The sequence below is a fragment of the Primulina eburnea genome, chromosome 10, assembly GCF_022965805.1.
Source record: "Primulina eburnea isolate SZY01 chromosome 10, ASM2296580v1, whole genome shotgun sequence".
Taxonomy (NCBI): Eukaryota; Viridiplantae; Streptophyta; class Magnoliopsida; order Lamiales; family Gesneriaceae; genus Primulina; species Primulina eburnea.
Genome location: NC_133110.1, coordinates 29,596,180 through 29,668,268, shown reverse-complemented (window position 1 = coordinate 29,668,268; position 72,089 = coordinate 29,596,180). Strand labels below are relative to the sequence as shown.

Genomic DNA, 72,089 nt, shown 5'->3' with positions numbered 1-72,089 from the left:
ATAAAAAATAACTAGTATGTGATTTTGGGAAACTCGAATCAATTCTAATTCGAGTTGTATCTCCCCGAATTCACATGAATTATACCTTCTTGTCGCACAATCTTTGTCAATGTCGAAGTCTCGATGTCAAAGTTACCAATATAAATCTGAAATGACATAGTCAACGTGCATTCAATCAATCTCTAACTCCATTCAACATATACAATCAATAATCAATCTCGGTATAAATTTTGACGGCATAACGGCGTGATTTCTCAATACCAATCAACTCAAACAATGATACTCTATAATAATCAACTCATAACCATCACCATATATGCACCATCATCTCAAAATCGGTATATCCTCATATACATATAAGCTGGAATTTCATACGAATCGCTTACGACATCCGAGAATCAATCCGTTTACGATTCTACGACATCTATGATCTCAAGAACATATAATCACAAACATATCCGAATTTCCTCAACGTGTCAACTTCAAAACATGTTGAAAAGATATAGAAAGTATACCCTTTTGAAGCCTTTGTCAAGAGGAACACAAATCTCGTCTCGGGTTTAAGTTTGGATGGCTAGATGTTGCACAAACTCAATTATAGAATGGGAGAAACTTTGAAGCTTTCATGCTGGTTGTCTCGGTTCTCTGGTTGCTGAAATGGGAAGGAATGACTCATGCTTGAAGTATATATATACCTTGCCATGTGTCATCTTAAAATTCAAAGGTGGATTTCTCGCACAGAGCAACGCGGGTGAGCTTCTTCATGACCGCGGGTGCACTAAACTCACGGCACCTGTAATGCCCGGAAATTTAATCCTAGTAATCCGTAATTATTGACCTATAATTGATGCGATTATGAAAGGATTAATCGGGACACGGTTTGAGATAACGGGTGAAAATTAAATGTGCGAGAACAGTAGCCTCGGCGCATATGCGCGATGAGGATGCGCGCACATGCGCGGAAACTCCAGAAGGCTTCGCGCATATGCGCGGAAACGAGTCGCGCATATGCGCGAGCTGCCGAGAATTTCACCGCGAAGACCAGTAGGTCTCGCGCATATGCGCCGGTAGTGTCGCGCATATGCGCGAGACATGCAGCGTGAAAGATCACCACTTGGCGGGTTGCAGGTCGTGTGTATATATATATATATACAGTAACGTAAATGAAGAGATAAAAATCGAAAATTCAGAGGAAATATTGCTTCTTGATTTTAGAATTGGATTTGCGATCGATCTGTCCGTCTGATTTGGAATCCGACTTCGGTACCGAGTTCCTAGCGACGTAGGCTACAACTGGACGTAAGTTTTGCTACGTTTTGATATGATTTGAAATTATGGTATTGTCAGAATCTGATATGATTCATATATGATGTTCTTGGCATGTTAGACATCGTATAATTGAAACCGGACTGAGGAACAGATACCATATGAAATTATTATGAATTTCGGAGTTGAATCGATATCAGAATTGAGTTGTTATTGATTAAGAGATATTAGAATTGATATCTGACTGATATGATATGACTGGATATATTGAGATTATGCCGTTATGTTGTTGAAACAGAATTTGATTGAATTCTGTTTATATCCAGTATTGATTGGGTAATGTATTGATACCGTACCCTCGATATTGTTATTGTCAGACTGAGTATTAACAGGCTTGGGGTTCGAGACGTCGACAGAGTCATAATATCAGAAAGAAAGGTATAAATTAATGTTGAGTTGGGATTGCACAACTCGAGGAAGGTTTGACTCGAGTTTCCCTAAATCACATACTTAGTTTATTACATTGATTCTTGTAATTGATAAGATTGATGTTTGTTGTCTATTGATTATAGCCACTGCATGTAAGGACTGCTGATTCGCTAGTCATTGATTGATTTGCTTAGATACTGACTGTATGTATTGATTTCTGAGTCGTTGAGTCATAGGCTGATTCGCCTAGTCACCGGCTGATTCGTCGGGTTATTGACTGATTCGTCTAAACTTAAGCTGATTCGCTTAATTACAGGCTGAGTTGTCTGATTATTGGCTGATTCGCCTAATTACTGGCTGATTCGTCAGGTTATTGACTGAGTCGTCAATTCTGCAGCTGATTCGCCCAGACACTGGAGATATTAATTATATCGATGCCGTTTAGGGATTGATTCATTCCTATCGACTGAGATTCGATATAATTACCTATATCCAGACATCGGGATCCCTAGGTTAGAGTTGAGTCGAGTCTGAGACGACGCGTTGTTTGAGTTGAGTTTGAGTCTGAGTGTGAGTCCTGGCTTGATATTGATTTATATTATTTGATGTTGATTATGTTCCTGATGATGGTACATGTTTAGAATCAGAGTTATTCTTGATATTGCTTCATGTTCTGATTTGATACATGTTATGATTATTGCTTATATGCTTTTATATATGTTTTTATATGATTGCACGTTTACATTGTTTATACTGGGATATTTATATCTCACCGGAGTTATCCGGCTGTTGTCTTGTTTGTATGTGTGCTTGACAACAGGTGGGGCTGGATCAGGGTCAAGAAGAGGATGAGAGAAGATTAGATAGCGTGGAGATCCGGGCTTCGAAGCAACATAGGATTCAGCACTGATAGGTAGTTGAACCTAGTTGAATTCTTGTAGATAATGCAAGAGTTGTATGTTCATGTTTAATATGTAATTTGAGTAAATTACATTACGTTTCCGCTTTGTATTTGAAAAAAAAAATTTTTAGACCCTGTTTTATAATTGATTAATTAGTCCCAAACATGATTAAGAACTTGATTAGCGTCCGGGTCCCCACAGCACCACTTTCATTCTCCAAAATTTGATGACCGCGGGTGCGGTCCTGTTTTTACCGCGGGTGCGGTGTCACTACTGTAAAAATGTCATACCCTACTGGCCATCTACCGCGGGTGCGGTGCATTTCTAGGCGCGGGTGCGCTCATGCTACTGTAACTCTTCCACATTTCATGAGCCACAACCGCGGGTGTGGTCCTTCTCAAAGCGCAGGTGCGGTCTTCCTTACATTCAAAACTCTTATTTTTCATCCTTTTCCATGTCTTTCCTACTCCCATCTCACTTAGTGCTTCTCATTACATGTCATGCATACTCATATCTTCGAATATCACATCAACGAAGACTAATAAATCTAGTGCCTCTCATTACATGTCTTGCATTCTCATATCTTCGAGTATCACATCAATGAAGACTAATAAATCTCAAGCTTTACACTCTACTACAGATCTTCAGCTCTACACTGATTCTGAGTTATCATTGGCGAACATTGACGAAGTCATACAATCAGTCGCCACTGATATTCAACTGAATATTTTATCTACAGAAGCTGCTAAAGAACCGAGCTTAAATGAAAACCAGCCGCAGAGGTTGTTTTCCAACAAACTGAAGAACAAGTTCACTCGGCTGCCACGACTGAACAAGCAGTTCTAGCTTACACTGAAGTGGCTCATTTGCACACCAAACCAACTAAAAAAATTCAAACTGAAGAGCTAACTATAGTATCAGTTGATCAGCCGACTAAAGAACCATTTATAGTCTCAGCTGATAAGAAAACTGGCGACCTTTCTAACTCAACTGATCTTCCGATTCTCACCCTTCCTCCAGAACTACAACAGGAAGCAATACCAGAAAAAGTATCTGAAATGGTTACTATTGCGACTGAACCAAATGATAGAGCCTTGGTAATCTTTCATCCAGAATACAAAGAGCAGGAACATGAGTCTTCTGAAGCTTTTTCTCCTGAGATACCAACGAGGACAAAATCTTTGATTGAAGATATTCAGTCCTACCTTCAGCATTTAATCTCTTCTATTTCTGACATCAAGTCAACTCAACTGCTGCACACCTTGAAAATTGATTCTATTAAGGAGAATAATTTTAAGAGTTTACAACAGGTCACGAAGGATATTGCTTCGCTATTTCTCCAAATAGATCAGTTAAAGAAGGACCGAGTGACGATTCAAGCTCATTTCCAAGCTCAAAAGGTATTCACAACTCGTATGTATTTCCTCCAGAATGTAGTTACAAAGAGAATGGATTTGCCACCAGAACATATAGTGCATGCCTTATCTAATGTCACTTCGGAAGTTCGCGCTTTGCCTAGCAGAGTTGACAAGTTTGACAAAAAGGGGAAAGAAGAAGATCAGCAGAAGCAATCAAAGAAGAGACCTAGTCAACTGACTGATCAAGGACCATCTGATAAAAGAGCGAAGAAATAAAGAGATCAAGATCAGTTAGTAGACATTCTTTATATTTCTTATTCAATTGAAGAGTTTGGCAGATTTTGTAGAATTTTTCAGTCAGCAGATGATTTTATTCTTTCATTCCTTTTACGAATCTGTACGTTGAAAAAATTGTTAATAAAAGATCATTTTATCTATAAGATATTCAGCTTGATCAGTTCTCATTTTCTATGTTTTGTCAAACACCAAAAATGGGGAAATGGTTGGAAACTTAAGTTCGGAAGTTTGACAAACAGAGCGAATAAAGATTGAACTAACTGATCCAGAAGACTGAATAGAACTGATCCAAAATATACAAACACTATTGGTTGCCTAACTGAAGATTAGTATGTAGACAAGGCAACGGAACCAAGGCAATTGAACTAAGCTAACTGAACTGTGTAGTCGTCTGGATGACCAGTTGGAACTGATCAGTCTTACTGTAATAAGTTGTGAGCTATCTGCTACTTTCATCGGTTGTGTCAAACTGATAGAATAGTTTGACACGTCATCAGTTAAGGAATGTAACTATCAACCAAAAACTGTACAAAAGCAGACTGTAACATGTTTTAATGCCCAAGATTTATATCTTGTTAATCTGAGATTATGGATTATGATTTGTTGTGATTGGAGGAAGGATCATTTTGAGGCACGATTTCAATAACATGTGATATTATGCGTGCGAGGACCGAATGTCTCGCGCATATGCGCGAAACCGATGCGCGCATATGCGCGAAGACAGGATGCGCATATGCGCAGGCATGGCAGAGAACCTCGCGCATATGCGCGAAGAGAGTGCGCACATATGCGCGATCATGTGCAAGTGACAATGCCGAGACCTCCCTCGGCGCATATGCGCGAGAAGTTCGGCAAGAACATGAAGCCACTTGTGCTTTCCCATGCATGATATATATAATAAGCAACGTTATTCCTTCAGCATTCAGAAAGGAAAAGAAGAAAACGAAGGAAGCTCGGGAGAATTCTCAAGTACTAGTAATTAGCTTGTGCAAGATCCGCCCGTCCGATTTTCGATCTGAACATATTCTATGATCCTCTCGTCAAAAGATACACAAGGACGTAAGTTTTATTATGTTTCAGCATGGATTGAAATTTATGTATGGGAGAAATTATGATTGATTCATATTATGTGTTCTTGCTATATTAGACATCGTATAATAAAAACCGGATTGAAGAATGGATACCGTATGAAATTGTTATGATTTTTCAGATTTGATTTGATTGAGATTATACATATTTGGTATCAGATTGTGTTTGTTGATTGATTATGAGTTATTGGGATTGGTATATACTGATTTTGTATAATCGGTATTTCAAGATTGCGATGTTATGCCGTCGAAACAGAATTAGATTGAGTTCTGATTATATCTGGTATTGATTTGGGTATATGTTGATATTGTATTCCTCGAATATGTTATAACAGATTGATATTGAAGATTCACCGATAGAACAGAGCCGAAACCTCGACGAAAGAAAGGTATAAATCAATGTTAACCGGGAAATACGACTCGGGTTAGATTTGACTTGAGTTTTCCTAAACCACATATTTGTTTGTTATTGTTCAATACCTTTGTATTACTTGAATGTAAATGCTTATTCTAATGACTTATAGAATATCAGAGAAAAGAAGATAGATATTGAGAGCGAGTCATTGGCAGAGGTGCCTAGACATTGGATGTTTGGTTATATCGATGTTGCTTAGGAGTAGATCGACTTCTATTGCTGAGATTCGATATAATGTGCCAATTTCCGGGAACCGGGATCCCTAGACTAGACTAGATCAAAGTCGAGTCAGAGATATGAGTTTGATTTACAGTTTTATATCATTTCATGTTTCAGATTGATACATGTGATTGATACTGTTATATGCTTTCTTATATGCTTTTATATGATTGCATGTATACATTGTTTATATTGGGAATGTTATTCTCACCGGAGTTATCCGGCTGTTTTTGTGTTTGTATGTGTGCATGACAACAGGTGGGACAAGAATAGGGTCAAGAAGAGGATGAGAGCTCAATATTAGCGTGGAGATCCGGACCTAGAAGTAGAATAGATTTCAGCAATTGATGTATAGTGATTGAACCCTAGTTTGACATTAATGTATTTTGTACGAGACTTGTACTTTTACTTTGATGTTTATAGCCGATTGATTATAATATATTCCGCACTTGTATTTTAAAAAAATAAGAAATTAGACCCTGTTTATTTAATTGATCCAATTATTCCCAAAAGATAATTAAGAAATGAATTAGCGTCCGGGTCTCCACACATGTAGTGGGAACGCCGCATGTCAGCAATGCTATAGTGTACGACCGTCAGAAGGATATTGACGTGGAAAACAACGGATAGAAAGATTCAAACGCACTAATTGTTACCGTTGGAAGCAAAGACTATAAATAGGCCAGAAGAGCAGCTGAGAGAACAAGTGATACATAAAAACGACCAAGTTGTTATTCTGCTGAAATCTTCGCTAAGCTTTCTGTTCATATTCAAATACTTCAAAAGCTCACACTTAGCGTATATATTCATAGCATTCAAGGGCTCTACATTGGGCTTACAAGCACAAATATATATCGTTGTATTATTCGATCTTCATGAGATCAGTTCTGCTAAGTAGTTTCAGATCAGTTGAGAACTGATAAACTGTATTGAAACTAAGTTTCAATTTGGGTGAATTATTAAGTCCAAAACTGAAGGGGGTCTATAAAAAATCTTGTATTGATCAAAGTATTTTAGAGAATATCCTATCTTATAGATAGAAGGGATGACATATGAGTGATTGAAATCTCCGAACATTCATAAATCTTGATTTTCTTAATTTCAGTTATATTCTATCTTTCAGACAGTTTATTTCCACACTTTCGTTAGTTAACTGATTGATATTGACATAATAAGATTCTCGAGTTCAGTTTATCACTAAACTTCAGTTTATCACTAAACTGACTCATTATTCGAAAAGGTGATATAATTGTCTAGTTTTTATTCAACCCCCCTTCTAAACGCACTTTCACGTACCGACTGATCCTATCACCTTATGATCATTTTCGTTTTTATGCCTTTGAATGTTAAGAATTCATTATTTCATGACTCAAAACCTATAATATCATCACATGAAGGGGCTGCCATGTTAGAGTATCATGGAGGGGCGTTTTTCCACGAGTTTTAAATGCCTTTGATTCAAATCAGATGCTGGAGTATTTTTAGGATACTCATCTATTAGCAAATAATATCAGTTTTTTAATAGTAGAATTCTATCTATTGAAGAATCAATTCGTACAGTTTTTGATGAATCTTCAATTACCCCAAATTTTCCCAACACACACTTAAATGGTCTTTCCCATAGAATGGAAAATACAAATTTTCAATCTGACATTGATGATGAGATTCAGATTAAATGAACATATGAATTTTACCATGAGCCTGATATTCCTACAAATCAAACTCATGGAAACACAAATAAAAAATTGGGAGATCAAGCTGATGAGCAAAGAAATGACAATACAACATATCGATCTGATCCAGATCAAAGTGAACCAATAGCAGATCAAGTTCTAAATCAAAACTAATCTGTTGGGGACAAACTGATCAAATTCAAGAATTAAATTCTATTATGATAAATTCTAATCCTCTTGGACCAAGCTACAGGTGGAATAAAAATCATCCACCTGAGTTGGTCATAGGTAATGCTTCTGCTCCATTAAAAACTATCAAAAAGATGATTGATGACATTTTATAAATAAACTAACAAAATTGATAAGGCTCTAGCCTACTCAAATTGGAAAAATGCCATGTAAGAAGAATTAGGACAATTTGATAAAAATAAAGTTTGGCATCTAGATCACAGAGCATAAGATCAATCTGCTATAGGAACAACATGGGTTTTTATAAATAAACTTGATGAAAATGGCAATGTGATCAGAAATAAAGCAAGACTAGTAGCATAAGGATATAAGCAAGAAAAAAGAATATATTTCGATGAATCATTTGCACAGTAACTAGATTAGAAATAAAGATGAGATTAGACCATCTGTTGATGTGTCACTATCCAGATGATTGATTGGTTCCTAACTGTACTTACCTGCTAGGAGGCCAAAAATTATGTTTGTTGTCTGCATAAGTGTTAAGTTCAAGGAAAATACTAAATAATCAAATTATATTGTTGCTATACGTATATTAAAATATCTTAAGGGTACTAAACGTTAAGACTCTGGTATCTAAAAGATTACAGTTTCAATTTAAATGGTTACTATGATTTAGGTTATGCAATTTGTAAAATAGACAGGAAAAAGATATATGAAATTTGTCAATTCTTAGGTGACAGACTAATATCTTGGTTTAATAAAAAGAAAACCTCAATTGCTACTGCAAAAAACACAAGCGAAAATTTTCAATTCTTATGTGACAGACTAATCTTTTGGTTCAGCAAAAAGTAAACCTGTGGGGACCCGGACGCTAACTCATTTCTTAATCATCTTTGGGATTAAATAGATCAATTAAATAAACTGGGTTAATTTTTTTTAAAAATATATAAATGTACAGATTGTGATCATATGTGATAATCGATCTTATTTCATTTACATGATCACATTTAAATCTACAACATGATTCACAATATAACTTATCCAAAACAAAGTTATACAAACTAAGATTCAATAACTACATATCAAGTGTCGAAACCACTCTACTTCTAGGCCCGGATCTCCACTCTAATCTCGATATCTCATCCTCTTCTCGACCCTGATCATGTCCCACCTGCTGTCATGCACACATACATACACAACAACAGCCGGATAACTCTAGTAAGAATATAATTCACAGTATAAATAATGTATACATGAATTTCATATAAACATATACAAAAACATACAACAGTTATCACTAACAGGTATCATAATCTGAAAACATGAAACGGTATAAAACTGTAAATCAAACTCTTTGATTCTCAAATCTCTGACTCGACTCCTCTCTAGTCTAGGGATCCCGGTTCCCGGACTTTGGTATATAATATCGAATCTCTGCAATAAGATTCGATCTACTCCTAAGTACATCGATAAAAACCAAATGTCATGTGCTTTGGCACCTCTGCCATAGACTCTTTCTCGATATCTATCTTCGGTTCTCTGCTTTTCTATAAATTAATAGAATAAGCATATGCATTCAAGTTATACAAAGGTATTAAAACAATAACAAGCAAGTATGTGGTTTTGGGAAACTCAAGTTGTATCTAACTCGAGTCGTATCTCCCGGTTCAACATTGATTTATACATTTCTTTTCTCAGTGTTTGTCTTTGTTCTGTTGTTGAAGTCTTCAATACCAATGTGGAATGACATTCGAGGAGTACAACATCAATATAAAACTCAATACCAGAAATCTCCATCAAAGTGCGTTTCGACGACATAACAGCGCAATCTCGAAATACCGACGATACAGATAATAGACGGCCAATATCAACAACTCATGATCAATTGATAAACACAATTCCAATACCCAATCTGTATATTCTCAATCAAACATATTTGGAAAATCATAACAATTTCATACGGTGTCCGTTTTTCGATCCGGGTTCAATTATACGATTATCACTGTAACAACCCATTACACGCCCAATGGACCGCCCATACGGCCCACTGCCCCGATCGACCCAAGGCTATCCCGATCTTGGGGCCCACGTGGTGGGACCTTGTGCTCACGGGCTTTCCATATGCGTCGTACGGGTTACTCATAGGATCTCCCCCTCCCTACCAAGGGGTTTCTTTCGCCTCCCCAGGACTCGATCCCATGACCTATAGGATAAGTACATTGATATCAAGAGTCCTGGTACCAATTGAGCTAGCTGTAACACCTCTGACCAGTTTTAATAAAATAGCAGCGGAATTTAAAATTTTACTTTAAGGGAAGAAGGATTTAAAATTGAAACGACCTCGATTTTTTTTTTTTATATAATCTTAAATCATAAATTCTAAATTACTGAATAAAATAATTTAACATAATCATGAATCATAATAATTTATCAATTTAAATCTCAAGAGCATGAATTAAAATCCTAACTCATCGGCTAACCAAAATTCCTAAATCGACCTTCGAAAAGATCGACTAATAATAAAAAATAAAGCATAAAAATATCTCTAATAAAAATCATTATCAAAATCTTTATATAATAAATCTATCTAGCTAGTGCGGAAACATAAAGGCCCTCGGGTGTGTACTGCTGCACTCGATCGACTCAATCATCACCGCCTCCAAAATCATCAAATCCTGCATCATACAAACCTAGTGAGTCTAAAGACTCAACACGTTCTAAACATAGATAACAAATAATACATATACATACACATACCTTTAAAAATCATATTTTTATTTAAAATAATATTTTGAACATAAATAAACTATTAAAATTCATTTGAGCATAAATAAATCATAAATAGTGAAATCATTTTAAAATAACTTTAAGCATAAATAAATCCTTTTTAAAAATAGCTTTAATCATCATCATAAATCATATATCATAAAAATCATTTTTATCATAAGCTTTCAATCATATATCATTTTGGGTGAAGTCCGATCCTTGAAAGTGACTATCTTTTATCCTTTGGTCGACTGCAGTCTTAGCTCCACATGGCCCATGGGGGTGTGCACTAGGCTCCACCGTGGAAATACGATCGTTGGGGTTCCCTCGGGGGCCTTTTCCCATTGACGGGTTCCCTCGGGGGCCTTCTCCCAAACATGGGTTCCCTCTGGGCCTTTTCCCGTAAATGAGTTCCCTCTGGGGCCTTTTCCCCTCACGTTATCCCCACAAAATCATATATCATAAATCATATCTTTTGTCACAGTCAATTCACATCCCTCAAAATATTTTTCCTTTTCTTTAAAAATCATAAAATACGACAGCTTTCAGAAACTAACATTTAGACAGTATAAATTGCACAGCTTTACCATAAATCGTAAAAATACATATTATCATCGAAATCATCATAATAAATCATAAAATATCATTTTACATGCATTATTATCCTTCGGGACGCTGCCAAGCGTTTTCGTATTTTCCTAAGTATAAAATTACCGTTTTGCCCCTGGACGTAAAAATTCTCGAATTTATCTTTTTCTAACTTTTAATGACATGGGATTATTCTAAATAATTATTTAAGCTTACTTAAATTTTCTCATATTTTTATTTGGCATAAATCGATGACTTTTAAATTAATATTTAAATAAGACATATTAACGCGTTTTAATCCCGAATTAAACCAAATCTTAATATAAAATTCCCAAATTAAAAACTTAAACTTTAAATAATTATTTAAGCTTAAAAATAATTTTTCATAATTTTATAAATCTTAAAACTAGGCGTTTCAATTAATGCGTTAATTAACGTTTCGTGCGGCGATTAAATCTTGGAAAATACCAAAACTCGTTATTTTGATCCCAAATTTTAAACATATCATTTTTTTGTATTATTCTACCCTTTCAAGTCATGAGCCACACCCGTGGACTCATGGATTCAATATTAGTTCTTTAATTTTCGAAATTGGCACCTTAGTGAACACACCGAGCCAACTCCCAAAATACCCGAGCCACGTCCGAGCCACCTTGAGCCAAAACCTAGCCAACCCACCTAGGGATCCTACTGTGCAAGCCCAGCCGAAAAACCCGGCCCTGGCCCGCACAAAAGCCCTCTGGAAATTCACCTAAAATCTGCTTGTGTTGGGCGTGAGTCTCCTAGCACTCATAGTACTCCTAACCCAACTAGGACACCTCCAGCCGAGCCCACACGACCCTCACCATCCCTGGAACACGCCCATAGCATACCCATACCATCCCAATGCCTAGAACCGGCGCACGAAGCTTCTGAACCAAACCCACTCTTGCGCGCGTTCCACCAGCTTGCTGCCATCAACTTTCAGTCGAGGCAGCGGCTAAGCACTCCACTCCAGCCCCTAGACCAGACCTTACCCATCTCCCTAAAACCCTGATGGACAACCTAGCCAGCCCCTAACCGAGCCGCGAGCCCCTCTTCTTCCCTGAACTTTCTGCGCGTTAATGCTTGGGAAGAGTCCTAGCTTTCGTGGACTCTTCCCCAGCCTGAACCACGATTCCTAGCCATGCTAGGACTCTTCCTAGGACCTAGCCACGTCCCCACCGAACCATCCTCAAGGCCTGGTCTAGCCCCTAACCCCCATGCGTAGGAAACGAAACACTTGAACCCCAACAAGCCTACCCCCTTTTACAAACTCACGGTTTCCTTTGTAAAATTTTTCCTACGGTTCCAGCCTTGTTTTCTAATTTATTTATTATGTTTTGATCATATTCTATTCATATATCAACCTACCTTGGCAGCGTATCTTTGGGAAATCGTTTTTTCAAATTAAGGGCGAAATCGTTAAAACTTTGCAAATACGCAACGTACCGTAAAAATTATCAAATTCCTTTTTTTTCATACATAAACAATTAAATCATGCATAATATGATTTGTATGATGTAGAAAAAAGTTTAAGAAACGTGCCTTTGCGTTTATAACGCTCGATTATTCGATCTTCGGCGAGGGTGCGACGTTGGACGACCGAACGACGAAGAACACAAGCCCTTTTCTTTTCTCCCAAGTTTTCAAAATTGTGGTGTGTGCTTTTTGATGTACACGGCTGATGGAGGCTGAATTTATGAGGTTTGGAAGACCTAAATTATTTATTTATAATTAATTAACAAGTTAAATGGGCTTTGGTTTTGGGCTTGCATACTGAAGGGTAATTGGGCCTACTTAATTTAATTAAATTGGGTCCAATAACACTTAATTAATTAAAAATAAAAATTTATAAAATAAGTTTCCATAAAATAGTATTGTTGATCTTTTAAAACTCCTTGTTTGCCCAAAACCGGCTTCCCGGGAAAAATCGAGCTCGACTCGTAAAATAATTCGAACTCCAACATTTTTAGAAAAATTAAATCATTTTTAATCATATTAGAAAGTCTTGCCATTAATTAATTAAAAATACATATCCTTGTCTTGGTTGTCCCCGGTCTCCTTCCCCCTGCCTATTATCGAATATTCGTGCAAAATCTTTAATTTCATGTAAACATGTCATATAATCATTTAATCATATAATTATACCTTTAATCATATAGTAAACATCATGCTAGAATTTAAAAGCAATTAAATAAAACAATTAAGCAATTAAAATATTTTTGCATGCATGTGGTTTACGTGGACTGATTTTTCGGACGTTACAAAAATACATTTCAATATATAATCAATAGTATATACATGATCAATAAAATGATGCAACAAAATACAAAATATCATTTTTGTGATCCTGTCCAAAATGCTAGCAAAATAGCCTTCTTCCTTCCTTCTCTTATGCATATGACCTCGGCTACAATCAACGTCCAGAATCGTTGCTCTTATTTGCATCACATTAAATAACTGAAATGAGTATAAAACTCAGCAAGTGGAACTCTTACGTAGCAATGGATACATATCATACTCTGAAAAACATAACTTTGAAAACATTGAATACCATCAACTCTGAAACATAAATATCATAGAATGAATAGCAATAACGATGGTATTTCTCTTTTCTCTGATGGATTGATATCTAAATAGTATCTCTGTCTCTGTACCTATATCCCATCGATATGAATCGATACTCTGTTGGGATATAAGCCTATGGTCGTTGATCAAATAATTGCATGCAATCTCTGACTATGTATCTATCAATTTAATAAATCATTTGAACTCTGTTTTAGGCATTAAACCAAACAATTTGCATACTCTTTTCTTTTGTATTTCTTTTGACATAATTGAGACATAAAATGCCTCTAATATACAACAAAGTGTTTTAATACATAACATGAATGAAATGGAAGGTAATAACATGTTAAAACCATTGAAACACATTAAATATTTTATCATATGAGCACAAGGAAATGAATTCCACTTACAACCAATAAGAAGGTTGATTCTAATCTCTTGGTACACTTCCTACAACAATAAACCATGTATTGCACCATCAACAACTCAATAATCACAAACCCGTAACTTTAAATCCATAAAACCAACACCATCAACAAACCCATGATTTCCCAACATCATAATCCAGGAATAAACAAAGCCACAAGCTTACCTTAGCTTCTTGAACCCAAAATAACCATCTAACTTCAATAATCCAACAATAGGCTAGAATCAAAGAAAGAAATGTAGAAACCCTAGTCTCCCAAGAGCTGCAAACCGAGAAGAATGGAAAGAAATTGGGAAAAGTGAACCAACTCATGTATTATATCACTTAAAACAAAAAACACGCTTATACTGTTCACACACCGCGGGTGCGCTAACCCTTGCACCGCGGGTGCGCTAGGCAATGTGTACCACTTCCAAAAATCCGAATGCGACGACCACGGGTGCGCTGCGTTCTTACCACGGGTGCGCTGAGCTTACTGGAAAACATCCACAAATCTGAAACAAGCGACCGCGGGTGCGGTACCTTTCTGACCGCGGGTGCGGTGCCGCCTCTGCCCAATCACCGCGGGTGCGTTGGATATCTGACCGCGGGTGCGGTCACCTTTGTAGCCAACAACCAACTTTATTAACTAAAATCGCAACGGCACTTCTCTTCACAATCTAACAACACTCCCAACAAGAAAGTTACAACTCTATAACTTATCTAACCACTACAATTGGCCTCATACCAATTGGCTCAACATGCAAATTATCATGAATTAAATCGTAACAACGCTACAATAAAACCACATAGCAAGTATAACAAACAATACTATAAATCATAAATCACAACTCTTAACATCAAACTATACTTAATCTTAACCAAGGAGTCAATAATTATACGAAATCTTAAACTGTACCATTCACCAGGCTTGGCTATTACAATCTCCCCTCTTTAGAGGAATTTCGTCCTCGAAATTGACGTCACTACGCAAACAACTCAGGATAATTCTCTTTCATCTCATCCTCTGGTTCCCACGTGGCTTCTTCAATCAAATGATTCCTCCGAAGGACTTTAGCAATGCCGATCTCTTTGTTTCTCAACACTTTAACTTTACGATCCATAATCTGAACTGGAATCTCTTTGTACGTCAAATTCGACGTCAAATCCAATGGCTCGTGACGAGAACATGGGAAGGATTCGCAATATACTTCCTGAGCATGGAGACATGAAAAACATTATGAACTTTGTCAAGATCTGGCGGTAGGGCTAACCTGTAAGCTCGATCACCAACTCTATCCAAGATCTCAAATGGGCCAATAAATCTCGGACTCAACTTCCCCTTCTTGCCAAACCGCATCACACCCTTAAGAGGTGCTATCTTCAAGAACACATGATCACCAACCTCAAACTGCAACGGCCTACGACGCACATCAGCATAACTCTTCTGTCTCGACTGTGTTGTCTTCATTCTCTCTCGAATGAAAGCAACAACATCAGCTATCTGTTGGACCAACTCTGGACCCAACATCTTCCTCTCTCCAATATCGTCCCAATACAAGGGAGATCTACACTTCCTGCCATAAAGTGCTTCATACGGTGCCATGCCAATCGTCGCTTGGTAGCTATAGTTGTACGTGAACTCAACAAGAGGCAATTTGGAATCCCAGCTACCAGGATAATCAATAGTACAAGCTCTGAGCATATCATCTAAAATCTGAATAACTCTCTCTGATTGACCGTCGCTCTGGGGTGATATGCTGTACTGAATGCTAATCGTGTACCCATAGCTCTGTGCAAACTCTTCCAAAACTCTGAAGTAAATATAGGGTCACGATCAGACACGATCGACACAGGAACATGATGAAGTCTAACAATCTCTGCTATGTACTCTTCGGCATACTAGTTCATGGAATATGTCTTCTTGACTGAAAGAAAATGCGTTGACTTGTTCAACCGATCAACAATAACTAGGGGTGGGCATAAAACCAGAAAAACCGAAAAAACCGACCGAACCGAATAATTCGGTTTAAATGGTTCGGTTTTATCGGTTTTTCGGTCGGTTATGATTTTAAAATATATAAAGTTCGGTTTTTCGGTTCGGTTTTCGGTTTTAAGCCCCAAAAAAACCGAAAAACCGAACCGGCCATATTTTTGTTAAATATAAGGTTTTTATATATAATGGGTCATATTATTGTTAAATATAAGTCTTTTTATATATAATGGGCATATTAAGATTTAGAAACTTAGTATCATTAACCCTCAATTTTTCAATCCGATCGTTTTATCTTATTTCTCACCACTCATCAGTCGACGTTCTCTTTTTTTCTGTATATATTTCTTTAATATTTCGTAAGATTATTTGTGTTCCATTCGAGCTGGTTGACACCTTGTTATCATTCTTATTACTGAATATTCCGTTGGATTCATGCATTTTCCGTGTTTACATGGTTAATTAGTTATATATAGTTATTATATTCGTATGACATATTTATACACAAGACATAAAGTGACATATAATTTTATCTCTCAACAAATTTTAGCCAACCGTATATAACCGGCCATAAAAACCGAACCGTATTACAGAAAAACCGAACCGAACCGTAATAAAATGGTTTGGTTTTGGACTAGAGATATTCAAAACCGAAAACCGAAAAACCGAACCGTTGTAGACTAAAACCGAACCAAACCGACCGTTGCCCACCCCTAACAATAACCCAAATAAAGTTAAACCTTTCTGCGTTCTGGGAATACTAGTCACGAAGTCCATCGTAATATGCTCCCATTTCCATTGAGGAATCGGCAATGACAACAATGTCCCAGCAGGTCTCTGGTGCTCGATCTTCACCTGCTGACAAGTTAGGCACTGAGAAATAAACATGGCAATATCTTTCTTCATACCTGGCCACCAATAGAGTCTACGAAGATCCTGATACATCTTGGTGCCACCTGGATGTATCGAATATGGCGTGTCATGTGCCTCTGTCAAGACGTCTCGCCGAATATCATCACCTATAGGAACGCAAATACGGCCTCTGAATGTCATCAAACCATCTATATTCGTCTCAAACTCTGAATTACCTCTCTCCTCTGCTTTGGCTCTCATCTCTTTCAATTGTAAATCATTGGCCTGCTCTCTACGGATCCTGTCTGTCAAAGTAGCCTGAATGATCAACGCTGAAAAGCGAGCAATAGTTCCAGGAACCACCAAAGCTATCTCTGCTCGTTGCAAGTCTAACAACAACAGCTTCTGAATCATAGCACTCAAAGAAGAACTTGACTTACGGCTCAATGCATCTGCTACAACATTCACTTTCCCTGAGTGATAACTAATCGTCACTTCATAGTCTTTGACAAGCTCTAACCACCTTCTCTGACGCATATTGAGTTCTTTCTGAGAAAACAAGTACTTTAAAATTGTAACGTCCGAAAAATCAGTCCACGTAAACCACATGCAAGCAAAAATATTTTAATTGCTTAATTGTTTTATTTAATTGCTTTTAAATGCTAGCATGATGTTTATTATATGATTATAGGTATAATTACATGATTAAATGATTATATGACATGTTTACATGAAATTAAAGATTTTGCACGAATATTCGATAATAGGCAGGGGAAAGGAGACCGGGGACGACCAAGACAAGGATATGTATTTTTAATTAATTAATGGCAAGACTTCCTAATATGATTAAAAATGATTTAATTTTTCTAAAAATGTTGGAGTTCAAATTATTTTACGAGTCGAGCTCGATTTTTCCTCGGAAGCCGGTTTTGGGCAAACAAGGAGTTTTAAAAGATCAACAATATTATTTTATGGAAACTTATTTTATAAATTTTTTTTTTTAATTAATTAAGTGTTTTTGGGCCCAATTTAATTAAATTAAGTAGGCCCAATTACCCTTAAGCATGCAAGCCCTAAACCAAAGCCCATTAGTATGTTAATTAATTATAAATAAATAATTTAGGTCTTCCAAACCTCATAAATTCAGCCTCCATGAGCCGTGTACATCTAAAAGCACACACCACAATTTTGAAAACTTGGGAGAAAAGAAAAGGGCTTGTGTTCTTCGTCGTCCGGTCGTCCAACGTCGCACCCTCGCCGAAGATCGAATAATCGAGCGTTATAAACGCAAAGGCACGTTTCCTAAACTCTTTTAACATCATACAAATCATAATATGCTTGATTTAATTGTTTATGCATGAAAAATATGTGAGTTCGATTATTTTACGGTACGTTACGTATTTTCGAAGTTTTAACGTTTCTACGCTTGTTTTGAAATCGTTTTTGAATCCGACGGACACGCTGCCAAAACATAATAAAATATGAATGATTTAAAGCCAAAACATGATAATTAATTGAGAAATTATAGGCTGGAAATCGTGGGCTAAAAATCAGAAAGTAAGAACCGTAAGTTTTCTTTGAGGCTTGTATGCTTGTTGTGGCTCATAGGGTTCGATCACTATGCATGGGCTCAAGGGGCTCGATCAGGGCCGGGCCAGGGACAGGGGTGGTTTCGGTCAAGGACTGGCTTTGGTCCTAGGGGGCTAGCGCCTGCGCATGAGGGCTGGGGAAGAGTCCTTGCTGCATTGGACTCTTCCCAAGCGTGCAAGAAGAAGGGCTGAGAAGAGTGGATACGGCTGGCCTGGGCACGAGCCAGGCTGGTCCAGAAAGGTCCTAGGATGATGGGTAGGGGTCGGGCTAGAGGCTGGTGCGGCTGGGTCGCATCTGGCTCGAGGGAAAAGGTGGAAGCGTGAGGATGACAACCAGAATTATCGCGAGGCTGCTGTCTTGGTTCAGAGAATTCGTGCGGGCGGGTCAGGGCTTGGGCTAGTCTGGGTAGGGGCTGGCCATGGTCCAAGGATGGTTAGGTACAGGTGGGTTCGGTGGTGGCTGGTTTGGAAGAGTCCTAGACTAGTTAGGAGACCTACACATACTAGGAGACTCACGCACAAGTACACAGATTTTGTGTTCACTTTCCGGGGAGTTTTGAGCGGGCCAGGGCAGGGTTTTTTGGGCTGGGCTTGCACAGTAGGGTCCCTAGATGGGTTGGCTAGGTTTTGGCTCGAGACGGCTCGGGCGTGGCTCGAGTAAATCGGGAGATGGCTCGGGTTGATCGGTTAAGGGTCAATTTCGAAAATTAAACAACTAAAATTGAATCCATGGGTCCACGGGTGTGGCTCACGACTTGTAAGGGTAGAATAAATACTAAAAATGCTACGTTAAAAATTTAGAAGAAGACATACCCGGACTGTTGAAAGTAGACGAAGTCATATGCATTGGTCCGAAGAACGGTGCTCTGATACCACTAAATGTAACACCTCTGACCAGTTTTAATAAAATAGCAGCAGAATTTAAAATTTTACTTGAAGGGAAGAAAGATTTAAAATACATTTCAATATGTAATCAATAGTATATACATGATCAATAAAATGATGCAACAAAATACAAAATATCTTTTTTGTGATCATGTCCAAAATGCTAGCAAAATAGCCTTCTTCCTTCCTTCTCTTTTGCATATGACCTCGGCTCCAATCAACGCCCAGACTCGTCGCTCTTATCTGCATCACATAAATAACTGAAATGAGTATAAAACTCAGCAAGTGGAAGTCTTACGTAGCAATGGATACATATCATACTCTGAAAAACATAACTTTGAAAACATTGAATACCATCAACACTGAAACATAAATATCATAGCATGAAAAGCAATAACGATGGTATTTCTCTTTTCTCTGATGGATTGATATCTAAATAGTATCTCTGTCTCTGTACCTATATACCATCGATATGAATCGATACTCTATTGGGATATAAGCCTATGGTCGTTGATCAACTAATTGCATGCAATCTCTCACTATGTATCTATCAATCCAATAAATCATTTGAACTCTCTTTTAGGCATTAAACCAAACACTTTGCATACTTTTTTCTTTTGTATTCCCTTTGACATAATTGATACATAAAATGCCTCTAATATACAACAAAGTGTATTAATACATAACATGAATGAAATGGAAGGGAATAACATGTTAAAACCATTGAAACACAATACATATATTATCATATGAGCACAAGGAAATGAATTCCACTTACAACCAATAAGAAGCTTGATTCTAATCTCTTGGAACACTTCCTACAACAATAAACCATGTATTGCACCATCAACAACTCAATAATCACAAACCCATAACATTAAATCCATAAAACCAACGCCATCAACAAACCCATGATTTCCCAACATCATAATCCAAGAATAAATAAAGCCACAAGCTTATCTTAGCTTCTTGAACCCAAAATAACCTTGTTCTAACTTCAATAATCCAACAATAGGCTAGAATCAAAGTCAACAGAAAACTGAAGAGTAACGGCAAGGAAAGAAAGAAATGTAGAAACCCTAGTCTCCCAAGAGCTGCAAACCGAGAAGAATGGAAAGAAATGGTGAAAAGGTGAACCAACTCATGTATTATATCACTTAAAACATAAAACACGCTTATACTATTCACGAACCACGGGTGCGCTAACCCTTGCACCCCGGGTGCGCTAGGCAATATGTACCACTTCCAAAAATCCGAAGGCGACGACCGCAGGTGCGCTGCATTCTTATTGCGGGTGCGCTGAGCTTACTGGAAAACATCCACAAATCTGAAACAAGCAACCACGGGTGCGGTACCTTTCTGACCGCGGGTGCGGTGCCGCCTCTGCCCAATCAACGCGGGTGCGGTCACCTCTGTAGCCAACAACCAACTTTATCAACTAAAATTGAATCGCAACGTCACTTCTCTTCACAATATAACAACACTCCCAACAAGAAAGTTGCAACTCTATAACTTATCTAACCACTACAATTGGCCTCATACCAATTGGCTCAACATACAAATTACCATGAACTAAATCGTAACAACGCTACAATAAAACCACATAGCAAGTATAACCAACAATACTATAAACCATAAATCACAACTCTTAATATCAAACTATACTTAATCTTAACCAAGGAGTCAATAATCATTTGAAATCTTAAACCGTACCGTTCACCAGGCTTGGTTATTACAATCACAATCTCAGGAACACATAATCTAAATCATATCATGATTTCTTCCAACAACAAATTTCAATCCAAATCAGAACATAAGAAAACTTACATCCTTTTGAAGTTCTTGTCGAGGGGAACACAGTACTGAACTCGGATCGAAAATCAAACGGACGGATCTTGTACAAAGTTCAAATTCCTAAAATGATAAGCTTAAAATTCTCCCTTGGAAATTCTCGTTCTTTCAGAAGATTATAAGGAAACAATTAGGATTTGATATATATATCATGCATGGCAAGACCAAGTGGCGCATTCTTTGTTCTGCAAGTCTCGGGCATATGTGCAACCTTGCCCGGCGCATATGCGCGAGACCTACTGTCTCGACGTAAAACAATTCCTCTGCTCGTGCATATGCGTGCCTTGTCCCCGCGCATATGCGTGAGAGCTACTGTCTCAGAACTTGGAAGTTTCACATGCTCGCGCATATGCGCGTCCTCTCTTCGCGCATATGCGCGAGGTCTTCTGCCTCGGCATTTGCTTCTCGCGCATATGGGCGCCTCGTCTCCGCGCTTATGCGCGAGACCTACTGGACCTCACACATACGAATCATGCTTCATTCTTTTCCCACGTCTTATCTCGGTCTATGCCTTTCATAATTACGTCAATTCATCAATTAAATAATTTCGGATTAACAGAACAAAATCTCGGGCATTACAATTCTCCCCCTCTAAAATCTGATTTCGTCTCCAAAATCACATGCAATTAAATCAGATAACGCATGTAATATATAACAGAAACGAATAAGAAACTCACATCAATGAAACAACTCTGGAAATTTCTCTCTCATGTCTGATTCAGTCTCCCAAGTAGCTTTTTCAATGCCATGACGACTCCACTGAACTTTCACAAGTGGAATAGTCTTCGTTCTGAGCTGCTTTTCCTTACGATCGAGAATCTGGATCGGCTTTTCAAAATAACTTAGTGTTTCATCAAGTTCGGCCTCGTCTGGAAGAAGAATATGAGAAGCATCAAGAAGATATTTCCGCAATAAAGATACATGAAAGACATCATGTATTTCAGATAAAGATGGAGGTAGAGCGATTCGATAGGCACGATCACATATCTTCTCGAGAATCTCGTACGACCCAATATAGCGTGGAGACAACTTTCCTTTCTTGCAAAATCTGACAACGCCTCTGAAAGGAGAAATCTTCAGAAATACTCTGTCTCTTGCCCCAAATACCAATGGTATTCGTCGAATATTGGCATATTGGCATACTCTATCTTCATTCTCTGCTGAATCAGCTTCATTTTCTCAGTCATATCTCGAATCATATCAGGCCCAAGTTCTGGTACCTCAGAAATATCATCCCAATAAAGAGAGGATCTGCACTTCTTGCCGTAAAATGCTTCAAACGGAGCCATCTCTATACTTTTCTGATAGCTGTTGTTATATGAAAATTCACAAAGCGGCAAAGAATCTTGCTAACTAGTGCCAAAATTTAGCACTACAGCTCTAGGCATATCTTCCAAGGTCTGGATAGTCCGCTCTGACTGCCCATCGGTTTGAGGATGATATGCGGTACTCAAGTGCAATTTCGTACCTAGAGCTTGCTGCAAACTGTGTCAAAAGTGCGAAGTAAATCGAGGATCACGGTCTGATACAATCGACTTCGGCACTCCATGCAATCTGACCACTTCTCTGAAATAAATCTCTGCCATCTGGTCATGTCTGTAATGCCCCAGAATTGTCGTAGAATTGATCAGACAAGATTAATGAAATATCCCCAGACTTGTAGAATTGATCAGATAAGATTATGGGATGTTGTTCGGATCAAAACTATAAATTTTAGAATGTGCAAGACCACACCCGCGCCCTTGTTTGCACCGCACCCGCGGTGTAAGTTCAGTAGGGTAAGAATTTTGGGCGAAGCAAGACCGCACCCGCGGTCTTGCATACATCGCACCCGCGGTGCCAGACCGAACCTGCGGTATTGGAAGAGCCGCACCCGCGGTCATGACTTGTGCATTTTGGATAGTGCTGTCGAGAGCATGGCGCACCCGCGCTCATTGAGTTACCGCACCCGCGGTCTTACGTGCAACAAGAAAAGCTATGCCACGTTTTATATGGTTGCATGCAGTATATATATGAGAGTTACACGTGTTTTCTCTCAGAATTCATCAAAGGGGTCGAAGCTTTTGGAGAGAAAATCCTTACGCCTTTTAGATTCGAGATGTCGAAAAAACCGCGCATCAGAATTCGAATCCGAACGCAGTATCGTGTTCCTCTCGACTAGAGCTACACAAGGACGTAAGTTTTATTACGTTTTGTAGTGTTTTGACAATATGGTGTTGCTAGAATTGCATGGGATTCAGATATGGTGTTTTTACTACCGTAGACATTGTAGAATTGAAGTCCGATTAAAGAACAGACTGTTTCTGTAATTGTGATGATTTTCAGAAGATATTGATTGAGATTAAACACTAGATTTGTATTGTTCTTGATTGAAGAATAGAGAGATGATTATTCTTGTATGTCTGGATAGATTATTCAGTAGATATGTGAAGTCAGATCGAAGAAAGAATACCGTATGTCTGTGTTTTGTATGTCAGCATCTCTGAAGATGTATTTGTTAGATATTCATACGCTGGAACAGATTGATCAGATTCAGATATGATTTAGATTATATCGGGATATTATTGATATGACTCAGATTGCATCCTGTTCAGACATTGATCAGATTGTATACTGAATTGAGTATTGATCAGAACAGATTGTGAATTGAGTTAAACATTGATACAGTGTATTTATATTGTCATTTCAGATCGGATATGGACAGACTGGACTTCAAGACTTCGTCTTCCTCAGAGGGGGACGACAAAGGTATAATTCATGTGATATTCGGGAAGAAACAACTCAAGTGAGATCATTACTTGAGTTGCCCCAATAAATCACATACTATATTCTTGTTTATGTTTTATATGATTATGCTTTGTTTACAGATCAGGTTGCATTGCATTAAGATGATTATGCTTGTTTACAGATTTTGTATTCATGCATTAATATAGGACAGTCTGGAGATCAGGCAGACTTCTAGACGTTCGGCGATATCACAGCTTAGGGGAAGATCACCTCCCCTATTGTAGATGCGGATACAGATAATGGCCGAAGTCTAGGAATAAGACGTACCGTCACCCCGATTGGAGAGTAGGTGATAGATCGTCTTATTCACCCCGAGATCCCTAGAGTTATAGATTGAGTCAAGTCTAGACATGATTTGATTAGGACTTCATGCTTATATGGATGTGGCTCCTAGATCATGGGACCCATCGTTATTGCTTTCAGTTGTGCTAGCATGTTGTATGATTTAGATTGTTTATATGCATGTTTATCGGATGTGAGCTGCATGCTTAATTTCATAGATTATGAAATATATTGTGTTTATACATGATCGCATGTTTTATGAATTAGTTTGTTTATATACATGCTTACCATGTTTTATACTGGGATTTATTCTCACCGGAGTTATCCGGCTGTTGTCTTGTTTTGTATGTGTGCATGACAACAGGTGGGGCTGGATCAGGGTCGAGATGACGATGAGAGAAGACGAGTTAGCGTGGTGGTTCCGGACTTGTAGCAGACTTGGTTTATTACTTGAATGTAGTAGTTGAACCTTAGACTTAGGTTGTACAGTATTGTACTTTTCTACTGAACTTTAGTTTTTATACAGATATGTATATTATGTAGATGCCATTACCTTCCGCACTTTATTTTAAAAAGAAATTTTTTTAGACCCTATTTATCTGAATAGATAATTAAATCCCAAAGACGATTAAGAAGATAATTAGCGTCCGGGTCCCCACAATGTCTGTACGTCATCTTGTACGGAATAAAACATGTTGATTTGGTCAACCTATCAATAACGACCCAAATCGCATCACAACCTCGGGAGGATCGTGGTAGCTTCGTCACAAAATTCAGGGATATATGATCCCATTTCCATTCTGGAATGGATAAGCTCTGTAACAAACCTCCTAGTTTCTATCTTTCCGCTTTCACCTGTTGGAAATTCAAACATTTGGAAACATATTCTGCAATATCTGCTTTCATCTGTTTCCACCAAAAGTGTTTCTTCATATCATTATACATCTTTCTGCCACCAGGATGAATATTGAATCGACTACTGTGTGCTTCTGACAATATTTGTTGTTTCAAATCTGAAACATCTGGCACAACAATACGATTATTCACATACAATACATCATTACGAACCTGATACTCCGATCGATGCCCTGATCTGACCATTGCAATCAAATTCTGAATATTTTGATCAAATTTTTCTGCTTCTTTAATTCTCAGAATCAGCTCTGGTTCAACTTGAATAGCATAAAATCTCAGAGGCTTACAATCTATTTCAAATACTAATCCAGACAAACAGAAATCTTCTATAAAATTTGAAACACCAATCGTCGATAAGGATAAAGAACATATCTTTTGACTCAGTGCATCAGCTGCTGCATTTGACTTTCCCGGATAATATTTGATTTCACAATCAAAATCTTTCAGCAAATCAAGCCATCTTCGTTGTCTCATATTCAGTTCTGACTGTGAAAATAGATACTTCAGGCTCTTGTGATCAGAATAGATTTCAAATTTTTCACCATAAAGATAGTTTCGCCAAATCTTCAATGCGAATACAATGGCCGCCAATTCAAGATCAAGAATTGGGTAGCGAGACTCATGTGGCTTCAATTGTCTTGAGGCATAAGCAATAATGTAACGCCCTAGATTCGACGACTGTCTTCACTGTACCAAGACGAGTCTTTCCAACTTGCTTATAGCCTCACTAACACGCACCCTAGAAAACTTTCCAGGGGGTCACCCATCCAAAAATTGCCCCAAGTCAAGCAAGCTTAACTTTCGAGTTCTTATGGGATGATCTACCGAAAAGAAGATGCACCTTCTTGATATGAGTAGTATATATCAAATCTTTTAAGCCTTCTTCAACTGTACGGTCCATTACATTGAACAGTCTCGGAATCCCTCTCATTCCAGTGTGGGATCGGTTCATTCATGTTCCCTCCACCTAGAAGCCTGCCAGGAGCCGCTCATTGTCCATGCAACCTCATGGCACCGGCGATCACCCCACGCCCTCTTCGGCCCCGGGTTTCACATGCCCACCAACTTCCGCTTGGTTCATCCCCGAACCACACCGTACTAAGAGAGGTCGGCTCTGATACCAACTGTAACGCCTAGATTCGACGACTGTCTTCACTGTACCAAGACGAGTCTTTCCAGCGTGCTTATGTTCTCACTCACACGCACCCTAGGAAACTTCCCAGGAGGTCACTCATCCCAAATTTCCCCAAGTCAAGCACGCTTAACTTTGGAGTTATTATGTGATGAGCTACCGAAAAGATGATGCGCCTTCTTGATATGAGTAGTACATATCAAATCTTTTAAGCCCTCTTCAACTGTACAGTCCATTACATTGAACAGTCTCGGAATCCCTCTCATTCCGGTGTGGGATCGGTTCATTCATGCTCCCTCCACCTAGAAGCCTGCTAGGAGCCGCTCATTGTCTGTGCAACCTCATGGCACCGGCGATCACCCCCCGCCTTCTTCGGCCCTAGGTTTCACAAATAACATGTCCTAGCTGCATCAGAAAATTACCCAATCCTCTATGAGAAGCATCACAATAAACAACTAAATCACCAGTACCTGAGGGAATGGTCAACACCGGAGCACTGGTTAATTTTTTCTTCAACTCTAAAAAACTGGATTCTCATGCCTCTGACCAAACAAATGATGCATTCTTCTGAGTCAGCTTAGTAATCGGCTTAGAAATACTCGAGAAATATTTAATGAATCGACGGTAATAGCCTGCTAAACCCATAAAATCTTCTAACTGATCTGCTAAACGGTAATATTTAATGAATCGACGGTAATACTAGGCCAGTTGATCACAGTCTCAACTTTGCTAGGATCGACATAAATACCATCCATCTCCAGATATAATGTGTCCAAAAAATACAACCCGTCTCAGCAAAACACACATTTCGATAATTTGGCATACAGTTTCTCATCCCTCAGAATATTCAACACGATTCTCAAATGTTCAGCATGATCATTCATATTCTTCGAATATATCATAATATCATCAATAAATATAATCACAAAATCATCGAGATACTTCTGAAATATGCGGTTCATCAAACCCATAAATACAGCCGGAGCATTCGTTAAACCAAACGGCTTGACTATAAGCTCATAATGGCCTACATGGTTCTGAAAGTTGTCTTCGATATATATGAATCTCTGACTCTCAGCTGATGATATCCAGATCTCAGATCGATCTTGGAATAAAAAGAAAAACCCTGCAACTAATCAAATAAATCATCGATACGAGGCAAAGGGTATTTATTCTTTACCGTAGCCTTGTTCAATTGCCGGTAGTCAATGCAGAGTCCCATTGAACCGTCTTTCTTTCTAACAAACAATACTGGAGCACCCCAAGGACAAACACTTGGTCTGATGTAACCCTTGGCCATTAAATCTTCTAACTGATCTTTCAATTCACTCGGTACCATTCTGTATGGAGTTTTGGAAATAGGAACAGTACCTGGTAACAATTCAATGCTGAAATCTATCTCTCGGATGGGAGGCAAACCCGGAATCTCATCTGCGAAGACATCAGCAAACACCACTAGCAAATCTGCCAATGAAGGGCTTGACTTCAGTACATCTATTGAATACACAAGGAATCTCTTTGCTCCTTTCGGTAATAATCGAGTCATAGATAACGTAAATATCAAAGGAATTCGTGATCTGGAACCCTTACCATAAAATTTCCATTCATCAGCTATTTCAGGTCTGAATCTTACAATTTTCTGGAAACAATCTACGGTAGCTCTGTACTTGGTCAGCATATCGATACCAATAATGCAGTCAAAATCATACAACCCAAGTACAATACAATCTAACTCTATCTCATTGTCATCATACTGCAGCATACAATGTTTAACAGAATTCACTGATATCAGACCTCTCCCCAAAGGTGAAGAGACAGATACTACATCAAATAAAGACTCAACAGGCAATGCATGTACCAATGCAAATCTCTCAGAGATAAAAGTATGAGATGCTGTAACAATCAATACATAAGCAGGGTAACCACAAAAAGAACAGTTACCTGCAACAACATCATCATATGCTTCTCTGTTCCTCAGTCAATGCAAACAGTCTGGCTTCTTCCTGGCCTTGGCTGTGACTGAGTAGGTGCTGGCTGGAACGATTGAACAGCAGATGATCGTCTATCAAGCTAGGCCACTGGTCCAGATGATTATGCTCCCTAGGATCTTGGAGGACCTTGCTGTGGACAAACTCTGGCAAAGTGTCCCTGCTGTCTGCAGATGTTGCAACTACCAAACACTCCTTGGAATTGCTCTGTGGGATGTCTTCCGCGACAAGTTCTGCAATAGACCCCGGTATAACTCTGGCTCTGTCGTGAACCACTGGAGCTAGATGAACTACTACCAGACTTCTTAAATTGTTTCCATCGGGCTTTCAAATAATCCTTCTTCCCACTGCTGCTACTGCCACTCTCCAATCTGGGAGGGGCTTGGTGGAACTGAGTTGGATGTTGTTGCTGTTTCGGTTCTGGTGCAACATACGAAGATCCTTTCTGCCTGATCAGGCCCGCTTCCGCTCCTTTTGCTCTGTTCAAAGCATCAGCAAAATTATTCGGTCTTCCGGTATTTACCAGGGTAAAATTCTCAGGATTCAGCCCATTGATGAACTGATCGGCCACTGCTTCGTCATTCTCAGCAACGTGTGGAGAAAAACGTAACAAAGTAGAGAATTTGGCCACATATTCTTCAATATTCAATTGACCCTGTTTCAGGTTGGCAAACTCTGCACCCTTGTCTTTTCTGTACGATACTGGGAAGAATTGTTCATAGAATCGAGTCTTAAAGATTTTCCAAGTAATAATTGTACCTCGATGCTCCAAAGCCCTCTTCGTCGTAAGCCACCAATTCTTTGCAACATCATGCAACTGGTGCCCAATCAATCTGACTCTACGCTCATCTGTATAGTAAAGTGAATCAAATAGCATCTCAATGTCATCAATCCAACTCTCGCAATCAACAGATGTCTCAATTCCCTTCAAAGTCGGCGGTTTGAATGACTAAAATCTTTTCAACAGTGTTTCCATAGTTGTTGATGTGACATCCATCGGATTATTGGAGGTACTACCCTGTTCTGGGATTCTTTGAGGAGGCATATCTGATTATCAAAAGGGTTAGTAATAAAATCTGACAAATCTGTCTCAATCCTCCTCTGATCAAGAACCGGTTCTAATTCAATCTCAATAATACATGTTTCCAATCAAATCAGATAATTCAGGTAAACATGTATCAAAAGCAATATAACATGCTAGCATCGCAAAAGCAGGAAAGAAAACTCAATCTACCCCGCTCATCCTTTTCTATCTCAGTCTAAGGAACCTACTGCTCTGATACCACCTGGTGTGGGGACCGGACCCGGACGCTAACTCATTTCTTAATCATCTTTGGGATTAAATGGATCAATTAAATAAATTTGGTCAATTTCTTTTAAAATATATAAATGTACAGATTGTGAGCATATGTGATAATCGATCTTATTTCATTTACATGATCACGTTTAAAATCTAAAACATGATTCACAATATAACTTGTCAAAACAAAGTTATACAAACTAAGGTTCAACAACTACATATCAAATGTCAAAACCACTCTACTTATGGGCCCGGAACTCCACTCTAATCTCGATATCTCATCTTCTTCTCGACCCTGATCCTGTCCCACCTGTTGTCATGCACACATATAAACACAACAACAACCGAATAACTCCGGTGAGAATATAATTCCCAGTATAAATAATGTATACATGCATTTCATATAAACATATAAAAAAGCATATAACAATTATCAATAACATGTATCATAATCTGAAAACATGAAAAAATATAAAATTGTAAATCAAACTCTTTGATTCTTAAATCTCTGACTCGAGACTTCTAGTCTAGGGATCCCGGTTCCAGACTTTGGTATATAATATCGAATTTCTGCAATAGGAGTCGATCTACTCCTAAGCACATCGATAAAAACCAAATGTCATGTGCTTTGACACCTCTGCCAAAGACTTGGCACCTCTACCACAGACTCTTTCTCGATATCAATCTTCGATTCTTTGTTTTTCTATAAATCAATAGAATAAGCATATACATTCAAGTAATACAAACGTATTTAAACAATAACAAGCAAGTATGTGGTTTTTGCAAACTGAAGTCGTATCTAACTCGAGTCGTATCTCCCGGTTCAACATTGATTTATACCTTTCTTTTCTCAAGGTTTGTCTTTGTTCTGTTGTTGAAGTCTTCAATACCAATCTGGAATGACATTCGAGAAGTACAACATCATTATACAACTCAATACAAGAATTCTCAATCAAAGTGCGTTTCGACGGCATAATAGCGCAATCTCGAAATACCGACGATACAAATAACAGGCGGCCAATATCAACAACTCATGATCAATTGATAAACACAATTCCAATACTCAATCTGTATATTCTCAATCAAACATATCTGGAAAATCATAACAATTTCATACGGTGTCCGTTCTTCGATCCGGTTTCAATTATACGATTATCACAATCTCAAGAACACATAATCTAAATCATATCATGATTTCTTCCAACAACAAATTTCAAGCCAAATCAGAACATAAGAAAACTTACATCTTTTTGAAGTTCTTGTTGAGGGGAACATAGTACTGAACTCGGATAGAAAATCTTGTACAAAGTTCAAATTCCTAAAATGAAAAGCTTAAAATTCTCCCTTGGAATTCTCGTTCTTTCTGAAGATTCTGAAGAAACAATGAGGATTTGATATATATATATATATATATATATATGGTAATTGATACCCTGGGCGCCCTTTGGTGAGCGCCCAGTGGGCGACAGCTGAGCTGTCGCCCACATGTGCAGTTTATTTTTTTTTAAAGATTTGACGTTTCGCGACGGTTTTACAAATACGTCGCAAATGGCGACGGATTTTAACAAACCGTCGCGAAGCCCACATGTGCAGTTTATTTTTTTTTAAAAATTTGACGTTTTGCGACGGTTTTAAAAATCCGTCGCAAATGGCGACGGATTTTAACAAACCGTCGCAAAACGTCAAATTTTTTTTATAAAAAGAAAAGAGGGGACAGAGGGGCGTTCCCAAATTTCGTGTCCCACCTTCGCCCAACAGCCCTTCTCCCACCTACGCTCAAATCTTTACGTTAAGAAGATTGAGCGAACTTCTGGAGCTCTCGTGCGGGGAAATATTCCGACGACATCAGAAGGTAAATCGATGTAGTTCTAAATTTCATATTCCGAAGAAATTTCCAATTTATGATTTTGAAGGTTTCCGGTGTATTGGCATACATGTTCTTTAATGTTTGTGAAGTGTAAGTCTGCATATTTAATTAATTGCACTAGGAAATGGTGTTGATGATCTAGCTATTTATGTATCTGGAGTATTTATAAATTTATTCATTTCTAGTATGTTTTGTTAAAATATATTTTATAATTGATGTTGTTTCTCATATGATTATATTGTTACCGTCGCTAATCGTGCTCGGTTAATCCCCAGACAATCCTCGCCAGCACCTTACCGCCCGCAAAGATTTTCGAGCACCACCCCACGTCTGCCTAGCGCCACTGTAGATGAAATGGATCAATATAGTGGAGATGAACAATCGTACATCCCCCAAGTCGGTGATGATCAGAAACCCCAGATTGGTATGAGATTTGATTCGTTAGAGGATGCATTCTCATTCTACAACCAATATGCCCGAGAATCCGGTTTTAGCGCGAGAATGAGTAATAGCAAGAAAAGTAAGAAAACAAACGAAATTGTATGGAAGAAATTTGTATGCTTTAAAGAAGGGCATACAGATGATATTCGATGGAGCAAACAGACAAAAAAAGATCAACCAAGAAAAGAAAGAGCCCGTGGTGAGACTAGAACCGGATGTTTGTCCAAGATTTCAGTTGTCAAGGAACAAACAGGTCCGGGTTGGGTTGTCAGTACTTTCGTTGAAAGTCATAATCATTCATTATCGACTCCGTCGAAGGTGCATTTGTTACGCTCGCATCGCGGTATTTCTGCATCAAAAAAAATGTTGAGTCAACAATTTGCAGAAGCCAATGTGCCAACTTGTCAACAAATGAGATTATTTGAGATAGAGTCTGGTGGGCCTGAACATGTAGGTTTCATAGAAAGAGATATCAGAAACTACGAGCAAAGTGTTATGGATGAGCATAAGGGTATTGATGCAGAAACATTGGTCGATTTCTTCGAATCTGAGAAAGAGAAGAATTCATTGTTCTTTTTTGATTATGAGACTGACTCGGACAACAGATTTACCAGGTGTTTTTGGACTGATCATGTGTCAAGAAGGGCATACACTGCTTTTGGTGACGTGGTTGTGTTTGATACTACATACAACACCAACAAATATGGGATGATTTTCGCACCATTTGTAGGAGTTAATCATCATCATCAGACCATTCTTTTTGGTTGTGGATTGTTGAGTGACGAAAAAACAGATTCTTTTGTTTGGTTGCTTAATAAATTCCTAGAAGCCATGTGTCAAGGTGCCCCAAACTTGATTATCACTGACCAAGATCCGGCTCTGACGAAAGCCATATCACAAGTTTTTCCTCGAACAACACATCGATATTGTTTGTGGCATATACTGAACAAATTCTCTGAGAAATTAAACCCAATGACTTTCCGTGATCACTACGAAAGCATAAGGAATGCCATTCTACATTCCTCCACAGATGAGGAATTTGAGAGTTCCTGGGAAGCTGCTATGTCTAATGCAAACTTGGAACAACATGATTGGCTGTCGTTGATGTTTGATTTGCGACATAAATGGGTGCCAGCATATTTTAATCATGTATTTTCTGCGGGTATGTCAAGTAGTCAGCGGTCCGAAAGTTCACATGCTTTTTTCAAGAGATATATATCTAGCAAGAACTCATTGATGGATTTTATCATTCGTTTCAATAAGGCACTCCGGCACCAAAGACACAATGAGTTAGTTGCAGATCATGTCGATATGAATGAGCGTCCCAAGCTACAGTCCAAATGGCCAATGGAATCTCAGATGGTGACGGTTTACACGAAAAAGAAATGGTTGGAGTTTCTAGAAGAAATGAGTCAGAGTCATGGTTATTACGTGCAAACAGAATCTGTGGGAAATGAGTTTGGGATTTACAAGGTAATGAATTTTCAAGCTTCTTCTTCTTCGAAACCAAGAGTGCTTACACATGTCATACAAGGGGATGATATATTGTGCAGTTGTATGAAATTTCAGTTTGAGGGCATTCCATGCAGGCATATGTTAGCATTTTTTCGTATAAACCAAGTCTTTCATTTGCCTGATAAATATATACTGAAACGTTGGACGCAAGCAGCAAAGAATGTAGAATTTTTTCCTACAGATGAGCCAAATGTGGTTGAAGCTCCAGAAAGATGTTTGATGTCAAGACATTTGAGGTTATCCTATAAAGCTTCTGCATTAGTTGATATTGCATCATTGACTGTTGAGGGAACAAATTTCTTGAATGCACAGTTTGATTATATTGGCAACAAAATGAAAGATTTGAATATGACTACAACAGTAAGCGGTGGAAGTCAATGTAGAAGAGCCACAGATAGGGCTGTTGATATCGTTGATCCTCAAAAAATTAGAACAAAGGGATGTGGGAAGAGATTAAAGTCATCAAAGGAGAAGGCAACCACACAGGGAAGAAAATGTCGTGGGTGTGGACGCCGAGGTGTGCAGCATGACAAGCGTAACTGTCCAAATTTGCAAGACGGGTATGTGTTTATCAACAATGTAAATTTTTAGTATTTTTGTATATATTTGGTTAATCATCAAAATTAATATATGGTGGCATACTCAACGTTCTTCAGGTCAACTATTAATAATAAAAACGAAGAAGAAAGCTCAGATGACGAAGATTTTGGATCGATAGATGGTAATTTAAATCTCTAAATATATGTTGTTAATCATCAATATTTTTTTTATTCATAACTGTTTTGAATTTTACAGGTTCTAACAACTGGATTTGATAAAGGTTATTATTTTATCAAGTTGAATATGTGCGATGGGGTAACCATTTTATAGTGCTTTATCAAACCTCTGTCGTGGATGAAACATCGAGCTTTGAGGTTTCTGTCACCATGAGAAGGATCCTCTGCTTAATTCAAGAATTAGCATTGTAGAATTTTCAAATTCAATATGATAACCATTCTCTGTCAAGAAATCTTGGTGTTTTAATTTTCCTGCTGCCATATTGTTGTATCGTTCTCTTTCATATGACTTATGGAACATGTATAAAAACCCGCTGTGGTCGACGTAAAACATCATGTTTGTGTCGCGTAGTAAATTATTTCTAATTTCCACCTGTCTAATGCATTTGTGGGCTGTTGGGCGAAGGTGGGACACGAAATTTGGGAACGCCCCTTTGTCCCCTCTTTTCTTTTTATAAAAAAAATTTGACGTTTTGCGACGGTTTGTTAAACTCCGTCGCCATTTGCGACGGATTTTTAAACCGTCGCAAAACGTCAAATTTTTAAAAAAAATAAACTGCACATGTGGACTTCGCGACGGTTTGTTAAAATCCGTCGCCATTTGCGACGGATTTTTAAAACCGTCGCGAAACGTCAAATTTTTTAAAAAAAATAAACTGCACATGTGAGCTGTCGCCCACTGGGCGCTCACCAAAGGGCGCCCAGGGTATCAATTCCCATATATATATATATATATATATATATGTATATCATGCATGGCAAGACCAATTGGCTCATTCTTTATGCTGCACGTCTCTCGCATATGTGCGACCTTCCCCGGTGCATATGCACGAGACCTACTGTCTCGACGCAAAACAATTACTCTGCTCGCGCATATGCGCCCCCTGTCCCCGCGCATATGCGCATATGCGCGAGACCTACTGTCTCGTCCCAGCTATTTCGATCAGCAAGGTTTAATTTTTTGAAACAAACATTGTTTCTCATAAATCAGGCTTACCTCATATTGACCCCAAATTTAAAGGAAAGGGCACTCTTATTGAACCACCCAAGCCATTGTTAGCTATACATCATGTATTAATCAAGCCATGCAAGAAGTGCAAAATAGAGTTTAGATCCAGTTGAAGAAGTTTGATAAATGGGCAAACAACATAAATTATTCAGATATCAAGACTCTGAAAAAACTCAAACATATGACTGCTCAAGAAAAATAAATTCTGGAATGGATTGAGACTCGGATCATTCCTGAAACTTTGAAGAGAAGAGATTTTCGGCCATGATGATAATGGTCTAAGGATCCTGATAAGCAAGAAAAGACATTTTAAATTCTCAAGACCCAGCAACACATGATGACACTACAACATCAGTAAATTGGAGATGGACACACATGGGCTATCCATGAGAGTTAATCTGATGAAAACATAGCTCTAACTGCCTCAACCTGTTGAAGCACTTCATGAAAAATTTCCTTCAGATAACATGGATCTAGAGGAACAATTCAAATAGTTCGATAAGGAAGAAGAAACAATGACTCAAGCTGACCAATGACCAACATTTTATCCCTCCATCGATAAGATTCTCAAATAAGTTTTGCACCAGTAACAAGGTGAACAACTTAAGAAAGACTTAGTGACCTCGCATTGTTCAGATGCTCTTCCTAAAATTTTGATGCTTACAAGAGAAGAGATGCTGCAGACCCTGGAGATAACAATTATTCATGAAATAAGTCCATCATCTGCTTCGGAGACTGATAAAATATTATCAACTTAAATACCACGATCATAAATTCCAAGTTCAAAAATCCACCATAATTTGAAAAATCCACCATAATTTGAAAATTTCAGCATACTAGTCACCAAAATCAGTTTAATAAAAGCAGAGTAAATAGTTTTAAACATGCATAATTAAAATGTTCGTGAACTACAAGGTCATCGGGTTTGCACTTCTGCTAGTATGAGCCTGCTCACTGGTCACCGCCTCCCATCTCTTCTACTAAAACATTTGCATCGATCAAGTATAGAGAGCCTAATGACTCAGGATGCATAAACTGTGAATAACAAATAATACGTAATAAAATTCATGCAATTTTAACATAGCTCGAACATATCATAATATAAGCATAAATATGTATAACGCGACTTTCTTGCATAAACATTTTCAGAAAATTATATTTTAATGCTCGTCATAAAAATCGTAATCGTAAATCATTTCGCGTAGAGTTCTGTTTAATGCAAGTGGCCCATAACATAAATTGTTTATCAAACTAAACTATAGTACTAGGCAGGCAGGGAGCACCATAGCCCTTAGACTGGACGTCCGCTCCCTAACATAAAATAATTCCTCCGAAGAGGTTGGAAAGGTCTCAGGACAAGTTCTCCGGCTTCTAAACCCTAACATAATTTGGCCACAAGACAAATCACATACCTAAAAAATAATTAATTTGCACGTCATACATACTTACGAACATCTTTAACCTCACAGGATCGTCATCGGACATGCTGCCAACATACTAAAATTTATACACAAAACAGCTCCTAAGATGCATTCAGAGACATACGACTCCCGAATTAAATAGAACCACTTTGGACGTACCAATTGACTCGGGACTCGACCCCTACGTAAAACACAACCTAAACTACTACCCAAGGCCCTAGACCAGCCCGAACCATGCCTGAACCCCATACCATTCTTAACAAGCAATATAGTCACAAGCTACCCAAAGAGCGACACTATGGCAATTATGCGTTCCGTTATACTTCCTATCGATTCCAACCCGAACCAAGCCAGAAACAAGCCCTAGACTCGACCTTTATGCTCGTTCCAGTCCATAATGCACCACAGCTCCTTCAACAACCCAAAATCATTACCCTAAATCGCGAAAAACCCCCCATGCGTGCAAGCTTGTAATTTACGGCTTCAGCAACTATTTACACCCAACCAGACCCTAACCAACCCATACCAGGCCTACCTCGGGACCCTAAGACACTTCCTAGACCTTAGCCATGAGCCCTGGTCCAGCCTACAACCAAAACCGACGCCCAAGCCACAATCATCCTTACGCACGCGGCCATGTACTTGTTTTAAATTCCATTGCACCAGTGGTCTATCGGCCCTTCCCGAACCACCTAACGACATCTAAAAACTTCCTAAAACCTAACCATAGATAGCTGCAAGCCATAAGTGATGCCCAACAAAGGATATGATTAGAACTCGAAGAAATTTTTTTAATATATATCGAAATGAGTTTTAATCAAGTTCTTGTATACATATATACCTACCAACAAGTTTTCATGCATATTTTATATCAAATACAATATATAACATTATTGATGCATAAAGGAAAGGTTTAAACATGCATATGTGTTAAAACGCACGATAACAAAAAATGAACGCGATGTAGAACAGATGCCAATGGAGATGGGTTGCTGCGTTTAATGGCTTGAAAAGTGGCTAAATTTATCAAGGAATGTCATGTGATGATCGGCTAATCTTGCTGATTGAATAAAATTGAAAAATTCCCAAGACCTAAGCTTGAAACTTTCGGCCTATGAGTGTGAAAACAGTGTGTATGTGTGTGTGTGTGAGTTATGTAGATTTAGGACTAAGACTCTTGTATATAATACTTAGAAATATATATGAGGTGTTTATGTTAATTAATCAAGATTTTAAATTATTAATTAAGCCCTCCAATTAATTCTTACAATTTATAAATTATACCCATCACTAAATACAACCTAATTTAATTAAAGAAGTCATAAAAATAGTTATCAAATATTTTATTTCAAGTGTAAGTATTTAAATCCCTTATTTTTCGAATTTGAAAATTAAAATACTTAACGTCTTTATTTTACTTGATAATTAAATTTAGCCCTTAAATGCTAAAATTTAAAAATCTTTTAAAGTACTTAATTTCTTGACTTAAAATAAAATTTAACATTAAATTTTAACTCCTTAATAATCTCCGGTCTTCTTTTCCAGTTCGGCATCGAATATTCGTCTGGAAAAAAATACTTGAGAACATTTTAAATTTTATAAATTAATAAATATACATATTAAATTAATTTATCATATATCATGCACCACCTAAATATTAATTAAATACATAAATTATTTGAATCATGCATGGGGTTTACGTGTACTAGTTTTTGGGCACTACAGTTCCTCCCTCCTTAAATAAATTTTTTACTCGAAATTAAGGCTTACCCAGCTCTGGGTAGTGATTCCTCATGTCGACTTCAGTCTCTGTTGGAATATTATAAGTTTTAGAGTTTGATAAATTAATCAAGACGAGAACTGAAGAATCTAACTGATCGAATATTCGTGTATTCATAACTGAAGACCTGGTTCTAGCTGAATTGGAAAAATTTTATAAACTGAAGTATTCATAACTGATATGAAATCAGCTACAATAGAAAATGTCCAGAATATAACAGTTGACTTCTAATCAGATTGGCCACGTCATCAGTTGAAGTTTCAGCAAACTGACTGACATGTCGTACTGAAGCAGAACAGTTGAATTTGAATATAACAGTCTGAATACCTTGTAATACTATCAGATAAAGTAATTACAAGACAATTCAACACATATTTGTCATTGAATATTCATTAAATGAATTCAATAGGACTGTTGGAATCAAAGACTATATATAGCTCATGGAATCTGTTGAAGAAAGTGATTATTTAGAGCTTTTTCAGTTAATAACTATATAAGAGTTGTTAGACTAAGAGTTTCAGTTTGACATTGTGTAAGACCAACTGAAGTGGATTACTACAATCTGTTGTAATATATAAAAGTCTTTTAGTGAAATCATATCTTTATGATAGAAAGTGTGAAAAAATGAGAATTTTAAATCTCCGAACAACCATAAAAACTCCCATGTTTATTTCAGTTACCATTTCAGTTTCTACTAAGTATTCAATCTATATTTCAGTCTTATCCCGTACTACTATCAGTTGACCGATCTATATTGACAAACAAGATTCTAGGATCAGTTTCTCCGAGAACAGAACTGATTTACATATTTGAAAAAGAGTACAAAAATATTTGAATTGTTTATTCAAACCCCCATTCTAAACACTTCAACTACCTTAACTGATCCTATCAAGTGGTATCGGAGAGGTTAATCTTCTCTTGATTATTTTCAAACGCTCAAACTGATATAGATCATCATGTCTTATTTTAGCAAGATTCCTATGTTCTCCAAGGAAGATTTTGATGATTGGAAGATATAATGCAGGCTCATCTAGCTACTCAAGATTATGACATGTGGTATGTCATCATAGATGGACCGATGAAAATAATGAAAGCCAATACAGTTGTTGCTCTGACTTATGGAGCACCACATCGAATAGGGAAACCACGAGATGAGTGGACCTCAGAAGACAGAAGAAAATCTAACTTGAACAATGTGGCCAAGGACATCTTGTATAAAAATCTGGACAAGAAGACATTTAGCAAAATCAGAATGTGTAAATCAGCTAAAGAAATCTAGAAGAAGCTGATTCAGTTATGCGAAGGAAATGAGCAGAGAAAGGGAAACAAGCTGTCAGTTGTTGTTCAGAAAATTGACAATAAACAAAATGAAAGCCATAGAATCAATAAATGACTTTGATTAAAGAGTCAGCAACATAGTGAATGAATTGAATGCACTTGGAGAGTGCACTCAAATAAAGAGATTGCCCTGAAAGTTATGCGTGGCCTTTACAAGGAGTGGGAAGTTAAAACCATGGCAATGAGGGAATCTAATGATTTGAACAAGGTGGAATTACATTATAACGCCCCAGATTCGACGACTGTCCTCACTGTATCAAGACGGGTCTTTCCAGCGTGCTTATATCCTCACTTACACGCACCCTATGACACTTCCCAGGGGGTCACCCATCCCAAAATTACCCCAAGTCAAGCATGCTTAACTTATGTGATGAGCTACCGAAAAGAAGATGCACCTTCTTGATATGAGTAGTACATATCAAATCTTTTAAGCCCTCTTCAACTGTACAGTCCATTACATTGAACAGTCTCGGAATCCCTCTCATTCCGGTGTGGGATCGGTTCATTCATGTTCCCTCTACCTAGAAGCTTGCCAGAAGCCGCTCATTGTTCGTGCAACCTCATGGCACCGGCGATCACCCCCCGCCCTCTTCGGCCCCAGGCCTCACATGCCCACCAGCTTCCGCTTGGTTCGCCCCGAACCACACCATACTAAGAGAGGTTGGCTCTGATACCAACTATAACGCCCAGATTCGATAACTGTCCTCACTGTATCAAGACGGGTCTTTCCAGCGTGCTTATGTCCTCACTTACACGCACCCTAGTGAACTTCCCAAAGGGTCACCCATCCCAAAATTATCCCAAGTTAAGCATGTTTAACTTTTGAGTTCTTATGTGATGAGCTACCGAAAAAAACATGCACCTTCTTGATATGAGTAGTACATATCAAATGGGTGATCGCCGATGCCATGAGGTTGCACGGACAATGAGCGGCTCCTGGCAGGCTTCTAGGTGGAGGGAACATGAATGAACCGATCTTACACCGGAAGGAGAGGGATTTCGAAACTGTTCAGGTATGGGACTGTGCAGTTGAAGAGGGCTTAAAAGATTTGATATGTACTACTCATATCAAGAAGGTGCATCTTCTTTTCGGTAGCTCATCACATAAGTTAAGCATGCTTGACTTGGGGTAATTTTGGGATGGGTGACCCCCTAGGAAGTATCATAGGGTGCGTGTGAGTGAGGATATAAGCACGCTGGAAAGACCCGTCTTGATACAGTGAGGACAGTTGTCGAATCTGGGCGTTATATACATGATCTATTTGCAGATCTTAAAGCCTACAAATTTGAGATGCAAACCAGAAAAGGAGAGCCAACTATTCCACCAGTTACAACTTCTGTAAGCGCAATGAAACTGGAACCATCAGTTTCAACTAAAAAGTCAGCAGAACAGTTAAGCAATGATGCAATCATTGTTTGTGAGAAAGTTTGGAAATTTCATAAGAAAGTATCAAGGCTCTTTTTAGAGAAATTATCATAGGAATGAACCGAATGAGGAACCTAATGCGTGCTTCAAATTTGGAAAGACTGGCCATTTTATTGCTGACTGTCCAAAGCCCAAAAAAGATAGTAAGAGATCAGTTGAGAAGAGTAAAATTCTCTTCGTACACAGAAGAAAGTTTGGGGATGAGAAGAATTCATACAAAAAAAAGCATGAAGCTCTAGTAGCAGTAGGCAAAAAGTCAAAATGGGCTGACTCTGATGCTGAAGCATCCGAAACTGAGAGCTCAAGCAGCTCAAGTGATGAAGAGGAGGTGAAATGCCTCATGGTTAATGATGCTGAACTTGATTCTAGCAGTGATCAGGTATTTGACTTTAGATCAACTGATTTTACACGAGAAGAGCTTATTTCACCACTGCACGACATGGCAAATGAGTACCGTAAACTAGCTATCTCCTTTGAGGAAGTCAAAGCAAACCAAAATGATCCTTCAACTGACACAGCTGATAGCATTAAATTAGTTGAGAGCTTAAATGTCAAATAGGAGATTTCTAAGCTGAAAGCAAAAAAAGATGAAAGTGATTTATTGATTCAGGAGCTAAGAGTCTAAACTAACTGAAGTAATTTAGGCTTGGAACAAGTCGTCAGTTATACTGACTGAAATGCAAGGGTTGCAAAAACCAGTTGGAGATTAGACTGGTCTGGGCTTTGATAGCAAAGATGAACCCCAACCAATGGTACAATGCCAAAACTGAACACAAGCAAAAGGAAATACATTCACTTTGTTAAATCAGTCATGGTACATGAGAATCAGGAATTTCAAGAATTCGTCAGAAAAACCAATTGAAAAATCATTCAAAAATATGAACAAGGCAAAGAGACATGGAATTGGGTACAGTCCCTGTGACACCCTGCCCCTTACAATTAAAAATACAGCGGAATTTAAAATTTTCTTGCAAATGGAAGGAGTTTCAAAATATATTTCCAAATATCATCAAAAGTATTAACATGATCAACTAAATGATACATCAAAATACAAAACATCATTTTCATGATCATGTACAAAACATTTCTTGCAAAACAAACTACTTCCTTCCAATCTTCGTATGCATATGACTCCCATCTACAGTCAACGTCCTGGTCCATCACTCTTATCTGCATCACATGAAAATAACTGAAATGAGTATAAAACTTAGCAAGTGGAACTCTTACATAGCAATGAACATATCATACTCTGTAAAACATGGCTTTAAAACATAAATACCATCCACTCTGAAATAAATATCATAGCAATAGCATAGCAATAAGATGGTATTTCTCTTTACTCTGGTTGGATTGATATCAATAGTAACTCTGTCTTTGGTGCTCGTATCCCAATCGATATAAACCGATAACTCTGAGGGATATAAGCCTATGGTCGTTGATCAACTAATTGCATGCAATCTCTGACTATGTTTCTGTCAATCCAATAAAACATTTAAACTCTTTCTCTTTGGCATTTAAACAACACTTTAGAAACTATACTCTTTGTATTCCCTTTGAACAATTGAGACATCAAATGCCTCCCATATATATAACAATTGAATCAATACATACTATGGATCAAATGGAAGGGAATATCACAATAAAACCTTTGAAACACAATACATATATATACATGTGAGCACAAGGGATGAAATTCCACTTACAAACCACAAAACACCTCAATCTATGCTCTTGATACACCACCTACAACAATAATCCATAAATAATACCAACATCAACTCCATATCCAAGAACTCAAGCCAATAAATCCATAAATCCATAAACACAACCAACCTACAATATCTCTTTTCCAAAATCATGAAATAACACAACCAAAAACTTACCTTAGCTTCCTAGAGCAACCAAGAACCTCGATCTCAACTCGAAAATCGAACTAGATCCAAGAATCAAAGATGGGAAGTGAAAGAAATGGAGGAAAACCCTTGCTTGAAGAGAGAAAAATCGAGTTTGAAGGGGAAAGAAGAAGGGAAATGAAGTCAACTCATCCAAAAAGGTACTTAAAATCTCGCCCATACCTCAATAATGCATGACCGCGGGTGCGCTCCAACAAGCACCGCGGGTGCGCTAAGCTCTCGACAATCCACCAAAAATCCAAACTCGATGACCGCGGGTGCGGTCCTGCAATTACCGCGGGTGCGGTCTACACCGCGGGTGCGGTACTAACATCACCGCGGGTGCGGTGAATCCACGGTAAAACCCACAAATTCCAACAATTACGACCGCGGGTGCGGTCCTTACACTGAGTGCGGGTGCGGTATGGCTTCGGCCAAGAAACACACCAAAGCAACTACAATCGATCCAAAACGCTGAAACAAACAACCAACAACAACTACACCTCAAGACAATAATAACCAACAATACTATGGCCCATAATCACATAACTAAACTTAGACTAAATCAATAAATCTATAACATACGAAAACTTAAACCGTACCGTACAGCGGGCTCGGCTATTACAATCTCCCCTCCTTAAGAGAATTTCGTCCTCGAAATTGACGTCACTGCACGAACAACTCAGGATACTTCTCTCTCATCTCATCCTCTGGTTCCCACGTAGCCTCTTCGATCAAATGGTTCCTCCAAAGGACTTTAACGATGCCGATCTCTTTGTTTCTCAATACTCTGACTCTGCGATCCAAAATCTGGACCGAAATCTCTTGGTAGGTCAAATTCGGCGTCAAGTCCAATGGCTCTTGGTGAAGAACATGGGAAGGATTCGCAATATACTTCCTGAGCATCGATACGTGAAAAATATTATGAACTCTATCAAGATCTGGCGGTAGGGCTAACCTGTAGGCTCGATCACCAACTCTGTCCAATATCTCGAATGGACTAATAAACCTCGGACTCAACTTACCCTTCTTGCCAAATCGCATCACACCCTTGAGAGGTACTATCTTCAGAAACACGTGATCGCCAACCTCAAACTGCAAAGGTCTACGAAGAACATCGGATAACAGCAACAATATCGGCCGTCTGTTGGACCAACTCTGGTCCCAACATCTTCCTCTCACCAACATCATCCCAATACAAGGGAGATCTGCACTTCCTGCCATAAAGTGCCTCATACGGTGCCATCCCAATCGTCGCTTGGTAGCTATTGTTGTACGTGAATTCAACAAGAGGCAACTTGGAATCCCAGCTACCAGAATAATCGATAGTACAAGCTCTGAGCATATCCTCAAGAATCTGAATGACTATCTCTGATTGACCGTCGCTCTGAGGGTGATAAGCTGTACTGAACGCTAACCGTGAACCCAAAGCTCTGTGCAAACTCTTCCAAAACTCTGAGGTAAATCTAGGGTCACGATCAGACACAATCGACACAGGGACACCGTGAAGTCTAACAATCTCTGCTATGTAATCCTCGGCATACTGATTCATGGAGTACGTCGTCCTGACTGGAAGAAAGTGCGCTGACTTGGTCAATCGATCAACGATAGCCCAAATGGAATTAAAACCCTTCTGCGTCCTGGGAAGACCAGTCACGAAATCCATCGTAATATGCTCCCACTTCCATTGAGGAATCGGCAATGACAACAATGTCCCAGCAGGTCTCTGGTGCTCAATCTTCACCTGCTGACAAGTTAGGCACTGAGAAATGAACATAGCAATATCTTTCTTCATACCTGGCCACCAGTAAAGTCGACGAAGATCCTGATACATCTTGGTGCTGCCTGGATGTATCGAATATGGCGCGGTATGAGCCTCTGTCAAGACGTCTCGCCGAATATCATCACCAACGGGAACACAAATACGGCCTCTGAAAGTCACCAAACCATCACCATTCATCGCAAACTCTGAGTTACCTCTTTCCTCTGCTCTAGCTCTCAACTATAACAACTGCAAATCAGTAGACTGCTCTCTACGGATCCTGTCTGTCAATGTAGCCTGAATGACCAACGCTGAAAAACGAGCAATGGTCCCCGGAACTACCAAAGAAATCTCCTCTCTCTGCAAATCCATCAACAATGGTCTCTGAATCAAAGAACTCAAGGAAGAACTCGACTTACGGCTCAAAGCATCAGCCACAACGTTCGCCTTCCCCGGGTGGTAACTAATAGTCACATCATAATCTTTGACAAGTTCTAACCACCTCCTCTGCCGCATGTTGAGTTCTTTCTGGGAAAACAGATACTTCAAACTCTTGTGGTCTGTGAAGATCTCACACTTTTCGCCATACAAATAATGTCTCCAAATCTTCAAGGCGAAAACCACAGCTGCTAGCCCCAAATCATGCGTCGGATAATTCTTCTCATAGTCTTTCAACTGGCGAGAAGCATAGGCTATAACCTTACCTCGCTGCATTAGCACTGCACCAAGGCCTTTTTTCGACGCATCGGTATAGACAACAAAATCCTCTGAACCACTGGGCAAAGAAAGAACAGGAGCTGTCGTCAATCTATCCTTCAACTATTGAAATGCACTCTGGCAATCAATGGACCACTCGAACTTCACAGTCTTCCTCGTCAAATTGGTCAATGGCAAGGAAATCTTGGAGAAATCTGAAATAAAGCGACGATAATAACCCGCCAAACGAAGGAAACTGCGTACCTCATAAACAGTAGTAGGAATAGGCCACTTCTGAACTGCCTCTATCTTCGACGGATCAACAGCAATGCCATCTTTCGAAACAACATGGCCTAAGAAAGAAATCTGATCCAGCCAAAACTCACATTTCTTCTACTTGGCAAACAACCTCTTCTCCCTCAACAATCGGAGAACAACTCTGAGATGCTCTGCATGAAGCTCTCTGGTCTTGGAATAGATCAAGATGTCGTCGATGAAGACAATGACAAAGCTATCCAAATACGGCTTGAACACACAGTTCATCAGGTCCATGAAAACTGAAGGAGCATTGGTCAGACCAAAAGACATCACAAGAAACTCATAATGACCGTACTGAAAGGGATCAAATAAGGTGACCGAAAAACACAACGGAATCTACAAAATTTTCGAAAATCACATTTTCTTGCAAGGAAATTTTCGGCCACCATGTGTACTAGTGTAGCATATACAAAAATCTCAACTTTCAAGCATAGGGTGTTGAGAAAATTACCTATCAATCTCAAAGATTGATTGTGGCTCCAACTAAGGTGTAAACACCTTAGCTCTTGAAGGTAGACAATCTACAAGCTTCACCTTTCTTTTGGACTCCTTTCTTCCAATCAAGCCCACCACTAACTAGCTAGAACCCTTCTTATTTTGCACTATAAAAATAAGAAGATTATTCAAAGAGAAGTGATTTCTTTCCTCAACAATTGAAGAAGAAAATTGAGAGAAAAACTTGGAGAAAAATGTGAATAGTAACTCGGCCACTATTCATGCTAGGAGAGAAGGAGAGACATTTTTTTGGTTGTGGGAAAAGTTGTTCCAAAAAGTTGCATGCCATGCCTTGAAAACACAAAAAGTAGTCTCCCTACCTTTCACCTCCCATGCATGCATATTATATGGTTTTTAATCAAATTAAAACCTTGGACTAAATTTTAATTATCTCAAACATATTTGAGACTAATTAAACATTACTTGAATTTACCCAAGTCCCACTAGTTAAATAATTATTTTAATTGAGCTCTTCAAGACTCAATATAATTTAATTAATTCAACACTTGAATTAATTTAATTATTTGGACTCTACTAGGCCCACTAGTGTTTAATTAATTCAACACTTGAATTAATTTAATTTAGTCCATAATAATGTTTATGAAAATCACAATTTTCAATTACATTATTCACTTGGCCAATTTTAATTTAGGAACACTTCCTTAAATTAAAATTTACATTTCTCTCATAGAATTCATACTTCTATTTTTCTTTACACTTATAAACTCATTTATAAGTCGTTCAACACATTGAACTAATTTCTCCTTTATAGAAGTCATACTTCTAATTTTCCTCACGCTTATAAACTCCTTTATAAGCCGTTCAACACATTGAACTATTTTTACTTCTCAACGGGATCTAGAAAGCTAGTACTTGTGTGGCCCTCAATGGTTCATTGATACAACTAGCCGTGGGTTCACATCTCTATGTGATTCGGACTAAACATGTCCTTATATGAGCATACCCCAATTGCTCCATTATTATTTATCAACACCTTGATAATAAGAACGTCAGAACTCAAGTCTGATATTACCCAACCAATCACGTTAAACGCCTAGCAGCATCGCTTACGTGATTCCCTAGGTATCACATGATAGTGCCTGCAAGAACCATTCAATTATGGTTAGCGTACAATACGGTCCCTTCAACTCATATATCCCGATCGATTCGACAACCATTGGTTTATCGAGAGTTGTCAATGAATCGATACTATGTGTCATGTCGTAGTTGCATCGATGGTGTAATCTATGAAACCCTTTCATAATTACCACCATACTCTGGCCAGAGATTTCGATCTACATACACATGATAACACATAGGATATCCATACCCGAAGGTAAGCGGTGAATCCCCGACTACAAGGCATCGACTCCTATGTGTTTCGACAGAACACCCAACCTTGCCACCTGATGACCCCATAAGAGTCGGTAAACAAGTCAAAGTGTAATTCTAGCACATAGAGTCTCAATGTTGTCCCGGGTCATAAGGACTAATTCTGTACAACCATAAACTAGGACATTTCCACTCGATAAGTGTGAACCACTTGGAAAGTCCTTTTATGGAGGGTTGTTCAGTGCACTCTACAAGGAGCACCTATCTGCATGTTCGGACATCACAATGTCCCCTACCAATGAAACATGGTACTCACATCGCAGATACTAGTCTCGAACTCTAGCGGCCTATATCCTTCTTAGTGGCGGCTGAATCGACTAGGAACCGTTTAGAATATACAGTATTACAAATATGAGTTTCATGATACTCATCATATGAGCATCTCATATTCTTTCTACTATTTGTATATTCAAGGGCTTTATCTATGCAACTAGCATGGGTATACAGATAAAGATGTGCCATAATAATAATCTCAAACATTATTAAAATAAAGATTGCTTATACATAGAGTTTCATTGTGAACACTCGGCCAACACTTGGCTCGACGGGCCCCTACTCTAACAATCTCCCACTTGCACTAGAGCCAACTACCCATATGCTTTAAACCCATTGATTCGCGATGCTTGTCGAATAATGGTCCAGGTAAAGGCGTAGCTAGTGGATCAACAACATTATCGGCGGAGCCGACTTTGTCAAAAGACACTTCTCCTCTTTCCACAATCTCTCCGAGGATGTGGTACTTTCTCAATACTAGTTTGGATTTCTGATGAGACCTAGGCTCCTTTGCTTGAGCTATAGCTCCTGTGTTGTCACACAACACCGTGACAGGAGCAACTCCATTAGGAATGACGCCCAACTCTTGGACGAAATTCCTTATCCAAACAGCCTCCCTTGCTGCATCTGATGCAGCAATGTATTCGGCCTCTGTGCTGGAATCCGTAGTATTGTCTCGCTTGGAACTCTTCCAAGAGACAGCAGCACCATAGAGCATGAATACAAAACCAGAGGTTGACTTCGAGTCATCGATATCGCTTTGGAAGCTAGAGTCGGTATAGCCTTCCAATTTTAGTTCTCTGTTGCGACTTTGATTGTTGCACTCCCAAGAGCAGGTTGTCCACAAGTAGTATAATTCGGTGAGTCCGAATATCGTATCCACAGGGAAGCTAAGGTAATTACAAGTCCACTACAATGTCTTTTTGTTTTTGTTTTTGTTTTTGTTTTTGTTTCTTTTTAACTTTAATTGTTGGAATATTTAATGGGTAAATTTTAATTGTTCAAATTTTAATTTAAGTAGTTGAGATTAAAGGATCCACTCTTGGTATTTTAATAAAGTTAACATTAACGAACAATATTGAAATCCACTTAATAAAATGGTTCCAATATATTAAATAATCATATTTATATTATGTTATAAATTATAATCTTATAAGTACATAATATATACCAAAACTTATAAATGTGGTCAAGTATTTATTGTGCTATATATATTTGTAAACACTAAATCAAGGTTCCCACTTTAAATGGTTGGTAAAACCAAACAAACATTTAAATGGTACCAATAAATTAATACTATGATATATTCATATATAATAAATCAAGGAATCCAAGTTAAATAGTTGGTAAAACCAAACTAACATTTAAATGGTTCCAAGAATTTAATATTATAATATATTTATATGTAATAAATCAAGGCATCCACTTTAAATGGTTGGTAATACCAAACTAACATTTAAATGGTTCCAAGAATTTAGTGTAACATATAGCAACAATAAATCAAAACTCCCACTTATAAGTAGGATATAAAAATGCTTAAAGAAATAAATATAACATAAACAATAAATAATGATTAAATAATATAAAACATAGATTCTTACCTTTTAATAACCTTATTATCATGCCAAGAGCTTCACCTTATCATCTCAACTTTAGGAAGTTAGCTATTCATTATTCAAAGTGTAAAACTTTGAATATGAAATTAATATGCTAATTATATTTAAATGAATAAATAAAAGAAAAATATAGAGAGAAATATTATGAACTCAAAGATTTGTTCATAGAATGAGGGATATCTCAATACATTACAATGCACCCCTATTTATAGCCAAATTTGGGGAGACAACCACAAATAAAATATAATTTTTTTCACATAAGTCTTCATTGGTGTTCCAAGAAATTAATATTATATTGCACATCACTTTTGACAAGCATCTTCTCCGAATTTTCTTCTTCACATAAAATGAAACATGTGGATAATTGAGTTGTCTAGTTGTGGTATTTTTTTCAGAATATTTGACCAAGTATTTTGAGAGATATGGTCAAAATACTAGAGCATGGTAAAACTGCCACTCCTTTGGTAACTTTAATTGTTGCTTAATTTGATCCCACTTGTGAGAGGATTTTTATCTCATGCTTGGCAACAATATTGTAGATCTTATAATCAACTTTCTACAGGTCCAAGAATCATCTTAATCTCATTTGCAACGCCAAGGTTATTCTTGTTTTATCGAACCTGTAAAAAATAGTAAAAACTTATAATTACACAACAACTTATATTTTATACAATTTATTATAAAACATATAATATTTAAACATTTAATAAAACAAAAACTATATATTTATATTATAAAACATTTAATTAATGTACAATTTTTATGTTTATCATTCTCCACCCCATAGACCAAGAACAATTTATTGGTCCTTCTCAACTACTTGAGGATCTCTTTCACAGCTTTCCAGTGTGGAAGACCAGGGTTCGATTGATATCTACTCACTACACTTAGTGCGAAAGCCACGTCAAGACGTGTAGATATCATCCCATACATGATGCTACCAATTGCCGAAGCATACGGAATGCGTGTCATCGCCACTATCTCTGCATCAGTCTTGGGAGACAGACTTGGATAGGGACACGCCATGACACATTGGTAGATGTCCTCCCTTGGACTCATCCATCGAGAACGGCTTCACGATAGTATCAATGTATGTGGACTGGGTGAGACCAAGCAATCTTCTCGATCTATCTCTATAGATCTGTATTCCCAATACAAAAGATGCTTCACCCAAGTCCTGCATCGAGAACTTACTCGCTAACCATATCTTAGTTGATTGCAACATTCCTACATCATTCCCAATGAGTTGAATGTCATCAACATATAACACCAGGAATGTCACAACACTCCCACTGACCTTCTTATACACATAGGGTTCCTCAGGACTCTTAGTAAATCAAACTATTTGATTGTACTGTCGAATCTGAGGTTCCAACTCCTAGATGCCTGCTTTAGATCATAAATAGATCTCTGAAGTTTGCATACCATATGCTCACTTCCGATAGATGTTAACCCTTCAGGTTAAGACATGTAAATAACTTTCTTAAAATCCCCATTAAGAAAGTCTGTCTTGACATCCATCTGACATATCTCATAGTCATACCATGCAGCTATGGCTAGCAAAATCCTTATGGACTTGAACATTGCGACTGGGGAAAAAGGTTTCCTCAAAGTCAACTCCTTGTCTTTGAGTATATCCTTTTTCCACCAATCGCACCTTGAAGGTCAATACCTTCCCATCCGTCCCAAGTCCCTATGGGAACCTTTCCCTCAGGTGGATCTATAAGATCCCCCACTTGGTTCGGATGCATGGAATTCATCTCAGATTCCATCGCTTCAAGCCATTTGGATGAATCGACATCAGATAACGCTTCCTTGAAGGTCCTTGGATCACATCCATGGTTAGGCTCATCATGGCCCTCTTCAAGAAGCTGACCAAACCTCATAGGTGGTCTCGAGACTTTCTCGTATCTTCTAGGAGCTTGTATCTCCTCTCTTGGCTCTTCGGGTGTGGGTTCTTCAATTGTGGGTGTCTCTCGAACCTCTTCGAGTTCTATCATCTCCCTATTTCTATCCAATAGAAATTCCCTTTCAAAAGGGTCGCATTCCTAGAAACAAACACTTTTGTTTCTTGGGGATGATAGAAGTAGTATCCAATCGAATTCATTGGATATCCCACAAATTAGCATAAAATGGATCGACTATCCAATTTATCTCCCACTACCTGCTTCATAAGCAGGGCACCCCATATTCTAAGATAAGAATACTTAGGAGGCTTACCCATCCATATCTCATATGGTGTATGCCTTTGAATAGACATTTAGTGGAATATCTTTTAATTTTAAGTTATAGAGATCGTTTTCAAGTTTACCAGTACCAATCAAACATTCATTCATGTAAATGTTGCAAACACCTTTGCAAAATAAACAAGAATATCCATTTTTATCACCATAGAAATGGAAACAATGTTTTTACAAAATTAGGTACAAACAAAACATCTCATAAAATTAACTTAAACTATTGTTCAATAATAAGTAAACATCTTCAATAGCCTTGGCAGCAACTCTTGCTTCATTGCCCATCCTCTAGAAGGTCACACCTTCCTTAAGCATTCTAATTCTTCCCATCACCTATAACTCATTATAGAGATGTGAGTCACATCCGGTATCTAATACCCAAGAAGTAGAGTTAATTGAAACGTTTACTTAAATTTAGAACATACCGTTTCCAGAACACTTCTGGGCCAGATATTCCTTGCAATTTCGCCTCCAATGTCCAGGCTTCTTGCAGTGATGACATTCAACAGCAGTCTTGTCAGCCTTAACTGGTGTGGCTGCCACAACGGGATTCGGAGATTGCCTCAACAAGGGCACGTTCTTCTTGGGACGTTGGAAAGAACGCTTCTTTCCATTCCCATGTGGATCAATCTTCGTACCAGATGAAGAACCCACATAAAGAACCAACTTCTCTTTCTTGATGGTGGATTCAAACGTAACAAGCATATTCACCAACTCCTCAAGGGTCGGTTCAATCTTGTTCATGTTGAAGTTCACCACAAAAGGATCAAATGAGCTAGGCAGCGATAAGAGCAACACGTCGGTGGTCAACTCCGAAGGCAAGATCAGATCCATGCCAACGAGCTTGTCCACGAGCCCGATCACCTTTAGGCCATGCTCATGGACCGAGGCCCCATCTTGCATGCGTAAAGTGATCAGCTCCTTGACGGTAGCATGCCTAAGAGGACGTGTTTGCTCTCCAAAGAGCTCCTTGAGGTGCAAATGAATGTCAGCAGCACTCTTTGCACCCTCAAAACGCCTCTGCAGCTCATCATTCATAGAAGTCAGCATATAACACCTGGCTATCAAGTCATGGTCACACCATTCCTTGTAAGCCTGCAATTCCTCAGGATTGCAGTGAGTCGGAGCCTCAACAGGGGGCGACTCAGTCAGTGTATATGCTACCCTTTCCGAATTCAAGACGATTTTTAGGTTTCTTAGCCAAGTGAGGTAATTAGGTCCAGTTAATATGTTTTTGTCGAGTATTACGGATATTGGATTGCGAAGCGATGACATTGTCAATTTGTACTGAAAAGTAAAAAACAGATAAATGTTGATGACTATTTTAAAATATTTAGTAAGATATGAAGTTTGGACTTTTACTTCATAAATTTTGGCTCCCACTGTTTTGACATCTTTCACTACCCTCTAGTGAAAGCGGGAAACTCCTTTCCTCAGTAGGTACGTAAGGTCCAATTAGCGAATTATGATCCCGAATAATATCAGCCGATCACAATTCCTAAAAGGTAGTTTCCAATTGCATCACAATGCAACCCTTAACGTAAAATTTTGTCTCACGTTTGATTTGGACCCAATAATATGACGTCGTTCATCTTTACGTGTCAAGCCTAACCCATCGATATTGAACCTTAATGGACGGTCGCCATGAGTTCCCTCAATAATATGAGCCAAAATCATGGGAGTTCCACGTAGTTCACATCACCATGTCAATGGATGTCACAGCTTTCCGGCACCCAGGGCCCCCCCAATAATATGAGCCGAGCCCCGAGTACGGGTAGCGTTCATCATGCACCCATTGTCGATGGAAGACAAGGAAATTATAAACAAATTTATAATTCCCCTTTTCGGGCTTGATATTAATTTTGAATCTTATTCAAAATGAGGGTTTTTAATTTTGAAAGGTCTCATCATTAATTTTATTTTAAAAGCTCGTCATGTTTGATCGTATGTTTGCCGGATTCATGCAACTTTGTTATTATCATATTAATAACGCACATACTCATTATTTATAACATATCATGCATATATTATAAACAGTAAACAAACAAGGATGATCAATCGCCCCAATACTAATGGCTCGTGTGAGCTAAACACGGGCCTAAGTCCAATCCTAGGGAAATGCATGGGATGCAAATGCAACATTTACATAAGCTTCCAATATTTACATGTCTTCGATCTTCATAATCATCATGGCCACCATCTTCCAATCTTGATCATCCACTATACTAATATTTACAATTAAATATCCATGGCACATAGGGATACATCTCATGGGGGGTGGGAACGGGCCATAAACCAAGCCCACTTTAAATTGATAATTATTACAATCATTCAACACAAAATATCCTAGCATACACCTAGCAAATTGGGCTTGGGCTTTTGATCATCATTCATGCATAATATCACATATCATACACCATCAATTAATTATCACAATATTTAATTGATCCAATATTATATATCTTGATCCAATCACTAACCGCCACGATTATAAAGTAAATTAACAAAGTATACAAACACCTTTGTCTACTTTCAAATTAATTTATTTATAACCGAATTTCTTGTAAATCACCATTTACTATAAATAATTAAAGTCCAACTTAAATTATTTATTTCATGAGAAAAATTTGCAACTTTTGTAATTTTAAACTTAAGGGCCCAAAAACTCATTTTTCACCAAAAACATTTTGGCCCATTTAAAATCACAAATGTGTTGGCCATCCAATGGCCCAACAACTCAAGGCCCATGACACTTTGATATTCCAAAACACCTTTTGAAAACCCTAGTCGTCATCGCCGTCGCCAGAGCTCCGTCGCCGGATTCCGGCCAACAAAAAAAATTTTTTTTTTAATAAAATAGGGGGGGCGGTTCGGGCAGCCCTTAGGGCTGCCCTTGCTGCCCGTTTCGGGCAGCCCAAGCTGCCCGAAATGGGCAGCAACATGCTGCCCAAAAATCGGCCCCATCCGGCCTTGAATCGTTGCAAATTTTCATCTCAATCGGTTAGAAATCGCCCTCAATATAATATCTTGTATATGCTATCCAAAAACTAGTACCCTTAGCTCATGATACCACTGAAAGGGATCAAATAAGGTGACCGAAAAACACAACGGAAGCTACAAAATTTTCGAAAATCACATTTTCTTGCAAGGAAATTTTCGGCCACCATGTGTACTAGTGTAGCATATACAAAAATCTCAACTTTCAAGCATAGGGTATTGAGAAAATTACCTATCAATCTCAAAGATTGATTGTGGCTCCAACTAAGGTGTAAACACCTTAGCTCTTGAAGGTAGACAATCTACAAGCTTCACCTTTCTTTTGGACTCCTTTCTTCCAATCAAGCCCACAACTAACTAGCTAGAACCCTTCTTATTTTGCACTAGAAAAATAAGAAGATTATTCAAAGAGAAGTGATTTCTTTCCTCAACAATTGAAGAAGAAAATTGAGAGAAAAACTTGGAGAAAAATGTGAATAGTAACTCGGCCACTATTCATGCTAGGAGAGAAGGAGAGACATTTTTTTGGTTGTGGGAAAAGTTGTTCCAAAAAGTTGCATGCCATGCCTTGAAAACACAAAAAGTAGTCTCCCAACCTTTCACCTCCCATGCATGCATATTATATGGTTTTTAATCAAATTAAAACCTTGGACTAAATTTTAATTATCTCAAACATATTTGAGACTAATTAAACATTACTTGAATTTACCCAAGTCCCACTAGTTAAATAATTATTTTAATTGAGCTCTTCAAGACTCAATATAATTTAATTAATTCAACACTTGAATTAATTTAATTATTTGGACTCTACTAGGCCCACTAGTGTTTAATTAATTCAACACTTGAATTAATTTAATTTAGTCCATAATAATGTTTATGAAAATCACAATTTTCAATTACATTATTCACTTGGCCAACTTTAATTTAGGAACACTTCCTTAAATTAAAATTTACATTTCTCTCATAGAAGTCATACTTCTATTTTTCTTTAAACTTATAAACTCATTTATAAGTCGTTCAACACATTGAACTAATTTCTCCTTTATAGAAGTCATACTTCTAATTTTCCTCACGCTTATAAACTCCTTTATAAGCCGTTCAACACATTGAACTATTTTTACTTCTCAACGGGATCTAGAAAGCTAGTACTTGTGTGGCCCTCAATGGTTCATTGATACAACTAGCCGTGGGTTCACATCTCTATGTGATTCGGACTAAACATGTCCTTATATGAGCATACCCCAATTGCTCCATTCTTATTTATCAACACCTTGATAATAAGAACGTCAGAACTCAAGTCTGATAGTACCCAACCAATCACGTTAAACGCCAAGCAGCATCGCTTACGTGATTCCCTAGGTATCACATGATAGTGCCTGCAAGAACCATTCAATTATGGTTAGCGTACAGTACGGTCCCTTCAACTCATATATCCCGATCGATTCGACAACCATTGGTTTATCGAGAGTTGTCAATGAATCGATACTATGTGTCATGTCGTAGTTGCATCGATGGTGTAATCTATGAAACCCTTTCATAATTACCACCATACTCTGGCCAGAGATTTCGATCTACATACACATGATAACACATAGGATATCCATACCCGAAGGTAAGCGGTGAATCCCCGACTACAATGCATCGACTCCTATGTGTTTCGACAGAACACCCAACCTTGCCACCTGATGACCCCATAAGAGTCGGTAAACAAGTCAAAGTGTAATTCTAGCACATAGAGTCTCAATGTTGTCCCGGGTCATAAGGACTAATTCTGTACAACCATAAACTAGGACATTTTCACTCGATAAGTGAGAACCACTTGGAAAGTCCTTTTATGGAGGGTTGTTCAGTGCACTCTACAAGGAGCACCTATCTGCATGTTCGGACATCACAATGTCCCCTACCAATGAAACATGGTACTTACATCGCAGATACTAGTCTCGAACTCTAGCGGCCTATATCCTTCTTAGTGGCGGCTGAATCGACTAGGAACCGTTTAGAATATACAGTATTACAAATATGAGTTTCATGATACTCATCATATGAGCATCTCATATTCTTTCTACTATTTGTATATTCAAGAGCTTTATCTATGCAACTAGCATGGGTATACAGATAAAGATGTGCCATAATAATAATCTCAAACATTATTAAAATAAAGATTGCTTATACATAGAGTTTCATTGTGAACACTCGGCCAACACTTGGCTCGACGGGCACCTACTCTAACACGTACCTGGTCCGGAACGCTGTCTTAGGGATATCGGACTCCCTAACCTTCAACTGATAGTAGCCAGACCGAAGATCAATCTTTGAAAATACGGTGGCACCCTGAAGTTGGTCAAACAGATTCTCAATCCGTGGCAACGGATACTTATTCTTGATCCTCACTTTATTGAGCTCCCTATAGTCGATACACAGCCGCAAAGACCCATCTTTCTTCTTGACAAACAGAACCGGAGCTCCCCAAGGCAAAGAACTCGGACGAATAAAACCCTTGTCCAAAAGATCCTGCAACTGCGTCTTCAACTCCTTCATCTCAGTAGGGGCCATTCGGTACGGAGCCTTAGAAATAGGAACCGTACCTTGAGCTAGATCAATAATAAACTCAACATCTCTATCCGGCGGCAAACCCGGCACATCATCCTCAAACACATCAGCAAAATCCCTCACAACATCAATATCATCAATATTCAACTTAATCATTCTATCCACATCCACAATCGAAGCCAGAAACACATCACAACCTCTACACATCAACTTCTCAGCCTCAAGACAAGAAATAAAAGGAAGGACCAGCGAAGTACCTGCACTGGCGAGAACTCCTCCCTTAATGCTATCATCTGCAAAGGTCACCGTCTTAGCAACGCAATCAATAACAGCACGATAGGTCGATAGCCAATCCATGCCAAGAATAACATCAAAGGCAACCATCGGGATAACAATCAAATCAGCAAAAACAACTCGCTCTTCAATACGAACAGGGCATGCATACACAATAGACGTCGGGCACAACACGTCCCCCGAAGGCAAAACAACATTAAGCTGGAGGGGAAGAATAGAAGGAACTATACCCAACGATCTCAAAAACAATTCAGACATAAAAGAATGAGTAGCACCAGTATCAATCAAAGTCGTAGCTACTCTGCCTGAAATCAAAATAGTGCTAGAGATCACAGAAGAATCATGATTAATACCTTCCTTGGTCATCGCAAAGATGCGACCCTGCACTTTATCCTTGCTCGCTCCCTTCGGACAATCTCTGGCAATGTGGCCTGCCGTGCCACAACGATAACAAGAATGAATGCCAAATCTGCACTCTCCTCTATGATGTCTGCTGCACTTAGGACACAAAGGCTTCTCGGGATCAACTGGTACTGGCGGTGGTCTAGGAATCGGCTCTATCTTGCCCTTCCCTTTGAAACGATCCTTGCCTCGCTGATTCGGGCCCTGTCCTCTCTGAGCAATAGCTTGATGCCTCTCCTGCCTCTCTCTGGCGATATCTTTCTCGTCTTGCTCGGCCAACAACTCCTTCGACACGATCTCTTTGAAAGTCACAGCCTTGGACATGTTAGTATCCCTCCGAATCTCTGCTCTAAGGCCTCGAATGAAATGAGCGCCTTTGTCCTTGTCATTTGAAGCAATGTACGGAGCAAATAAACAACCCTCCTCGAACTTGAGAATGTACTCGTCAACGTTCATGCTCCCCTGCCGAAGCTCCAAGAACTCCGTAACCTTCCTCGCTCGAAGTGCGTCGGGGAAATACTTGTCATAGAAAAAATCAGTGAACTCTGACCACTTCAGTGTCGAAACATTCACACCAACCTTAGTGGCATTCCACCAGATACGTGCAGCCTTTACCAACATGAATACTGCACAGCTGATCCTGTCTTTATCTTCGTACTGGAGATGATCGAAGATCGCCTCTAGAGCCTTGATCCACTCCACTGCAACTAAAAGATCAGTGCTACCTGCGAATTCCGGTGGATCCATTCTCTTGAAAGCAGAAAAGACGGCATCAGTGCCAACTGCCTGAGCTACTTGGCCTCTCACTTGGCCTCTACCCTGTCCTATTCCTTGCAATCGAAGCAGCTGCTGAATCTGCTCGCTATGAACTTTGGCCTGCTCCTTAAGCAACTTGCCGAACTCATTGACAACTCTCGAGGAAGAACTATCCTCACCCTCTACGGCTTTCCTCTTAGATGGCATACTCTACAATGTGCTCACAAAACACCAATCAATAGATAACAATGGATAGATGCAAAGAAAACATACCCGGACAGTTTCTGATACCACTAAATGTGACACCCTGACCCGTTACAATTAAAAATACAGCGGAATTTAAAATTTTCTTGCAAATGGAAGGAGTTTCAAAATACATTTCCAAATATCATCAAAAGTATTAACATGATCAACTAAATGATACATCAAAATACAAAACATCATTTTAATGATCATGTACAAAACATTTCTTGCAAAACAAACTACTTCCTTCCAATCTTCGTATGCATATGACTCCCATCCACAGTCAACGTCCTGGTCCATCACTCTTATCTGCATCACATGAAAATAACTGAAATGAGTATAAAACTCAGCAAGTGGAACTCTTACATAGCAATGAACATATCATACTCTGTAAAACATGGCTTTAAAACATAAATACCATCAACTCTGAAATAAATATCATAGCAATAGCATAACAATAAGATGGTATTTCTCTTTACTCTGGTTGGATTGATATCAATAATAACTCTGTCTATGGTGCTCGTATCCCAATCGATATAAACCGATAACTCTGAGGGATATAAGCCTATGGTCGTTGATCAACTAATAGCATGCAATCTCTGAATATGTTTCTATCAATCCAATAAAACATTTAAACTCTTTCTCTTTGGCATTTAAACAACACTTTAGAAACTATACTCTTTGTATTCCCTTTGAACAATTGAGACATCAAATGCCTCCCATATATATAACAATTGAATCAATACATACTATGGATCAAATGGAAGGGAATATCACAATAAAACCTTTGAAACACAATACATATATATACATGTGAGCACAAGGGATGAAATTCCACTTACAAACCACAAGAACACCTCAATCTATGCTCTTGATACACCACCTACAACAATAATTCATAAATAACACCAACATCAACTCCATATCCAAGAACTCAAGCCAATAAATCCATAAATCCATAAACACAACCAACCTACAATATCTCTTTTCCAAAATCATGAAATAACACAACCAAAAACTTACCTTAGCTTCCTAGAGCAACCAAGAACCTCGATCTCAACTCGAAAATCGAACTAGATCCAAGAATCAAAGATGGGAAGCGAAAGAAATGGAGGAAAACCCTTGCTTGAAGAGAGAAAAATCGAGTTTGAAGGGGAAAGAAGAGGGGAAATGAAGTCAACTCATCCAAAAAGGTACTTAAAATCTCGCCCATACCTCAATAATGCATGACCACGGGTGCGCTCCAACAAGCACCGCGGGTGCGCTAAGCTCTCGGCAATCCACCAAAAATCCAAACTCGATGACCGCGGGTGCGGTCCTGCAATTACCGCGGGTGCGGTACTAACATCACCGCGGGTGCGGTGAATCCACGGTAAAACCCACAAATTCCAACAATTACGACCGCGGGTGCGGTCCTTACACTGAGTGCGGGTGCGGTATGGCTTCGGCCAAGAAACACACCAAAGCAACTACAATCGATCCGAAACGCTGAAACGAACAACCAACAACAACTACACCTCAAGACAATAATAACCAACAATACTATGGCCCATAATCACAAATCTAATCACATAACTAAACTTAGACTAAATCAATAAATCTATAACATACGAAAACTTAAACTGTACCGTACACCGGGCTCGGCTATTACAGTCCCAAAAGTTTAGCCGAATCGAACAAGTGGTCACCCATGAAGTTCAGTTATACCAAATTAAATTCAGCCAGAGGTCATTATTGCAATTATTATAATAGCAAGCCTGTTCAAAAACGTTACTGGACGAAAAAAAAGATAAAAGAGCACAAACACATGTTATATCATCTTCACTGTACTCACATATCGAAAACAAATCAGTAAAGGTTATATGGAATACAGAAACTGGTAGATCAGTTCGACTGATACAAATCTGGGTTCCCAAAAGAGTAATCAGTTCTGGACCCAAATAGATTTGGGTACCAAATTTATTCATTATTTGTGATTGCAGGTTATAGGTAATTTGATCAAAGATTCAATCTGGTACTTGGACAGTGGATGTTTAAGACATATGACTGGAAACTCTGAACTGATATCTCAACTGATCAAATATTCTGGTCCCATGATTAGTTTTGGGGATGCCTTACAAGGTAAAATTGTGGGTAAGGGTAAGCTTATACATGATATCATTATCATCAATGATGTATGACTAGTTGAAAAGTTGAAATATAATCTAACCAGCATCAGTCAACTATGTGATAATGATCATTCAGTTGAATTCAGTAAGCATGCGTGTTAAGTTAGAAATGCAACTGGTGGTTTAATCATGACAAGAAAAAGATGTGGAAATACATACAAAGTGAGTTGGAGCAATCCAACAATAAGTCAGTTTGCTTAGTAGCTTTTAATCAATCTCAGAACTGGATGGGGCACAAAAGATTGAATCATCTAAACTTCAAAGCCATTGCACAACTGAGCAAATATGAGCTGGTAACTGGTCTGCCCAAATGTGATTTTCAAAAGATAAAATTTGTTCAGCTTGTCAGATTGAGAAGCAAGTTAGAACTCTTATAAAAATAAAGGTAGTAAATCTTCAACCCGATGCTTAGAAATGATGCATATGGACTTATTTGGTCCAGTATCAGTCATGAGTTTAGGGGGAATGAAATACACTCTTGTGATTGTCGACGATTTATCAAGATTTACGTGGGACATCTTTCTAAAATCAAAGGATCAAGCTGCTTTTCGTAACTGATAAACTTTTTAAAAGAATTTTAAATTTAAAATCAGTCGTTATTGACAGAATAAGTTCCGACTGAGGAACAGAATTTGCCAATCAGACTTCGTCTTGATATCTTGAAAATTTAGGAATCAAGCATGAGTTCTCTGCTGCAATAACACCACAACATAATGGTGTAGCTTAATGGGAAAATCAAACTCTTAAGGAGACAACGGGAACAATGCTAGCTGATTCTGGTATTTCTCAAAGATTTTGAGCAGAGGCAGTTAAAACCGCGTGTTATACTCAAAACAGATCAATGATTAATAAAAATCATTCAAAAATGCCATATGAGATCTGGCATGGCAAGAAAGTGTGGATTTTATTTTAAAATATTCGAGTGCAAATGCTTCGTTCAGAACAATGGTAAGAATCACATATCTACATTCGATGTTAAATTGGATGAAGGATTATTCTTAGGATAATCATCTTTTAGCAAAGCATATAGAATCTTTAATAAGCGTAACCTCAATGTTGAAGAATCTATATATGTTGTGTTTGATGAGAATGTGCTAACTGATAAGCTAACTGATCCAGTTGAGCTAACTAATCGCTTAACAGATATAAGTTTGGAAGATGACAATGAAGATGAAAATCATATTTTCGAAAATTCTCTTCAAACACCAGAGCCAGAAGTGGTAGAACTACCAGTTGGACAGGAGACAACTCCTAATAATCAGTTCAATGATCAGCTAAAAATATTCAACCTCAAACTGATGTTGTTCAAACTAAAGCAGAAGGAACTGGCCAATTGCAAATTGAACCAGACTTGCAAACATGCCAGCCAGATCCTAGTTACAGATATAGCAGGAACCATCCTCAAGACTTGGTATTATGTAACCCATCTGATATGTGAAAACCAGAAATCATATATTGAATTTATTTATTCATTATGCGTTTATTTCGCAACTGGAACCAAAGGACACATACTGATCTCATGGTACAGAAAAAAGTAAACATCCATCGCCACTTCCACAACTGAAGCTAAATATTTAGCTTCTGGAATTTGTTGTGCTCAACTGCTCTGGATACATCAACAACTAACAGATTATGGAGTAGGATCTGAAGAGTCACCAATATTTTTTGACAACATCAGCTCCGTTTCGATTACCTACAATCCAATTCTTCACTCCAAAACCAAGCACATTGATGTCAGACATCATTTTATCATAGATCATGCTCTCAATAAGGACATCAGACTGGAGTATATCTCAACTGAACAACAAGCAGCTGATATTTTCACTAAGTCATTACCAGATATTAAGTTTTCTTACTTTAGAAATATCTTAGGCTTGTTAATTTTTCTTAAATTTTTAATTTAGGTGGAATGTTGAATTTCAGTAAGTCAACGGGTAAGACGACAGCCATTTGTTAATAAACTGAACTGATTCAATTTCGAACTGATTAGCTGGTATCTGAATAAAATGATATTTTCCCGTATGTTGACCAAACTTCGTTTTTAAGTTCTTTAATTGAAATCGTGACCAAGTACAAATTATCAATTTAAATTTTGAATTTCAAACGCATTTCCATTTTTATCTAACTGCTCAAACCAGTTGCTAAATTTAAATGACCAACGGTTAAATATCTTACTTATTGGTCAAAACTTTCCACGGACTACCACGTGTCCAAAATTTGAACAGTCACGAGATATAAATAGAATCCGCCTCTTAGGAGTTTCTCACCATTTTCAAAGCTTATAACTTTCTTATTTCAATGCAAATCACTTGTGTTCTTTTCTCTTTTCAGCTAAATTCATTCAAAAATGACATCTCAGACACTTGCTTATCTCTCCAATGTTGTTGAAATCGATTTTGAATTGATTTCCACACATTCTGAAGAATCAATTCACAGTCTTTTCGAAAAGATTGAAGCATTTGGACATCGTACCTTTCTAAGATTGGCAACCCAAGAAATCCACACTGCTGAAATTCTTTCTATCTATGAATCTAACTTGGTCACTGATGACGAGAAGATCCAACCGAAATTGAATGACCACGTTCTGATCTTTGATGAAGAATTTTTCAGGAGCTTTTTTGTGGGGACCCGGACGCTAATCATCTTCTTACTCATTATTGGGATTTAATTATCAGTTCTGATAAACAGGGTCTAAAAATTTTTCTTTTTAAATGTAACTGCGGAAGGTAATGAAATCTAAACAATATACATCTCTGTATAAAAACTACAGTTCAGTAGAAAAGTACAACACTGTACAACCTAAGTCTAAGGTTGAATTACTAAATTCAAGTAATAAACCAAGTCTGCTACAAGTCCGGAATCACCACGCTAACTCGTCTTCTCTCATCGTCATCTCGACCCTGATCCAGCCCCACCTGTTGTCATGCACACATACAAAACAAGACAACAGCTGGATAACTCCGGTGAGAATAAATCCCAGTATAAAACATGGTAAACATGCATATACACATAATGATTCGTGGAACATGCTGTCATGAATAAAAGCAAAGACAATAGTAATAGATTTCATCATCTATGAATTCTAATCTAACTAAACATGCAATTCAAATCAGATAAACATGCATGTAAATAGTCTAAATCATGAAACATGTTGTCATGACTGAAAGTAATAACAATAGGTTCCATAGTCTATGAAACCAATTCATCTACGCATGCTGTTCTAATCAAATCATGTCTGGACATGACTCAACTATAACTCTAGGGATCCCGGGGTGAATAAGACGTCACTGGCTGTCACCTACCCAACCACTCGGGGCGACTGTACGTCTTATTCCTAGACTTCGGTCCGAGCTGTATCGACGGCTGGCAATAGGAGTAATGGCTACTCCTAAGCTGAGATACACCGAACTTCTAGAAGTCTGACAATGGCTGTCAAGACTTTCCTATCTTAAATGCAATGAATAACAATCTGTAAACAAAGCATAATCATATTCATAACTGAATATCACAATTATCTTACATGCTTGAATACAATTCTATAATCAAAGCATAATCAGGTAACAATATAAACAATAATCTAGTATGTGATTTTATTGGGAAACTCAAATAAGATCTTCTTTGAGTTATATCTTCCCGTATATCACATGAATTATACCTTTGTCGTCCGTGTCTGACGAAGAAGATGACCTATATCCAAATCTGTCCATATCAAATCTGAAATGACAATATCAATACGCTATATCAGTGTATAACTCAAGACACACTCTGTTCTGATCAATACTCTACTCAGTACATAATCTGATCAATATCTGAACAAGATACAATCTGATTCATATCAACGAATATCACGATGAAATCTAAATCATAACTGAATCTGATCAATTTAAATCAACTGATGTTTTGACGGCATAACAATACAGTCTCGATAACTCTGTCAATCCGAACATCACAGATATATTACCAGAACTCATAATCAATATCGATACCAGTCACAATCTCAATAACAATACATATCTGATATACATTCTCAGTCAAATCGACTCCAAAAATCATAACAATTTCATAAACAGTCTGTTTCTCAATCTGACTTCGATTCTATGATGTCTAACATGACAAGAACATCATATATGAATCATATTCTATTCTGACAATAGTCTAATTTCAAACCATGTCAAAACGTAGCAAAACTTACGTCCAATTGTAGCTGTCGTCACTAGGAACACGATACCGTACTCGGATTCAAATTCAGACGGACGGATTGAAATAAAAAGGCGTAAGGATTTTCGCAAAGCTTCCTCGGCCCTTTCTTCAATTCTTTGAAAAATGTCTACGAATGATATGTGTATATATATATATACACCTCGTGCATGATAGAAACGTGGCTTGTTATCGTTCTGCATGACTCGCGCTCGGGCGGTAAGAAACTACCGCTCGAGCGCGGCAGTTTCTGTCCGAAGTCTTTCCTTATCACACACTGGCGCTCGGGCGGTAATATTCTACCGCTCGGGCACCACACGTTCTGTCCGAGTGATGTTCTTATGGAACACCGGCGCTCGGGCGGTAACTTTCTACCGCTCGGGCGCCAGACTTTCTGTCCAAAATCCACATCTATGGTGCATTGGCGCTCGGGCGGTCTCTTTCTACCGCTCGGGCGCCACGAGTTCTGTACAACAATCTTATTTTTCTTGCACCGATGCCCGGCCTCGTCATTTGAGTTCTTATAACCTCAATCACATCAATTAATCACCGTCTGATTACAGGAATTAATTCTCGGGCATTACATTTTTTCAGCTTCCAACTGAAGGCTTCTCGAGTTTTTCACAGGTTTCTGTTGTTGCTATTGAAGAGATGCAGACCACTCTATCTGTAACTGGGGAAAAGATCAAAGTATCTAACCCTAAGAAATAACTTAAGCCAAAATACCAGAAACTGGCTGACATCGTTGCCAAGGGCCTTTTAGCAAAGGCAGGATCCTTAGCTGCCCTCACTCTCGAGAAATTTCAAGTTATGACTAATATTTTCAAGGGATAAAGATGAACTGGTCATCCAACCTCTTCGCAATCCTAAAGAACATGGTGCAGACCTCAAATCAGTCCAAAGACTTTGCACTTAAGCTGAGCAGAATTGTTGAGGACTCAGGGATACTTCCAGCACCCTCCTCCTCACTTATCAAGTACAAGATCATCACAGCCGCCAGAGTTCAGTTGAAGAAGGCAGGGGTTGACAAGTTAGGGGCTAAGGTTAAGAAAACTGAAAAGATCTAATCAACTGTTGCCCCCCAAGTCCAAGAGAAAACTGTTCCTTTCTACCAGTAATTTGGAAAAGACCCATTCTCCTGTTTTGTTGAAGAAACCAAGGTCGTAGAAGACAAAGCCAATTGCTACTCCCGGAGTTCTTCCTGAGCTCATGATATTGTTGTCATCAGGAGCTAAGAAACCTCTTCCAGATGTACCAGTTTAGCCGATTCAGCCAGCTACCCCACCTAAACAGAAGATAGCAGCTGACTACCCCTCCACCATCATTTTTGAATTTGTAGAGAAGCTGAAACTATCAGCAATTCCAACTCCCCTCACAACAGTTGTCTGCCCCACAGTTCTATCTCCAGCATGCTCAAAATGCGTAATCATCAAAGAAGCGATGGATTAACTGGTTCAGCATTGGACTTGCCTGATGCCCTAACTGATCCGAAGGAAAAGACAAAGATGATTGAGGAACTGAGACCCAGCAATTCTATTCAAACGCAAATTGATCTTATTATGCAAGCTATCAATGAGCATGCTAAACTCAAGCTGGAACATATGATGAATGGGTGAACTTCAAAATAGTCACACTTGCAAAAAAGCTGAAGAAAAAGAAAGTTATTGAGAAATTCATTTCTCTGGAAGCAACTGTCATGAAGGCTGTTAAAGCCACCACAGTCGCCCAAGCAATGGAGAGAAGATCATACTTCTTTGATCTTATGCGAATCAAGAGGCTGGCGATGGTGACATCTGAACTGAAATCAAACTATGATCCAGCTGGTCCTATTTCTTATGAAGACAAAGCAGTGTTTCAACAACTGGACTCTAATCTCATCTCCCTTCAAATGAAAGTGAATAATTGGGAGATGGAACAGCAATTACATGTTTCAGTATAGACAAGAAGTTCAAAATCAGCTGAGGAAGAAATTACAATTGAGTCAGGTGTGGAGGTCTTTCCAACTGAAACAGTAGAGGAGCAGCTGATGGCTCAAGCTGAAGCAGAGTCAAGTGTGGTTCAACGCGTTTCAGAAGTCCCTCCTCCACTCTCCACCAATGAACAACCCTCCTCTTATGTAGCTTTGATTATCCTCCCAGTCTCTGAACCTACAGCGCAGCCGTCTACATATACTGAAGAAGATCTGACATTGGCAAATGAAGATGATCTGTTGCAATCAGTCGCTAAGGATATTCAAATAGAATTCAAGGACGATATGATCCAGCTGCTTATGAATTTGTGGAACCCACTGTAGATCAAGCCATGATATCAACAACAGAGGCAGAAGTTAAAAATGAAGATGTTCATTTACCAACTGGACAAATTATTACTCACTCAATCAAGGAACCTTAACTAGCTACTTCCTGAGACTTTCTTTATATCAGGAGCCACTCTTCAGATGTTTGTTGCTCAGACGACTGCTAAAGCATCCAGCAATTCAACTGATCAACATGGTCACCATTCTAGTTAGTCAGTTCAAGAAGCAACAGTAGAAGAACTTGAAGCCGCTATTGATTAAGACGTTGCCCTAGGTCAGCTCGCTGTTGTAGAATTCTCTCAGAAGGGAAAAAGGAAAGAAAAAGTACCTACTGAAGCATTTTCCCCTAAACTGCCACTAGGAGCTGATATAATGCTGGACACTATCATTCCAGAACTGAATAATCTTGCTTAACATATAAGCCAGATCAAATCTACTCAGTTGCTTCATTCTTTAAGTTTGGACACCATAAAAGAACATACAATGAAGGACTTGAAGAAGTTGACCAAGGATGGAATAGCTCTTTTCGACTAGTTGAAAAGATTAAAAGATAATTTGTTGCACTTCCTATTCTGGTCTCCTCCCAAAAACAACTCAACAACCAGATTGATTTTGTTCATACAATTATGTCTAAAAAGATTGACATAATGAAGAATCAGCTGGCTGAGGTATATGCTCAAGTTAGTTCAGCATTCCTCCTCTTCACAAAAGTGGCGGGTGTTGACAAAAAAAAGGAAGAACAAAAAATAGAGGAAGCAAGAGCAAGCAGCAAGAAGAGAACTGAACAGATAAACAAACTGATAAAGGATCAGCTGAGAAAAAGGCCAAGAAATAAACTAAGTGTCCTAAACTGGAAATAAACTAAATGTCCTAAATCAGTTGATTGGTCTGAAGAAAGCTTATTTTATCTGTTTTTGAAATGTTTGTACGAATATGTATTTACCTCTTTCAAAATCAATAAAACTGTTATTTTAGAATATGTACAAATCAATACATTATTTTATCTACAATTAGTTTTATTCTCTATCATCAGTTAAAGAAATCTAAGTTTTTTCAAACAACGAAAATGGAGAAATTTTTTGAATAATATTAGTTCCAGAATTTGACAAATTAATCAAGAAGAGAACTGAATAATCTAACTGATCGAATAGTCGTGTAATCATAACGAAGACCTCGTTCTAGCTGAACTGGAAAAATCTTTTCAATTGAAGTATTCGTAACCAATAGGACATCAATTACAACTAATAATGTCCAGCTGAACTGATCGGCTGATCAGTTGACTTCTAATCAAATTGGCCACTCAACAAGTTGAAGTATTAGCAGACTGACTGACAAGTCGTACCGAAACATAACAGTCAAATCATAACAGAATAGTCTGAATACCTTGTACTCTTGTACTACTGTCCGATAAAGTAATTACACGACGGTTCAACTCATATCCGTCATTAAATATTTATTAAAAACATTGGATAAGACCGTTTGGATCAAAGACTATATATAGCTTATTGAATCAGTTGAAGAAAGTTAGTGACTACATGTGACACCCTAAAAACAAAGGTGCATAAATGCATTTTTATTAGTATAAATTTTATTATTTTCACTTTTAAAATTTTATCACATTATTTTTCGGTACAAATTTTATTTGTCCAAAGCATCTAAAAATACATTAAAATACATCACAATACACTTAAAAATTCATCAAGCACTATGAGGTTTTCATTCCAAAATCAAATACCCAAAATATAACAAAATATAATAAAATATTATAATTAAGCTCAATATATGTGTTAAGTAATTATTTACAATAATTATTAAGTTCAATATAAGATAATTACGTTCAATAATTAGATACACGAATATAATAATATTAAATTTTGATAAACATGAGATTTTTTTCATTTAATAAATAAATAAATAAATAAATAATAATAATAATAATAATAATAATAATAATAATAATAATAATAAAAGGATAAGCATGATTACGTCTATATATACTGCAATTCTTCAATTTACAAACAGACAAAAGAAACAAACCGAGAGATAGAAGGAAACGGAAGAGGAAGGAGGAGGGAAGGGAAAACAGAGAGAAAAAAATAGAAGGAAAAAGCTATCCCTTTCCGATAAATCCCGATAAATCACCAACTATTCACCTCATATCATAAAGCAATATATCACTAGAGGTGACGCAAAAGGATCGCTCAAAAACCAGAAAATCAAACAAAGATAGTCCGCAAAACGGCAACGGTATCCCGTATTCAAGCTAGGTACTTTTCGCTCATTTTTCTTATAGCTACACACCAAACTAGAGGTCGGTTTGAATATAAAAGTTGTACCTCTTGCTGCATAGATGAGGTACATACCGCACGTTGTCCCAAAATATAGCCGGAACTAACATTTTCGGAATGCCGGAGTACCTTAGTTAACCATACGACGATATTTATTTCTTGTGTTGCTCGGGTAGGAATTTGACAATACTTTCAACGGAAGAATTAGAGATCTTCAAAAGTTACATATGGTGGAAAAAATACTGCCGTGCGTGACCGTCGGAAGGCCACTCAAGCGCCGGCACCGTCAGCGCGTGTACTGCACGCGCCGGCGGATCGGCGATATTCCGGCGGCCGAACGTTCCTGATGATATTTCCGACTTTTTGGCCAACTTTCGTAATGTTTGGATATACCTTCTAATTAATATGAATTTTGAAAACTTAAGTAAAATCAACCGGATTAAATTTTGAACAAAAATTAATCTGGAAATGATGAGCTAGTTACTTAAAAACTCTAACATATAAATATCATCCATAATATATTTTTAGGACTTGCTCCAGCAACTCGGATTATTAATCAAGCCTAAACTATAAGTTATCAGGTGAGGAAATTACTATTCATTCTTCTATTAATGCCTTTGGCATTTGGCCTGGAAATTTCAATAGCATTTATTTAATGTTCAAATATCATCCATAGTTCATTTCAATTATTGTTATATTTTCTTGCATATTTATGAATGGATTGATATATCATTAATGAATAGAGTCATGGACAACGGATCTCGGTCCGGAAATTGAGTCCACTGGACAACGTGGCTTCGGCACAGAAAATGAGTCCAATGAACAACGAGTCAAAAGTCTCAGGTATATGGTTCATCTGAACAACGCGCACCGAATATTTCGGTCCGGAGAATGGTTCACCTGGCTCGTAAAAAGTGTTCAATTAGAGCCACCAATTTTTCATTTATGGAATTTATCTATTATTTCATTTCATATCATTCATAAATATCTAAATTTTTATGCCTATTATTTCATGAATAATAATGATGATGTGTTATTTAAATGCCATATACTAATTTAAACTCACTAAGTCCTCAAAGACTTAACCCTCTGTTCCGCTGTAAAATAATTGTACATATTTGAAATAGGAATGTAAATATTTGTAGATAATCTTTAAATTTTAGTAGAAAGTAATTAAATTTTATCTACAATATATTTCTAAAAATTATAATGGTAAAAATAAAAATAGAAGTTCAATAAAGAAAGAATGAAAAAAAAATGTGGCACTTGGTAAGGGAATAATTATGGATTCCTAAATCGAGTGCCACAGAGGTGGTATCAGAGCCTAGGTTTCTTAGAGCCTAGCGTCTAGAGACAAGAGCCTAAGGTTTATTACAATGTCATACATTAATTTTTATGTTTTCCTCATAATTGAAATGTCTCTTTTCAGGATGATAGTGTCTAGTGGAACATCAAAGAAAAAACAAACTATAATCATCAAACAAATGGAGGAAGAAATAGCAAAATTAAGCAAATAAAACTCGGATTTGAAATGTCTAGTGATCGGGAACATTTTGAAACCTTTAGAATAACTGAAACTTTTCATGGATTTATCGAAGAACGGATGAGGGCTGATAATCTAGCCTATCAGGGAGAATTAGGTCATGTACTGTATGAAAGAGACCGCACTCTTATATACTTACTAGACATGCATGAATTCTATGACCGAGGATTGATTAGTTTCTTAAAGGGGGTATCACACCTTTCGATCCACATTGACCACTTAATCATGCATGGGCGTGAACTAGTTTATCAATCTATCCACGGAATGGAACCTGGTGTTATCGGTCCATCTTACACAAATCAGACCAGAACTCCTCCCATCACTAGCACATTTGAAACCAGA

The 72,089-nt window shown here is 38.1% G+C and overlaps 2 protein-coding genes across 2 annotated transcripts; both read left to right on the top strand.

Annotated features, from left to right (window-relative positions):
• The first annotated feature begins 31,980 nt into the window (after positions 1–31,980).
• Positions 31,981–33,172, top strand: LOC140802840 (protein FAR1-RELATED SEQUENCE 5-like). The gene is made up of 2 exons (XM_073158458.1): positions 31,981–32,967; positions 33,098–33,172. The coding sequence occupies exons 1-2, from the start codon at positions 31,981–31,983 to the stop codon at positions 33,170–33,172; spliced, it is 1,062 nt and encodes a 353-aa protein (XP_073014559.1).
• Positions 33,153–34,766, top strand: LOC140803887 (protein FAR1-RELATED SEQUENCE 5-like). Its single transcript, XM_073159733.1, has 3 exons — positions 33,153–34,142; positions 34,239–34,303; positions 34,378–34,766. Exons 1-3 carry the CDS (start codon positions 33,172–33,174, stop codon positions 34,395–34,397), a joined length of 1,056 nt encoding a protein of 351 aa, XP_073015834.1. The 5' UTR covers positions 33,153–33,171; the 3' UTR covers positions 34,398–34,766.
• The last annotated feature ends 37,323 nt before the right edge of the window (positions 34,767–72,089 follow it).

Coding starts and splice junctions, on each gene's coding strand:
- LOC140802840 (XM_073158458.1), top strand. CDS start 31,981: ATGGATCAATATAGTGGAGATGAACAATCGTACATCCCCCAAGTCGGT. Junction 32,968..33,097: donor TGACGAAAGCCATATCACAA/GTTTTTCCTCGA, acceptor ATTCCTCCACAG/ATGAGGAATTTGAGAGTTCC.
- LOC140803887 (XM_073159733.1), top strand. CDS start 33,172: ATGTTTGATTTGCGACATAAATGGGTGCCAGCATATTTTAATCATGTA. Junction 34,143..34,238: donor TGTCCAAATTTGCAAGACGG/GTATGTGTTTAT, acceptor AACGTTCTTCAG/GTCAACTATTAATAATAAAA. Junction 34,304..34,377: donor AGATTTTGGATCGATAGATG/GTAATTTAAATC, acceptor TGAATTTTACAG/GTTCTAACAACTGGATTTGA.